The sequence below is a fragment of the Tursiops truncatus genome, chromosome 9, assembly GCF_011762595.2.
Source record: "Tursiops truncatus isolate mTurTru1 chromosome 9, mTurTru1.mat.Y, whole genome shotgun sequence".
Taxonomy (NCBI): domain Eukaryota; kingdom Metazoa; phylum Chordata; class Mammalia; order Artiodactyla; family Delphinidae; genus Tursiops; species Tursiops truncatus.
The window spans coordinates 7,098,494-7,170,582 of NC_047042.1; the positions used below are offsets into that span (position 1 = coordinate 7,098,494).

At 44.7% G+C, this 72,089-nt stretch overlaps 1 long non-coding RNA gene and 1 other non-coding gene across 2 annotated transcripts; both read right to left on the minus strand.

Moving 5' to 3' along the window:
• Positions 1-25,656: 25,656 nt before the first annotated feature.
• LOC109550577 (uncharacterized) lies at positions 25,657-46,171 on the minus strand. Its single transcript, XR_002177118.3, has 3 exons — positions 46,052-46,171; positions 34,299-34,380; positions 25,657-29,205 (listed from the first exon to the last, which is right to left on the minus strand). It is a non-coding gene; the product is annotated as an uncharacterized lncRNA (long non-coding RNA).
• A 4,770-nt stretch (positions 46,172-50,941) lies between these two features.
• On the minus strand, positions 50,942-51,014 carry TRNAE-CUC (transfer RNA glutamic acid (anticodon CUC)). The gene has a single exon. It is a non-coding gene; the product is annotated as a tRNA-Glu (tRNA).
• Positions 51,015-72,089: the final 21,075 nt, after the last annotated feature.

A 72,089-nucleotide genomic window follows, 5' to 3' on the forward strand; every position in this document is an offset into this window, starting at 1 on the left:
ACGATCTGCAGGTCGTAAGGCCCGCGGCTGTCCCCAGAGCGTCCTATTCTCTTCTCTGCCCCCTCCTCTCACACCCCCTTTAGCCACACCAGCTTCTTCAGACCCCTTGTTTGCCAGGCCAGAGCTGGACGCAGGGGCGTGGCTGGTCCGTAGGAGCTCGTAGGCCCATGGGGATGGAAGGCTGGTTCAGTAAGCAAAGTGCTGTGACACGGAGGCACAGGGACACCTCTGGAGCGAGAAGGAACGAAAGCTAAGATGGGACCATCCGGAAGCCGCGAGGCAAGGCTTGCCCTGCCCTTCTGAAGCCAGGTTACCAGTGGATGTGCATTTTGAGTCATAACCGTATTCTTTGCTACTTCTTATTTTCCACCTTTAAAGAAAAATTAAATTCTTCGTCCTGAATTCCTCAAACACTGTGTTGCTAATTCTACATTTGTTGTATTCTGTGCGGTTACAGGGATGACACTGGAGAAACTTTAGAAAAAGGTAATAATGGATCATTCTGACTTGCTACAAGGCCTGGGGAGGTTAGCTGCTGTCTTTCTTAGAAAGCTGGCTAAACCTTTAGAATGTTTTCAAGAAGAAAGTAAAGTTCTGACCTCTGATTTGGTACCTGAGGGGATCCAGAGCTCACCCACGGCTGGACTGTGGTGCTCCAGGTGTACTGTGTGTCCGGGCATCTTCATTGTTCTTCTCCGGCCCAGAGCTCTTGGAGGAAAGCACCACCTCCTAGGCCATTTGGTCATTAAGCAGCTGAAAGGTACTCCTGACAGTGTATGTGAGGCAAGATGCTCCCTTTTTCTTCTTATTTCTAAAACTACATTAAGTTAGAAACATCTAGGAGACATTCAGGCAGGAAACCAAAAGACCATTTTAATCATCTCTGAGAGTCTGGCTGTGGTTTGAAAATGTCAGCCCCGAGGGTTTGGAGAGTGTGGGCCTCTAGCTTCATTTCCTTCTCTGCCAGCTCCCTCCTGGACCCTCTTCCTATCCTGGCATTCTGCTGCAAGTTCACTCAGTCCACTCTTTGTTTGGCCTTTTAGAAACCTGGCATTCTGTGCAAAACCAGAATATTTCTATCGAAAATATCTAAAACTAGAATATCACATATCTTTTCCTAGTGGGAGGGTGTGAGTGAAGTTGGGCGCTTACCTGCCTCATCCTGTAATGGAAATCAATCTGATGGCCAAGGCCGGACTGCTGGACGACTTAGGTGCAGCCTTCTACTGCTCAAGGTAGAGCCCGGGGACCACGAGGGGCTGTTGAGGGAGCAGAGGGCCGTGTGTCAGGACAGCGTATGTGCCCATGTGCAGCCAGGCTTGGAAACCCCCAGGTGCAAGGCCGACTTTGAAATGTGCATCTGATTCTTCTGATTGGTGGTTTCGTCCTCATCTTCCCAGCGCATTTTCAGAGCTTGTGGAAGACTCTTTCCCTACATGTGGCCCCAAAGATGGAGGCCCTGAAACCCCCTCTGTGATAGACCCAGAGATCCAAAGAGTGGCCCCAGGTGGCCCCAGGGGCTCCCAGGAGGAGAGCTCAGCCTGGGCAGCACAAGGTCAGTGTGATTCAGAGGGTCAGCTTCGTCCACACTTGTCCACTCTAGTACGGCTGCCTGGATGCAGCAGGTCTGCACTGAGAGCAGCTTGCCAGGGCCAGAACAAGGTGGTTATTACTGTGCAATGACAGAGTCACTTCCCCGGGGCCATGCGGTTAGGCCGTGACAGAAGTAGAAGGCAAACTCAGCCCTGCAGTCTCTAAGTGCATGAGAAAGCACAAGCCAGCACTTCCTTCCAGGCTGCTAGAAGGTCTGGAGCTTATAGGACCTAAAGGACGCTTGTTCTGTGCTAAGCAGGGTGTTTATATGGCCTCATTTGGTCCTTGAGCACCTCTATGAAGGAGGGCTAACCTACTGCATCGTGCAGATGAGGGACGGAGGCTCAAGCCACCCACGTTGCAGTCACAGACTGCAGTCGGCCAGCCTGGCCTGTCCCACCAGTCGCACTGCCCCTGCCACCACCTCCCTGGTATTATGCTAACACCGGTGGTGACAGATTGTCTGAGACTGACAGGGAGCTCTGTGGCAGTTACAGTAATGCCTGCCTCTGAGTAATACTAATAACAACAACAACAAAGAGATGATTTAATTGTTAGTAAGTACGGATCGGTAAAAGGTAGCTTGTTTCCAATGATGGAGTCCATTGCCAAAAAAGAAAAATGAATATTCTAGAATCCTTGTGGTGACAGATGGGGTATTTCTCCCTGAGTTGTACCTATGGGAAATGGAAGCCCTCCTCTCTGCAAGATTCCCTCTGCCTGGGGGTCCCAGGCAAGGAGAGAGGGACAATGAACAGTTGAAGGGGTCGGAAGACGCAGAAGGGCCATCTGTCCAGCTCTGTGAGCCCAGGAGTTGCATCCGGCGTCTGGGTGTGGAGCCTGGGACAGGGTGCTGCTAGGGTCCCTATGACTTGCACCACTTTGCAGGCCTGCTGCACGTGCAGCCCTGACCGGCCCCAGGGCCAGTGGTTGGATTGACCACAGCACCAGGGCTGTGTCCATGCACTTTGCCCTCTACAACCCTCCAACCCAGCTCTTCTCAAGCGTGTCCCTGAGCGCTGAGATGCTCCCCACTGGGGGTCTCACCCTTTCCTCCCTGCTGGAGTCAGTCACCATCTTCTGCAGTGACTCAGCCCCACTGTACCACATCCTGCTTCCAGAGGTGAGTTCATTGGGCACTTGGACCACTCATGGAACACAGGAGCTTCACCCAGGGCTGGGCACCCTCCTCCATCCAGGCCTCATGCCTTTTCTGCAGCTGGATCTTAGCTCAGGCTGCCATAATGAAATACCGTACTCTGGGGGACTTAAACGGCAAACACTGATTTTCCACAGTTTTGGAGGCTGGAAGTCTGAGATGCAGGTGATGGCGTGGTCGGGTGCTGGTGAGAGCTCCCTTCCTGGCTTGTAGACAGCCGCCTTACTGTGTCCTCACGTGGTGGCGAGAGGGATCTCTGGTGTGTCTGGTATCTCTTCCTCTTCTTATAAGAACCCTAATTCCATCGTTGGGACCTCACCCTTATGAACGCATTTAACCTTAGTTATTTCCTGAGAGGGCCCATCTCCAAAAACAGCCACACTGAAGGTTAGGGCTTCAACATATGAGCTGGCAGGGGGCAGGGGGTGAAGGAGCACACGCCTTTAATGCAATGGCTGTTGGTAAGATGGAATGTATTCCTGTAGTTTCCTTGAGCAATGGAAAGTACCAGAAATCATTCTGAACTTTTCCTCAGGAACTTTGCTGCCTTTTGCCTATATTTCACTTTTCTGCTATGAAGATCTCAGACCAGCTGACACTCCAGGTCAAGCATGCTTTGCCTTGGGAGTGAAGAGAGGAAATGCTGTGAGGTTTTAGACTCTAGAGACAGTTGAATGACACAGTCCATGTTGGGGTTGTGAATGGAGCCTCAGAGCTGTGCCTGTGTGTGAGCACAAAGGGAAGTGAAGGACAGGAGAATGGGCTGCTCCCAGGTGCTACACTCACCTCGGGTACCAAAAACTGTCCTCAAGATAAGTAATATTCTAGTGCAAAATAAAAAATCAAAATTCATACCAAAAAGTTTGTGATGGACAAAACATCAAAATTTTAAACAAAGACAGGGTCAGTGCTACTGGTTTTTCCTTCTGTCCCAGACTCCAGTGTGGCTTGGCACACAGTGGTGCTATCCAATACCTCACATGAACCACCCAAAATGAACTTTTCTCTGATACATTTGCAGCTTCTGATAGTGGGCCCACGGGGCACAATGCATATGACTCCAAAAGAAGGTGGAAAGGAATGTGTAAGGCCCCTCCTGGTGGGCTTCCCTGGTGGCACAGTGGTTAAGAATCCGCCTGCCAATGCAGGGAACATGGGTGCAAGCCCTGGTCCGGGAAGATCCCATATGCCGCAGAGCAACTAAGCCTGTGCGCCACAACTACTGAGCCCATGTGCCACAACTACTGAGCCCATGTGCCACAACTACTGAGTCCATGTGCCAAAACTACTGAAGTCCACGCGCCTAGAGCCCGTGCTCTGCAACAAGAGAAGCCACCGCAATGAGAAGCCCGTGCACCGCAACGAAGAGTAGCCCCCGCTCACTGCAGCTAGAGAAAGTGCGTGCGCAGCAACGAAGACCCAGTGCAGCCAAAAATAAATTAATTAATTTAAAACACCCACACATCTGTAATTAAAAAAAAGGCCCCCCAAAAGTTCATGACCTAATCTGAGTTTGGGTGCGTGACCATCCGAGAGCCACAAAGCGCTTTGTGATGGGCTGGGGGCGTGGAGGCAGGAAGGTGGGGTGTGAGATTAGTGCTCACCGTGTGGTTGTGGTTCACAGAGTGCTTTCAACACACGCTACCTCGTGTCAGTCTTCTGTGAAGCAGTGATTACCATTCTTCTTCCAGTCACGGGGACGTAGTGCCTGATACGCAGTCGGCACTCACTGCATGCTCACTCTTTCTTTGCTTTGAAATGAATGTTAGTGTGTGCCAGCACTACTCCCCAGAGGGAGGGAAGGGGGAATCCCCCAAAAGAGGACCTTTTTAGCTTAAAAGCATCAACTCAGAGGGTCCACAGGAGCTCTGCAAGGCCGACTTGGCTCAAAGAGGTTATTTCCCAATGTTACTGAGCATCCTCTTCTTACCCTTGTTCTTCTGAATGAATGAAGGCATGAATAAGTGAAGGCATGGACGAATGGGTAGCTCATCAATGGAGAGATAACCATAAACGGAACTTGAAGGAAATTCCTTATACAGGAGCTTTTAAAGGTTTTTTACTTGTCCAAGGAAACTGATAATACATATTTCATATATTTCACAAATACATGAAAACATTCTTTTGAGCATCTTGAGGAAGCACTGGGAGGGCCTGGCATGGAGGTTAGGAGACCTGATAGGCAGGAGAGTGATATTCACACTCCAGGGTTTCGAGGAGTGCAGGGCCCACGTCGAACTCATTTGTGTCCATCACGCTGGGCACCGGGTGGGGTTTCCGTGCTGGATGCATTCAAACTGCCCCAAGGGCCTGTGGAGCTTAGACCTTAAGAAACAATTTACCAGCATTTTTGTTCATCTGGTTTGTTTGTGTTGTGCCTCCCCCAGCTGGTCTTCCTGGTGCTCAACCTGACTCACCTCTGTTTCCAATTCTCTGGCATGATCGGGATTTTGCTCTCCAAGTCATGCAGGTATCACAGAAAGCCCTTCCTTCCTCGGGAGCCCATCTGGTCGCCCTCTCTCTTCAACCTCGCAGCTCGCTCTAGTTGGGGTGGGCCTCACCTGCTATGTGGCCTCCGGCCACCTCGTTACTCTTGCTGAGGAGGTGACTGACTGATTCCACAAAGGGTTATGTCAAGGGTTTATGGACCTCAGTCACAGGGTGTCATGGAATCAGATATGGCAGGTGTTCAAGTCAACCAAACAGGGGCCACGCACTGTGATGCTGTCCAAGGGAAGACCTTGGCTCCGCCTGCACTGCAGCCTTCCCTTCTGACTCCACTTCTGTGGGTGCCTGCCCTGAGGGTTGTTAAACTGACCCCCGCATAGAAACAGCCACAGGACTTGAGCTGGGACGTAAGCTAGAGCTGCCTTCCAGGTGCTGGAAGAATGAGGTGTCCTCACAACAAAAATGAGTGGTTTTCTACTGCTGGAGTAGGACACACAGACCGAGAGCAATACATGTGAGTGTGTGGATGGGGAAATGCATAGGCTCTGGAGTCAGCTGACCCAGACCCCATAGTCCACGTGCCTTTGGGAAAGTTACTTAACCTTCTTCGAGCCTTCATAAGGTGGGACCATGATACATCAGGTTCTGTTAGGGTCTGAGCACGTGTGTATTTATATATACACAGACACACACACAAATCCTTGGCACATGGTGAATGTTCCATAAATGATAATTATAATAACGACAGTAATTAAGAAGTCTTCATGGCATCCCTCAGGTCAGGTAGAGGCAGGTAAGGGGCCCTCTTCACTATGCACACAGGGGACTCTGCTGACTAGCTGTCCAGTGAGGTAGCCACTAGCCACAGGAGGCTCTTGGTACTGGAAGTGTGGCTAGTCCAAATGCAGATGTGTCAAAAGTGTAAGATACTCACTGGATGTCGGACACTTACTATGATAGTTAAGAGTGTAAAATATCTCATCTATAACTTTTACACTTGAACATATGTTGAAGTGACAATGTTTTAGGTATAATAAAGAAAATATATTATAAAATAAATTTCACCTGTTTATCTTTACTTTTTAAAACGTGGCAACTGGAAGACTTTCTTTTCCACCTGTAGCATGAATGGTATTTCTCTTGGTTAGTCTGGCTAGAGCCTGTCCCGCCGTTTTCCCCAGGCTGAGCCATGCTGTTCACTCTGCGGGGAGCCAGGGTGTGCCAGCAGAGACAGCTTGTCTGGGTTCAGCTGTCAGAGGCCATTGTTGACCTTGCACTAATTAATGAGGAAACAAAACACACAGAAAACCTTGATCCTTTGCCCATGTAAATTTTAAAACATCTAGCTTTCATTTAAAAAAATTTTTTTAACATCTTTATTGGAGTATAATTGCTTTACAGTGTTGTGTTTACTTTCTGCTGTATAACAAAGTGAATCAGCTATACGTATACATATATTCCCATATCTCCGCCTTCTTGCGTCTCCCTCCCACCCTCCCTATCGCATCCCTCTAGGTGGTCACAAAGCACCGAGCTGAGCTCTCTGTGCTATATGGCTGCTTCCCACTAGCTATCTATTTTGCATTTGGTAGTGTATATATGTCAATGTTACTCTCTCACTTCATCCCAGCTTACCCTTCCCCCTCCCCGTGTCCTCAAGTCCGTTCTCTACATCTGCATCTTTATTCCTGTCCTGCCCCTAGGTTCTTCAGAACCTTTTTTTTTTTTTTTTAGATTCCATATATATGTGTTAACATATGGTATTTGTTTTTCTCTCTGACTTACTTCACTCTGTATGACAGACTCTAGGTCCATCCACCTCACTACAAATAACTCAATTTCGTTTCTTTTTATGGCTGAGTAATATTCCATTGTATATATGTGCCACAGCTTCTTTATTCATTCGTCTGCCAGTGGATATCTTGGTGAGAATAGATGAGATTGTACACCCAAAAGTGCTTTCCCAATGAACTCACGTGTAGAAAGGTGAGAGGCCTTCATAGAAGCCCCTGGTGGGATGGACGTGGATGCTGGGAGTGGATGTGGAGGTGGGAGGCTGGGTGGGGACCCCACCTGCTATTTCTCCAGCAAGGAAGGTTCTGTTGGATCATCTCATTTATCTGAGCCACAGACTCCATGGGTATAATTGAATTAGGAGTGCTTCTGGTTTTTATGAGGATAAAGTTTAAAAGACGTGCATGGAAAGAGTTGTTAACCTGTAACCTATTCTGTGCATACAAAGGGATGGGAGGGAATCAACAGGCACTGAGTATTTCCCACGTCCCCCTCAGTGAATTAAGAGAATGAAAGGACAGCCACAGAATGGGAAAAATATTTGCAAATCACATATCCAATAAAGGAAATGTGCCAGAAATATAAAAATCGCTATAATTCTTTATTTATATGCATGCCTTCCTCTTTGGACTGTGAATCATATCCTATTATGTTTGTTTCACCATTGCCTGAATATAGTAGGATCTGTTGGTGGCTCACAGACCTGGAGCCACGCAGATCGACACTGGGGCTAGATGCACAGTGAAAAAGGAAGATGAATTAGGCGCTCCAGTGAAAAGTGCATTCTAGCAGAGAGATTGTCTGCATCTCAGAGCAGTCATCGTCACATGGCTGAGTGGCAGTGACAGTGTTCCTTGGCAAAGATGAGAACCGGAGGAGCCTCCTACTCAGGCTCATCCCCAGCCCCTGCCCAGCCCTAATGAACAATCACTGGGGAAGGGCTCACCTCATGCAAAGATGAATTCCGTTATGTAGAAGTGAACAGTCACAGTCAACACCAGTCACTATTGGATCTGTGCAAACATACCACAGGGAAAAGCAGTAATTAAAAATGACCCAAAGAGAAGGAGATGAAGATCAGACCTTTGAAAACGGTTGCCGCAGGCAGGTCAAACTGTAACTAAGATGTTCTCCACACACAAATGAATTCATGAAAAAATGAGCTCTTTGAAATAAGACTGCAAAGCCTGGATGAAAGAGTTAAAAAATGAACTAAAAAGACAAAGAATAAATTAACAGAGGTGAGGAAAGAAATGGAGAAGAAAAAAAAGGGATAAAAAGATACCAGAAATACAGATGAAGCAAGAGAGAGAGAGAGATTCACAGAAAAGAGAGTGAAGAATATGCATGACAAGCTTGAGACTAATCAGCAAAATTAGATGTTTTGAAAATGTTACAATTGATTTTAGGGAAGATATTACACATGGAAGTCAGACAAAGAAGAATATGCATAAGACAAAGAAAAAGAAAGGATATGTATTGTTAGTATCTCCCTCTACCCCCCAGAAAAAGCCCAGAAAATTTAAACAGAAAAAGCATTTAAAGGTATAATTTAAGAAAACATTCCTGAAATAGAGATATAAATCTGTATATTTTAAAAGGCATTGTATCCAAGGGAAGAAATGGATTCAAATCTATTAAAAACAGAACAGATCCATGTTGTACTGGGCCCAGTAGCCTCTGATGACTTCCCAGGAGCTGTGGTTGCACCGGATGGGGAAGGACAGGCTCAGCACATGGTTGGAGGGAGGGCTTGTGATTCTCAGGATGCCATGCACCCTCACTCTCCTGGATCTTGAGGTCCTCCACCAGCTTGTCCTCCATGATGCTGGCCCTGTGGTGGAAGAAGCCCTCCACCATCTTGAAGAAGTTGGGGTCGTCCTCATTGTCAGCTACCACCTCACTGTAGTGTCTCCAGGTAGGTGGTAGGCTGCCCGCAGACCCAGCAACAGCATGGCCAAGTCAGCTGCTGCTGAGCCCAGGGCAGCGGGCCAGGCACTGGACAGCAGCAGCGCTTCACCCAGGCAGTGTAACTATTCTCTGGACTGAATCCTGAATTTGTCCTGTTGGTCAAATGATTAAGTTCTGCAGGAACTAAGGACCCACCCAGGTGGAGGATGGAATGATGTTGACACTCCTCACTTTGATCAACTAAAGCTTGGACTCTGTTGACATTTGCCCCAATTCTATGCTGATTCTCCTCTGCTCAAGCCCCTTCATGAATATGCATGTACCTTAGCTTAAAACTTCACCACTTTTGCTGTTAGGGAGACACTGCTTTGGGAAAGATCCCTGGTGTTCTCCTTACTTGCTGCAAGTAATAATAAATCCTTCCTTCTCTCAGAAAAAAAGACAAACAAAAAAGCAAAGAAACAAACAAAATTTCTAATAAAGTTACTGGACTTAAAAATAAAGTTACTGGTATCTACTGACATCCAGATACCTTCCCTTCCCCCAAAACTCAAGTTACTTCCAAGTGATTAAAATTTATTTAAATTATTTAGAAGTGTTTTTATTAATTATTATTTAAATCATTAAAAACTGTTTAAATGTGCAATCAGTAGAAAATTCGGCAAATCATAGGAGAAACATAATTTTTGTAGAATGGGAAGTCTAATGGCCAAATGTGTAAAAGAAATTAGAAGAAAAAAGTATACATAAAGAAAAAAGATAGGGTACCACTTAGTACTTTGTAAGATAATGAAAAAAATTTTTTTAATTTAGAAGAAGGGTGACTATTATGCATTTATCTTCATACTATAAGATTAATATTATTTCTGGATTATAGAATTAAAACAAAAGACAGTGTATATGCTGATAAATGGTGTTTAGAGGAAAATCTATGGCTATGTTATGGAGTAACAAGTAATGAAAGTAAACTAAGTATGTACTCAACTAAAATAGGCAGGAAAAATATACAGATGCACATGCACACACACTTAACCTGAGCAAAGCAGAGGGAAGTCTGTTTTATAAACTGAAAGCATATTTTTGTGTGTGGTGTTAAAGAGCATTCTAATTTCATTTCTTTACATGTAGCTGTCCAGTTTTCCCAGCATCATTTATTGAAGAGACTGTCTTTCCTCCATTGTATAGTCTTGCCTCCTTTGTCATAGATTAATTGACCATAGGTGTGTGGGTTCATCTCTGGCCTTTCTATCCTGTTCCATTGATCTATATTTCTGTTTTTTGTGCCAGTACCATACTGTTTTGATGACTGTAGCTTTGTAGTATAGTCTGAAGTCAGGGAGCCTGATTCCTCCAGCTCCATTTTTCTTTCTCAAGATTGCTTTGGCTATTCAGAGTCTTTTGTGTCTCACACAAATTTTAAGCTTTTTTTGCTCTAGTTCTGTGAAAAATGCCATTGGCAATTTGATAGGAATTGCATTGAATCTGTAGATTGCCGTGGGTAGTATACTCATTTTGACAACATTGATTCTGCCTATCCAAGAACATGGTATATCCTTCCATCTGTTTGTGTCGTCTTTGACTTCTTTCATCAGCATCTTACAGTTTTCAGAGTACAGGTCTTTTGCCTCCTTAGATAGCATTATTCCTAGGTATTTTATTCTTTGTGATGTGATGGTAAATGGGATTGTTTCCTTAATTTCTCTTTCTGATATTTCATTGTCAGTATGTAGGAATGCAACAGATTTTTGTATATTAATTTTGTATCCTGCCGTGATACCGAATTCATCGATGAGCTCTAGTAGTTTTCTGCTAGCATTTTTAGGATTTTCTATATATGGTATCAAGTCATCTGCAAACAGTGACAGTTTTACTTCTTCTTTTCCAATTTGGATTCCTTTTATTTCTTTTTTCTTCTCTGATTTCCATGGCTAGGACTTCCAAAACTATGTTGAATAAAAGTGGTGAGAGTGGACATCCTTGTCTTTTTCCTGATCTTAGAGGAAATGCTTTCAGCTTTTCACCATTGGGTGTGATGTTAGCTGGAGGTTTGTCAAATATGGCTTTATTATGTTGAGGTAGGTTCCCTCTATGCCCAGTTTCTGGAGAGTTTTTATCATAAATGTGTGTTGAATTTTGTCAAAAGCTTTTTCTGCATCTATTGAGATGATCATATGGTTTTTATTCTTCAATTTGCTGATGTGGTGTATCACACTGATTGATTTGCAGATATTGAAAAATCCTTGCATCCTGGGATAAATCCCACTTGATCACAGTGTATGATCCTTTTTATGTGTTGTTGGATTCTAATTACTAGTGTTTTATTGAGGATTTTTGCATCTGTGTTCATCATATTGGCCTGTAATTTTCCTTTTTTGTGGTATCTTTGTCTGATTTTGTTATCAGGGTGATGGCAGCTTCATAGAATGAGTTTGGGAGTATTCCTTCCCCTGCAATTTTTTGGAATAGTTTCAGAAAAATAGGTGTTAACTCTTCTCTGAATGTTTGATAGTATTCACTTGTGAAGCCATCTGGTCCTGGACTTTTGTTTGTTGGGAGTTTTTAAATCACACATTCAATTCCAGTACTTGTGACTGGTCTGTTCATATTTTCTATTTCTTCCTGCTTCAGTCTTGGGCGATTATGCCTTTGTAAGAATTTGTCCATTTCTTTCACATTGTCCACTTTATTGGCATACAGTTGCCATCTCCCAGAGTAATGGAAATAAAAACAAAAATAAACAAATGGAACCTAATTAAACTCAAAAGCTTTTGCACAGCAAAGGAAACCATAAACAAAATGAACAGACAACCTATGAAAGGGGAGAAAATATTTGCAAACAATGCAACAGACAAGGGATTAATTTCCAAAGTTACAAACAGCTCATACAGCTCAATATCAAAAAAACCCAAACAACCCAATCAAAAGATGGGCAGAAGACCTAAATAGACATTCCTCCAAAGGAGACATACAGATGGCCAAGAGGCACATGAAAAGATGCTCAACATCACTAATTATTAGAGAAATACAAACCAAAACTACAATGAAATATTACCTCATAACTGTCAGAAGGGCCATTATCAAAAAATCTACAAACAATAAATGCTGGAGAGGGTGTGGAGAAAAGGGAACCCTCCTACACTGTTGCTGGGAATGTAAATTGGTGCAACCACTATGGAAAACAGTATGGAGGTTCCTTAAAAAGCTAAAAATAGAGCTACCATATAGAGCTAGCAATCCCACTCCTGGGCATATATCTGGAGAAAAACTTGGTTTGAAAGTATACATGCACCCCAGTGTTCATCACAGCACTATTTACAATAGCCAGGACATGGAAGCAACCTAAATGTGCATTGACAGATGAATGGATAAGGATGATGTGGTACATATATACAGTGGAATATTACTCAGCCATTAAAAAGAATGAGATAATGCCATTTACAGCAACATGGATGGACATGGAGATTATCATACTAAGTGAAGTAAGTCAGACAGAGAAAGACAAATATATGATATTGCTTATATGGTGAATCTAAAAAAAATGATAAAAGTGAACTTATTTACAAAACAGAAACAGACTCACAGACTTAGAGAGTGAACTCATGGTTACTGGGGAGAAGGGTGGGGGAGAGGGATCGATTGGGAGTTTGGGATTGACATGTACACACTGCTATATTTAAAACAGATAAACAATAAGGACTTACTGTATATCACAGGGAACTCTGATCAATATTCTGTAATAACCTAAATGGGAAAATAATTTGAAAAAGAATAGATACATGTATATGTATAACTGAGTCACTTTGCTGTTCACCTGAAACTAACATAACATTGTAAATCAACTCTACTCCAATATAAGATAAAAATTTTTTAAAACTGAAAGCATAATTTAATTATATCAACAGCAAAAATGAATTAATCCAAGAGATGATTCTTTTAACAAGTAGATAAATTATTAGCTAATATATATATAAATATGATGGAAAAGTGAGTATAGTAATATACAAAATGAAAATGAGAAAGGGAAAAAACCTTTAAGGAAATTAAATGAATTATAAAACATTTGGAAAGCGAGAACAGCCATCAAGACTCCTTATGCACCAAACTGATTTTAGAGATAGAAATCTTAAATAGTATTTGAAGTTCTATCCCTCCAGAGGCACCTCCACCCAGATGGTTTCACAGGTGAAATATACCAAATTATTAAGAAACATAGAAGTTCAAAATGCTCTGTAAACTGTTCCAGAACAGAGAGACAGAAAAAGCTTCCACATGTATTTTTATGAGATAAAGCAATATATTATCAAAAATGGACAAAAGTATCTGAAATTTAAAAAGACAAAACAAAACAATCACAAGAGAGTCTTACTGATTTCGATATCAAAAAATCTAAATGAGACATTGGCAGATAGAATCTAGCGTCAGAAAAGAGTAATATGTCGTGATCGTATGAGTTTTTTTTTTTTTTTTTTTTGTGGTACGTGGGCCTCTCACTTTTGTGGCCTCGCCCATTGCGGAGCACAGGGTCCGGACGCACAGGCTCAGCGGCCATGGCTCACGGGCCCAGCCGCTCTGCGGCATGTGGGATCTTCCCGGACCGGGGCACGAACCCGTGTCCCCTGCATCGGCAGGTGGACTCTCAACCACTGCGCCACAAGGGAAGCCCCTAAAACATACTCTTAATAAAAAAGGAATTGATATCATTTTAAAAAATAAGAATATATCTCAAGTTAAAAGCCAGTGCTATGTCTTAAGGTACAATATCCAAAACTTTCCCCCTGAGTTAAGGACAAGGAGAGATTGTCAGTTCAAAAGTCCCATAATAGTGTTGATACTATTTTTTGCGGTACGCGGGCCTCTCACTGTTATGGCCTCTTCCCTCTCCCGTTGCGGAGCACAGGCTCCAGACGCGCAGGCTCAGTGGCCGTGGCTCACGGGCCCAGCCGCTCCGCGGCATGTGGGATCTTCCCGGACCGGGGCACGAACCCGTGTCCCCTGCATTGGCAGGCGGACTCTCAGCCACTGCGCCACCAGGGAAGCCCGTGTTGATACTTTTAAGGGACTCATTCCTTAAAAGGGATTCATGATCTGATTCCTGTAAGCACACTTACCTTGTTTATAGACTTAATAACTCTTACAGCCAGAGGGAACTTCAGTGAAAATGTATAAACTGGTTGGTAGTCTTTTATGCACACAGCACAGACTGTTGTGAATCCTACTATAATCATAACCGATAGTCATTTAGACTAATTTTCTGAAGCTTAGAAAATAGCTTCACTCAAATGATGGTGGAGGTTTGCAATGGCTGTGTCTTTGCCTTTTTGACATACTGTTCTTGATTAGGCTGAGGGAGATTTTCAGCAGCAATGTAATCACTAATCTTCATTTTGTACCATGAAAAAACACAGTTCTTTCTGGACCTACCGTCGCATGAGACCCTTACTGAAGTATATTCACGAAAGCCAATGCTGTCAGGGCCGAGCCTCTCTCACCTGGCTCCCAGGTGTGTCTATGCCTGGCAAACTCAGGTTTCTGCAGTGAGAGTTTAGCTGGCCTTGGGTGGGGTAGGACCGGGAATGTACTTGGCATTGGAACAGGCCGAACAGGCTGCGCTTCACAGAACAGACCCTCTTTTGTGTGGTGTGATCTGAGGAAACAATCTGTTTGAATTTCCTAACTTGAGGGTAGTTATTTTTTCATCTTAACCATTAATCATTAAGATTTGTATCTTTATGAACTAGAAGGATTTGATGCCTGGAGCTATCAGTAACCACCTACAAATCACATTGTTCTTCGTATTGTCTAAGTGACTCATCGCAGTGAAATGCCGTGGGGCTGCCAGCCTCCAGCAGAATCCACTGGTCTCCTCCTCACTGGCCTGGCTCCCTGAATGGGCCTCCGGCTGTCTCTCCAGCTGTGACAATCTGGCCTGGAAAAGAAGCTCCACACCAGCCTGCACTTCTTACTGAGCAGAAGGACTTTGTCCCCTGGGCAACTCCTTCCCAAATTCTTGATGCCCAGGTCTCAAAACTGCTCTGCAGTCTCTCTGGGACTCACTGCTTTGTAGGAACTGGCCAGGCCACTGAGAATGCCAGTGTAAGTTAGAGATGCCAGAAGGGTTTTTCCCCACATATTTTCCTCTTATGACTCAATTGTATGATTGAGTGAGGCAGGAACATCCAGAAGATCCAGAACATTCTGACCTCAAGTTACACAGTCTGCCTGAGTGGGTTTTGGTCCGTTTTTATTTTTTTCACTTTGAGATACTGATTTTATTTACTTTTTAGGTATATATACGGAAATAGGATTGCTGGATCATATAATAGTTCTATTTTGCATTTTTTGAGGAGCCCACATACTGTTTTCCATAATGACTGTACAAACTTATATTCCCACCAACAGTGTTCCAGGGTTCCCTTTTCTCCACATACTCACCAACACCTGTTATTTCTTGTCTTTTTGATAATAGCCATCCTAACAGGCGTGAATTGAAATCTCGTTGTGGTTTTTTTTTTTTTTTTTAATCTTTATTGAGTAATTTCTTAGCACCCACCCGCCGGGGAGAAGTTGGGAAGTTTTGTCCAACTGTGGAAGATCTGCGTTCACTTTCCACACACGGGGTCCTTGTGACAGCTGATGTGGGGTTTACAGAGATTGCTGGCTCATCCAATGTCCGCAGCTCCTGGCTTCAGAAAGGTCTGTGTTGTGAGCCCTGAGGGCCGGTGATATTCACAATAAAGGAAGCCATCAGGAGGGTGGGTTTCCTTTCTGTCTCTTCCCTTAACTTCTCCAATTTGGGGTATATCTTGAAGAAGATTTTAGAAGGCTTGACTTTTTAAATGCAATCAGACAGCCTAGGTCACAGAAACCTGACTGTCAAGGAAATTTGCTGTGCTTCCCCTCATATCCAGTTTTTGTAATTATAGCTGGGTTCTATCTACCCAACTTACTGAATCTGCAGTGACTCACGGTGTTTTCTAACTGATGATGCAAGATATCTGAATACCCTAAACTTGAATCTTGGAGGAGAAAACAGGCTCATAAAGGTTTGTTCAAAGAGATATCAACTTAACCTGAACATGCGGAAAGGATGGATTCCCTGAAGAGGCAGGCAGGTCTGATGAGTGAGATTCGTTTTTATTGGTTTGTTTTTTTTGCGGTACGCGGGCCTCTCACTGTTGTGGCCTCTCCCGTTGCGGAGCACGGGCTCCGGACGCGCAGGCTCAGCGGCCATGGCTCACGGGCCCAGCCGCTCCGCGGCATGTGGGATCTTCCCGGACCGGGGCACGAATCCGTGTCCCCTGCATCGGCAGGCGGACTCTCAACCACTGCACCACCAGGGAAGCCCTGAGATTCGGTTTTAACCACTGGCTGGGTGGACCTTGGCAAGTGATTGACCTCTTCACATCTTAATGCCCACCTCTGTGAAAGGAGGATACTAGTACAGACTCTCCCAAGGGCCCCTGAGAGAAGTGAATGTCAGCACCTGCATACAGTAAGTGCTCTCTATGGGCTTAATATATGATTATTCAAACTGAGTTTCAAGATTTATTCACTCTCCAAGTATTTTGTGCCAGTCACAATCCCAGGGTCTGGGGGCCCATTGACTTAAAAGTATGTCCACCAAGAAGACACAATATTCCTGGAAATTGAAAACTATTGGCCTCAGGATTATGGGCATAGTTGTGGGCAACTTTTGTGCCCAATTGGATCTGCAGGATGATGAGTTTCTTCATGTGAAACTGAGTGGGGCCATTAATAATGAAAACACTGAGGTTGCCTAGGAAGAAGGTACCCCATAATTCCTAAGATTAGTTCAATATGTAAGGACCAGATTATTCCTGCATTCGACTAAAAATGATCAGGTGGGCCTGATCCTGGTCTGCCCTTGAGAGCTGAGTTCTGTCTCATTCACTTTCTCTCCACCACAGTGCTTTCTACAGGGCTTGGTACTCAGTAAATATGTAGTAAATACTCAGTAAATTGAGTACCGAGCAAGAAGACACTACTGGAGTATGCATATGGATACGAAGAAGGCAAATAATAAAGTAAAAAGAGCAGAATGGTAACAGGTGATTCTGAGTGAAAGGTATATGAGTGCTCATTGAAATCATTTGAAATTATTTCCAATGAAAAGCTTTTTAAAAAGGACCTATTACTGTAGCTTTGTAGTATAGTCTGAAGTCCGGGAGTCTGATTCCTCCAGCTCCGTTTTTCTTTCTCAAGTTTGCTTTGGCTATTCATGGTCTTTTGTGTTTCCATAGAACTACCATACGACCCAGCAATCCCACTAGTGGGCATATACCCTGAGAAAACCATAATTCAAAAAGAGTCATGTACCACAATGTTCATTGCAGCTCTATTTACAATAGCCAGGACATGGAAGCAACCTAAGTGTCCATCGACAGATGAATGGATAAAGAAGATGTGGCACATATATACAATGGAATATTATTTAGCCATAAAAAGAAACGAAATTGAGTTATTTGTAGTGAGGTGGATGGACCTAGAGTCTGTCATACAGAGTGAAGTAAGTCAGAAAGAGAAAAACAAATACCGTATGCTAACATATACACATGGAATCTCAAAAAAAAAAATGGTTCTGAAGAACCTAGGGGCAGGACGGGAGTAAAAATGCAGGCATGGAGAATGGACTTGAGGACACAGGGAAGGGATGAACGTGGGATGAAGTGAGAGAGTGGCATGGACTTATATATACTACCACATAGATAGTAAAATAGATAGCTAGTGGGAAGCAGCTGCATAGCACAGGGAGATCAGCTCAGTGCTTTGTGACCACTTAGAGGGGTGGGATAGGGAGGGTGGGCGGGAGATGCAAGAGGGAGGGGATATGGGGATATATGTATATGTATAGCTGATTCACTTTGTTATAAAGCAGAAACTAACACACCATTGTAAAGCAATTATACTCCAATAAAGATGTTAAAAAATAAATAAAAAGGACCTATTATATTATTCAAGTAGATGACAAAATGGTAGAATCACAGTTGTGGGATATGATTAGTTTTAATGGTTCTTGTTGTTTTTCTGAGCTATTCTATACAGCTAAGTATATCTTGGAATTTTTCCCGTGATGGATGTCACAAAAAATGCTAATTAAATTGAATAGAATTATTTGTATGATTTATAAATATTTAATAAATTAGAATTGGCAATAACCAGACAGAAATGTTGAAACAGACAGCCTCTGAGATAAATTTTCTCTGCTTTCATGGACTATATTATGTCTGCCTGTGATAACTTCACAAGAAGGAACATTTTTGTAGCTGCTGATTCATTTCTTCCTGGCAGACACAGCTCCAGCAAAGTTGAAATATTACTGTTAATCTCTTTTTATTTAGATGTGTGCTAGAATAGCATTTGAGGCGCTATGGATATAAACCAGCACTTCTGTGTTACTACGAAGACATAATTTGTTTATTTGAACCAAATTATCTTGTAATGGGGGCCAAAAAAGTTGAATTCTCAAAGACTAAACTGCACTCTCAGCTGGCTTCTTTATGAAGAAGTTTCTGTTTAGCTTGGAGTCTTACAAACTCTAATTATTTCCCCAAATAAAATACTGTATTAGTTTTCTAGGGCTATTGCAACAAACAGAAATGTGCTGTCTCCCCATTCTGGAGTTCCCGAGTACGAGGTGGTGGCGTGCAGGGCTGGGCTCCTCTGAGGCGCTCGGGAAAGGTCACTTCCAGGCCTCTCTCCTTACTTCTCACAGCTCCTTGGCTTGTGGCAGCATAACTCCAATTTTTACATGACGTTCTTGTGTGCATGGCTTTGTGTCCAAATTTCCCTTTTTTTGTAAGGACACAGTTGCACTGGGTTAGGGCTCACCCTCATGACCTCATCTTTTTTTTTTTTTTAATAAATTTATTGAGCTATTTTTGGCTGCATTGGGTCTTTGTTGCTGCGTGCAGGCTTCTCATTGTGGTCTTGTTGCGGAGCATGGGCTCTAGGCGCGTGGGCTTCAGTAGTTGTGGCTCGCTGGCTTCAGTAGTTGTGGCACACGGGCTTAGTAGCTCCGCAGCATGTGGTATCTTCCTGGACCAGGGATTGAACCCATGTCCCCTGCATTGGCAGGCGGATTCTTAACCACTGCGCCACCAGGGAAGCCCCTCATGACCTCATCTTAATTTGATCATGTACAGGTACTGGGATTAGCAGTTCAGCGTCTTTGGGGAGAGATACAACAAATACATTTAAGCTACTGTAGATAATTGAAGATAAGGACAATATAGTTTTTAATTAACTCCAACTTTCTGAGAAATTTAATTCCACAAATCTGATAAAAGTGAAATACTCAAATAATTTCACAAACTTTATATTTTACTCTATGTAGAGCTTCATTTAGGGAGGCTTTGTTGGCATCTTAAGTTGATTATCATAAGAATTTTAAAACAAGTAGATCATCTGAGTTCTTTAACTCTGAAAAAGATCAGTTAAAAATCAAAAATGAATTATCTTTTGCTATTTTATTTATTTATTAGTTGTTTTTGTTTGTTTATACTGCAGGTTCTTATTAGTCATCAATTTTATACACATCAGTGTATACATGTCAGTCCCAATCGCCCAGTTCAGCACACCACCATCCCCACCCCACTGCGGTTTTCCTCCCTTGGTGTCCATACGTTTGTTCTCTACATCTGTGTCTCAGCTTCTGCCCTGCAAACCGGTTCATCTGTACCGTTTTTCTAGGTTCCACATACACGCGTTAATATACGATATTTGTTTTTCTCTTTCTGACTTACTTCACTCTGTATGACAGTCTTTAGATCCATCCACGTCTCAACAAATGACTCAATTTGCTATTTTAAATAGGAGCATAATTGGAGCTCCCCTAAAACCATGTGGGGGTCTGTGTACTCCTAAGAGACAGAACATAATGATGCAGGAGCCTCTGAGGTCGGAGTGCCTCATTACCTCCCCCTCAGGTGAGCAACTTGCTCCCGAGGGATAAGATCTGTTAGGATCCCATAGGGACACCCCGAATCCATGTCACCAGGACCACACTTCCATAGACATTTCCATGGCAGCTTGAAGTAAGTGCCTATCTTGCCTAAATTCTAAAGCCGCAGTTCACACATGGGTGCTGCCAGTTGTGGGTGTGTCCTGAGTAACTCATCAGGAATCGTGAAGGGCTTGACAATTCAATAGCTGTAAGTGGGACCAAGGGGAGGGGAAGAGCAGACGCGAGAGGTTCCCTGTCAGAACCCACACTCCTCACTGACATCCCACTAGATCTTTCTTGTGTGGAAGAGAAAGAGTCCAAATCACAACTAGCACCTATGGGTTTGCCACACCCGGGAAGGTCACCACTCGCTGCACTGTGTGATTTATCTGATCAGATGCTCAGAATTCAAGTCAATGTAGAATAAGTTATGAAAATCTTTGGGACTGGCGGAACCCTATTCCAGGGCTGACCCTCTTGGATGTCTCTCCCTATTAAGTTTCTACATAGTGGAATTGGTTAAATAGCACTAAAATACTAACTCTTGGCCTCGAAAAACTAAAGACCTTAGAAAGGTTGGCAGTTGGCCTGAGTTGAATCATTTTCCAGAGATTTGTGCTTGCCACAGCCTCCTTCTTGGAGTCTATACTTTTGTAAGTTACTGCATTTTTTTACCATCTCCCTGGCCATGTTGTCAGGAAAGCAGCAAGGAAACTTGAGAGTCAGAGTTCAGGAATGTGAGCTGACCTTTGAAATACCTTAGTAACAGCCAGTGCCCTGCAGAGGGTGAGCATTTTTCTTCAAATGCTGTGAATGACAAAATTTATAATTCTCATAGATAGCTGGTTTCTTGTGCAGAGGGAAGGTACTTGATGCCTGTGGAGAAGGCAGCTATGCTATGTGGTGACAGTGATCAGGACAGTGTGGTAGTGGCAGAGGGACAGACACAGAGAATCCAGAAATAGGCCCATCGCAAATAGGGCAAACTAATTTTTAACAAAGGTGCAAAAATAATTCAATGGAGGAAGAATAGCCTTTTCAACAATGATGCTGGCACAATTGGACATCCAGAAGCAAAAGAAAAAAAGAACTCCAGGACTTCCCTGGTGGCACAGTGGTTAAGAATCCACCTGCCAATGCAGGGGGCACGGGTTCAAGCCCTGGTCCAGGAAGATCCCACATGCCGCGGAGCAACTAAGCCTGTGCGCCACAACTGCTGATCCTGCGCTCTAGAGCCCGTAAGCCATAACTACTGAGCCCATGAGCCACAACTACTGAAGCCCGCGTACCTAGAGCCTGTGCTCCGCAACAAGAGAAGCCACTGCAATGAGAAGCCCGCGCACCGCAACGAAGAGTAGCCCCCGCTCACCGCAACTAGAGTAAGCCCGTGCTCAGCAATAAAGACCCAGTGCAACCAAAAATGAATAAATAATAAATTTTAAAAAAAAACCTTCAACCTACACTTCACACCTTCTACAAAAATTAACTGAAAATGGATCGTGGGAAAGTATAAAATGATAACATTTTTGAAAAAAAGAAAAAGCAAAGGAGAAAATTAGCATGATCCCTAAAAGAAAAAAAATTGATAAATTGAATCTCATCAAAATTTAAAACATTTGTGCTGCAAATAACCCTGTTAAGAGGATGAAAGTACAATCTATAGACTAGAAGGGATTACTTGCAAACCACATATTCAACAAAGGACTAGTGTTTCACACATATAAAGAACTCTTGGAATTCAACAATAAAGATACAAATAATCCAGTTAGAAAATGGACCTCAAATGAATAGGCATTTCACTGCAGGGAATGTGCAGATAACAAATAAACACATGAAAGGATGTGAACATCACTAGCAATCTAGGGAAATGCAAGGTAAGACCGCAATGATATATCACTACGTACCTATGGGAATAGCAAAACTACAAAATAGTGTCACCAAATGCCAGCAAGGATGCAGTCTAGATCACTCATCCAGCGCTGGGGAGAATGTAAAATGGTACAGCCACTCTCTGGGGAGTGGTTTGGCGATTTCTTATAAAGTGAAACATGAAAATGCATGACCCAGAAATGATACCTTTGATCACTTATCCCAGAGAAATGGAAACATATTCATACAAAAACCTGTGCATGAATGTTCCTCGCAGCTTTATCTGTAATACTCCTAAACTGGAAACCTCCCCAATATTTTTCACTGATTGAACAGTTAAACAAATTGCAGAATCTTCACACCACGGAACAGTACGCAGGCCTATTGGTAAAGGCAACAACCTGGGCCAGTCTCTAGTTATGCTGAGGGCAAAAGCCAAGTTCATAAGGTTATTACATACTATATGATTGTGTTTATACAACATTCTTGAAATGACAAACTTATAGAGATGGAGAGAAGATTAGCGGAGGAGCTAATTAAAAGATTAGGGAGTAGCTATAAAAGGGCAGCAGGGGGTATCTTCGTGATGGTGCATTCTGGATCTTGACCATTCAATGGTTGAGATATTGTCCTGTGGTTGTTATTCAAAATGTTACCATTGAGGAAATCTGGGTAAAGTATACGTGGGATCTCTCTGTATACTTTTTAAAAACTGCATGTAAACCTAGAGTTATAGGTTTTAGTTATAGGTTTATCAAAGTAAAAAATTTAATTCAAAAATAATTTAAGGTTGTTGTAACATGCAACATTAACAATGTGAACTACTTCCTAACACCTCCTTTCTCCAGCTGGGCCCATGGTTTATCCTTCTCTCCAATTATCTTTTTAAGGGTAAGAGTTCCAGAGCATGAAGGCATCTAAGATCCTCAGGGAGTAGACATCCTGAGTTGTTCTGATTTCTGCCTAATGAGATCCAGCCCTGTCTTGGGCCCTGCACCATCTGTTTCTACTTTCTTTTGTACCAAGACAGATGGGGGAGATCCTGTGCCATGGTAGGTTCTGTAGAGTCACTCTTAGAAGCTTAAAAATTCTGTATTATCTGGGATCAGGGTAATATGTTTGTGTCAGTAACCAAATATCTCCAGAGAGAACACCAGCAGGAAATGTGGGTGGAAGAAAGATCAGAAAATCAGGCCAAGCTGGAGAGCTTCAGAAGCCCTGCCGGAAGCAAGGATACCCTCTCGACATTATAGCTCAGCTATCTGGCAACTTGCTCCTTTAAAAATCAACAGTTAGGCATATTTTAGCCACGAAAGGCTCACCAGCATTTGAGTAACATCATATCCCAAATGGAAATTGACCAATGAAACTGAGTCTGCCAGGGACCAAGGACTCATGCTGTCGACATGTACCACTTATAATCTGACCTCTTGACAGGGTTGCCTGGTGGAATGCGTAGCCACCTGACTTACTGGCAGGACATCTGCTGTCAGCAGTGTCTGCTTTCTTCTTCTCTGGATCCAGGTTTGCTGCCCTAGCCTAAAAAATAAATGGAAATTTTTGTGTGCTGGGCAGGGCCAGTTCCGGCATTCTTGAGACCAGATAAGTTATTGAATTGAGGTAAGCCTATGAAAGAATACACTTCCAAAGACTTGAGATTCTCTCTACAGAACAAAAAGTCTTAACTTAGTTACAAATGTAACAACTTGTTAGCTCAGTCTCATTTCTGAAAAAGATATCATCATCGGTGTTTATTCCATGGACAAAATTCCTTCCAAAATAAAGTCTAGCCTTGCATTCCAAGTGGATCTAGTTCAAGATCAGAGTTGCCACTGAGGTTAGGAGGAAGGAGGTCCAGGTCCCAGCATCCATATCACGCCATGTCAAGGAAGATAGTCACGTGTGACAGCCCATATATTAATGCCTCTGCCTCTACCGCTCCTGTATTCCATCGTTCTCCACAGTCCCCACATGACATTGCCCCCCATCCCATATGACAGTGCCCCTTCTCAATATCCCCATTTGACATTTCTTTGAGTTGCTTCATCTGCTTGGTGTGACCATTTTTGGCTCTCCTGTTTGTACTTTTTGTGTCTCCCCAGAATGATAAACAAGAGTCCAGAAATGGGATGGTTAGGAAAAATTATGTTCTGTGGTGGTTATTTGTCATTTGTGGCCTCTTTTTCTTCTCAGTCTGGCTAGAGGTTGATCATAGACTTTATTGTTCTCAAAGAACCTGCTTTTATCTTTCTTCAAGGCACTGATTTCTGCCTTGATCTTTATTATTTCCTTTCTTCTGATTATATTAGGCTTAATTTGTTCTTTTTATAGTTCTTAGGCAGAAGCTGAGGTTGTTGATTTGAGACCTGACTTCATTTCTAATGTGGGCCTTCAGTGCTATAATCTTCTCTTAGAATACTGCTTTAGTGACACCCCACCTATTTTGATACAGTATATTTTCATTTTTAATTCAGTTCAAGATACCTTCTCTTTTCCCTTTTGATTTCTTCTTTGATCCATGGGTTATTTAGAAACACGTCTTTTAGTGTTCATGCATTTGGGGATTTTCCATATGTCCTCATGTAACTGCTGATTCCCAGTTTTATTCTGTGGTGGTCAGAGAACACACCATATGGCCTGAATCCTTGAAAGTTACTGAGACTTGGGTTATTCCCACAATGTGGTCTAAGTTGGTGAAGGGCGCAGAGTCTGCTGCCGTCTGGGTCACGGTGGCTGATGGTGTCGTCCAGCCTCCTGCACCTGCTCATCTGCCTGCCTGTCCTCTCACTCACCGGCAGGGGTGGAAGTTGCCCTCTGAGATTGTGGTGCTGTCTGCTTCTCCTCACAGTTTCATCTGTTTTTGTGTCACTGTATCTTTATCTTTGTTCCCTGTAAAGTGTCTTTTCTCTCTAGGTGCTTGAAAGATTTTTCTCTCTATTGCTGGTTTTGGGCAATTTGGTTTTTTTGGTGTGGTTTTCTTCATGTCTATGACACTCAGCTTTTGCTTGGATCTGGGGGTTAAAGTTTTCATGAAGATTGGGAAATTGGGGGACATTATTTCCTCAAGTATTTTTCCTGACCTACCCCCTTCACTCTCATTGGTGTCACTACCTGTGAGACACTTGAAATTGTCCCACACCTCACTGGTGTTCTTGTCATTTAAAACAATCTTTTTTTTTTTTGTCTTTGTGTTTCATTTTGAATATTTTGTATGTCTATATACTCAAGTTGACTAATTCTTTCTTTTGCAGTGTCTAATCCTCCCTGAATCCCAGCCAGTGTGTGTGTGTGTGTGTGTGTGTGTGTGTGTGTGTGTATCAGTCTCACACATTATAGTTTTCACTTCTACAAGTTCAATTCATTGGTTTTTAAAAAAACGTATCTTCCATATCTCTACTTAAATAACTCTTTTAGTGTCTGTACCTGCTAATTCTAACATGTGTGTCTGTTCTGCATCTATTTCCCCAGACCTCCAGAGTTTCCTTTCATGCACTCTCCAATTTGTATTCTGATATCTACTCAAAGGGGACCCTTGCATATCTGCAGCTTTCTCTCTGGCCCTCTCTCCTGCTAACTCCAGCTTTCTGAACCCCTAGACCCTCATCTCCATCTTCTAGCTAAGGAATTTTCTGGGCCTGCCTGGGTCTCCCTTTCCTGTGCCGTAGCCTGGAAACCCTCACACAGTGTGACTGGAGCCATCACGGGGCTCATCCTCCTTATTTACTGCCTCTCAGCAATTACTGGCCTTTGTCACTGATGTCCAGTGTCTTGATAACCATTGTTTCATATATTTTTTTCTGTAGTTTTTTTTTTAGCTCTTTCAGGTAGGAGGGTAAATCCAATCTTGATTACGCTGTCTTGAAGCAGCTTATTAAAAAGTTATGAGCCAACCATTCCACTTCCAGGTGACTACCCGGGATCAATGAAATCATAGGCCCTTATAAAGATTTGCACACCAATGTTCATTATAGCTTTATTTGTCATAGCTCCCAGTTGCAAACAACACAAATTCCATCAACAGGTGAATGGATAAACAAATTGTGGCACATCATACCTACACATCCTCAGCAATAAAAAGGAACGAACTATTGATGCATGCTACAGCATGGAAGAATCCCACCATACTTACGCTGAGTGAAAGCGGCCAGACAAAAATGGAGTGTTTACTGAATGATTCCACTAATACAAAATTCCAGGAAATGCAAACTAATGGGTAGTGACAGAAAGCAGATCCATGGCTGCCTGGGCTGGAGGTGGGGCTGCTGGAAGGAGGGGTCACAAGGAGACACAAAGGAACATTTGAGGGGTGATGGCTGTGTTCCTATCTTGATTGTGGTGGTGGTTTTACAGGTGTGTATATACCAAATAGTATACCGTAAACAGCTGCACTTTGTTTGTTGAATATACTTCAGTAAAGCTGTTTAAGAAATAGTGATCCTGAGCAAGCTTGGTGGTGTCATTCCTACTTCCAGCCCAGAGACACATGTCTGTGTCTAAGGAAGAAAAAAGCCCATAAGTCAAAACTAGAAGAACAGTGAGAAGGAGAGTGGGTACACAGCTGCCCTGTAGTCCTTGTCATGCTCTCGGACCGTGGCCATGGCAGAGAGCAGCAGCAGAGGTCTCTGTGCCTGGTCGGACATTAGCGGAACAAATTATTGCTTACCTGTCCAGCTATATTCTTAGGGAAAAAACCTAAATAAAAAACTTGCAAGATCGGATAGAATGCATTTTGTAGATAAAACTTTGATAACTGTTGCTGAATGGCCCTCCAGAAAGATTTTTCCAATTTATTTTCCCACCAGCCATGAGAGAGTTTCCCCCTCTTTTCAATGGTTGGGGATTATCTTTCTTCTTCATCTTGTTCAGTCTTAATAGCTAGTAGCTCATTGCTGGAATTCACATTCCTTTGATAATTAGTGAAGTTTAACATATTTTTTATTTTTGCTGACCACTTTTTTTTTTTTTTTTTTTTAGTATATTGCTTGTTCATGTATTTGCAATATTTACCTTTTGGTCTGATTTTAAGAGATCTTTATTTAGTAAGTGTATTAGCCTGCTAGGGCTGCTATCACAAAGTACCACAGATAGGGTGCCTTAAGTGACAGAAGTTTATTTTCTCACAGTGCTGGAGGCTGGAAGTCTGAGATCAAGGTGTCAGCGGGGTTAGTTTCTCCTGAGGCCTCCTTGGCGTGTAGACGGCTGTCTTCTCCCCGTGTCCTCACATCAATTCTCTGTGTGTGTCTGAGTCCTAATCTCCTCTTCATGTAAGGAAACCAGTCAGACTGGGTTAGGGCCCCACCCATATGACCTCATTCTACCCTAATCCCCAACATACGAATCATGAGCCCATGTCTGTCAGAATTTTAAGTATTCTTTCTAGTCCATTTTTGCCTTCTAAATTTATTTCTGTTGATAGCTAATACTAAGAAGCTATATTTTTTGTTGCTTGCCACATGCCAGGCACTAAGTTCTTTATAAATATTAACTAGTTAATCATCACACAGCCCTGTGAAGTAGGTTTTATTATTAACTTGTCCTGGATCACACAGCTATGAGGTGGTGAAGCTAATATGTTAACTTGGGCGATGTTTAACCACTATGCAATCCTACCTCCCAGGGGAGAACCTTAGATGCACAGAAGTCTCAAATTAAATGTGCTTATACACGTGCTGGTTTTGCTTCACTTTTCGGGTTGTGCTTTACAGAGGCTTTTCATCCCGAGAGCATGACCATGATTTTTTTTTCCTCTGCTATTTTATATCAGATTGATTTGGAATTTGTTTCGGACCAAGAATTTTTTTTTTTTTTTCATTTCGGTCAGCAGGCATTGAGGACTTTTGATGGCCTGGTGCTGTGCTAGGGTGCTTACAAACACTAATTTACTTAAGCTCCACAACAACCAATTTTAGCAGACCTCCTGGTTTTACACGTGAGAAAAGACAAGGTTCCAGGAAGCTGTTAATTGTTCCAGTTCACATAACAAGTAAATGGGAAACTGGGGTTAAAAATCAAGGTTTATCTGTCATCAGACGGTTACTCAAAATCACCATTCTGACAGTTGAGATGGGGGTAGGATTCCGACTCTGCAGGTTTCCCAAATGCTTCATTTGCCAGTTGCCCTAAAGCTGTGTATTGTTATATTTGTTTATTAGTTTTACTGAGTCGGCTTGAGTATCAAAAGACTAAATTTTATTTTGTGGAATTTCTAGTCTATCCTGTCTGTTCCTACAAGTTATCACATCAGTATAATACATGCAATTGAATGGACCAGGATAGAATTCTGATATTTAAAGCGGGTTTTTAAAATAAAGTCTTCATTTTGTACAGTTAAAAATTGAACCTTGCAAAGTTAATAACTCTCATTTTCTTGACTTAATAATTCTGTATAAAATGGTTATTCAAACTAAATCTTTGAAGTCAGCTGGGCTGCTGTTTTGAATCCATTTAAAAACCTCTGTGGTCAGCTCAGAATTTGCTAAGGCGATTACTGAATTTGGAGTGCATACTCATATGTTTGGATTCAAAATAGTTTCAAAATACTGGGTTTAGAGTGCATTAAAAAAAGGTAGCAGCAGGGTTTCCCTGGTGGCGCAGTGGTTGAGAGTCCGCCTGCCGATGCAGGGGAGACGGGTTCGTGCCCCGGTCCGGGAGGATCCCACATGCCACGGAGCGGCTGGGCCCGTGAGCCATGGCCGCTGAGCCTGCGCGTCCGGAGCCTGTGCTCCGCAACGGGAGAGGCCATAGCAGTGAGAGGTCCGCGTACCGCAAAAAACAAAACAAAACAGAACAAAACAGAAAGGTAGCAGCAGATGGATGGTAGGGACATGCCTCTGGCACCCAGGGAAACACAGTCCATGCTGTGGGTCTGGAGAGACCGGGCTGCAGATTGGGAGAGGCTGGAGTCAGGCAGAGCTGGGAGACCTTCAGTGTTGTCCCTTATAACCTGGGCAAGGCGCACGATCGCCTTACAGCACAATTACCTTATGGGCAAAATGGGAGTAAAGTGAAACCTGCCTCAAAGAAGTTTATGAGAATCCATGATAATGCGTGTAAAGCACATAGCACGGTGCCTGACGGCAAATGGCAACTCTGCTGTGATTGAAACTCCTGTTATTCTCTGTGTGCATTTACGTGTTTGAGAATTGGAGGTCTCCTCCGACAGTAAAATTCATGACCGATAGGCTAATTTATTTGGGATGTTGCCCCATTTTTACATGTATGAATAATGAGAGGGTGTCCAGATGTGGCAGAGCCCTGCATAGCCATGATGCCTGGCGTGTGGTAGGTGAAAAGAGGTCTCCCAGTCGCCGAACATTCCTCCTTCCCCCAGTGAAGTCTCAAGACTCCGTGAAATATATCCCCGTCGAATGATGTTTTGTTCCATTCCATGGGCTATGGGTTGACAGACTTTTTTCACTGATTCATTCACTCCAAAACTATTTGTTGAGCACCCACTGTTTGCAAATATCTGTGAAAGACACAAGGATGATAAGACACGTGTGACCACTTTTCAAGGACACCTATTCCGGCAGGGGAAGCAAGAAGCCAACAGACAACTTCAGGATGAGGCAGGGCAGGCCCAGTCCCAGAAGAGGCAAGATGGACAGGCTGTCACCTTGGCCATGATGTGTATGGTGCAGGTTAGTACCGGTAAGTGTGCACCGGAGGCGCACTGCTGGGTCTTCCTCGTCAGTCTGCATGGCATGGAGGAGGGAGTTGACATATGCTTTGGGATCAGAGTGGTCTTAAAATTTAAGTATGTTGAAGCATGCTCCACTGTGACTTCTGGGTACCTAAGCCCACAATGGTGTGGTAATGGAAAAGATGCCAGTGCCACGCATGGAAGCTTTTTCTTGACACGGCCCCTGCTAGGCACTTTCTGTGAGTACATTAGTCTCTTACTGCTGCTGTAACAAGTTACAGCAAACTAAGTGGCTTAAAATGACAAATTTATTATCTCACAGTTCTGGAGGCCAGAAGTCCGAAAGGAGTCTCAATCCGCAAAAATCAGAGCGTCATCGGCAGAGCCACTGGGCAAGTGGACGTGGGAGAAGGGTGTGTTTGGGAAAATTAATTGGGAACCAATCACTGGGGAAGGTGTAAAAGGAACTTCCCAACACAGCCTTGAGAAACAGAGGTATGATTGCACCAACGTGCTACATCTGTACCCCAGCTGGTCCTGGTGGTGTTTAGTGATGGTTGTGAGTAATTGGTTGAGCTGGCGGTTTTAGAACTTTGGAATATTGCACTTTTTTGGCCGGTAGCGTTGCATAGGGGTGGAAGGTGCAGAGCCTGTGGGGTCAGAGGCCAAGGTCAGGGCCCTTCCTCCACATTGTGTCAATTTTGAGCAACTCCCAATTTCCAGGCGATGTGGTTTCCTCCTTTCTAAAATGTGGACACCTCTCTTACCTCCCCTGCTGGCAGAGGAGGATGAATTCATTGTTTTTATTGAGTTTCTGGCTCGCAGTTGGCCCTAGAAAAGTGTGAGTTAATCCGCAACTTTTCTGCAGGACAAACACAATGAAAATATTCCCCCAGGGTGTTGGAGGACTACATGGCCTCCTTGGTACAAAAGTGATCTGATGCCAATGAAATTCTGCATACGCAACTGTTTTGTTTTTCCAGAAAGCTGTCAAGGTCCCAAGGCTCCTTGCTGTGAGAGCCAGCTCGGAGGGGAGGGGAGTGGCCTCAGAGCCAGTTGCATAGACCCTCTGAAATTCACTCTGTCCCCTGGCCCCTCTGAAAGCGCTATTCCCACAGGCGTCTCCCTAATTCTCTGGGAAACAGTGTTGTTTCCTCAAAAGGGCCTTTCATTTCATCCCATCCTGAATATCTAATTATTTTCTTGCTGAACTCCCAGCTCGGTTGGGGGGGGGGGGGCCGCTGGGGTGCTGCTCGGCAAGGCTAATTGGGTTCTCTCACCTCCAGTCTTAACATGCACTCTGAGAGCCATTGTCCCTTAACCTGGGGTCCCGCTCCCATGTCACAGCCTGGGAACCTCACAGCAGCATCAGCGCTTGGCTGGAAGGGAATAAGGAAACGCAGCATTTTCTGTGAATCTGACGGTATAGCCACATGTGAGAAAACTGGAAAAATAGCTTACAGGTTTAATTTTTGTTTCTATTAAAACACTTTTAAGTGAAGTAAGTCAGACAGAGAAAGACAAATACTGTGTGATTACACTTATGTGTGGAATCTTCAAAAAAAAATTACAGAGAACAGATTGGTGGTTGCCAGAGACAGGGAGTCGGGGTGGGGGGTAGTCAGAATGGGTGAAGTTGGTCAAAAGCTACAAACTTCAAGTTATTAAATATGTCAGTCATGGGAATATAATGTATGGCATAGTGACTGTCATTAATAGTGCTGTATTGTATATTTGAAAGTTGCTAAGAGAATAGATCTTAAAAATTCTCATCATAAGAAAAAAATTGTGCCTATGTGACGTGATAGATGCTGAATAGACTTATTGAGGTGATCATTTTGCAATATACACAAATATCAGATCATTATGCGTACACCTGAAACTGATATAATGTTATATGTTGATTATATCTCAAAGAATTAACTTCAATCATAGAAAAAAATTTTAACCCTTAATATTGCCAAGGGGAGTGAGTTCTCTTTTTCTGTTTCTCTCTATACTTGCCTCTCTCCATAAAAAGAAATGTTGAGATGATGTATAAAGAAAACTCTCAGCACTACAAGGTAATTACGGAACAAGATGAGGAAATAAAAGTCATAGAGGAGAAAGCAAATGACAACCAGGAGGAAAATAAATCGCTGAAATCCAGGTGCTGGTGGCCATGATCAAAAGGTACCCCTGCTGGAAAGTCCTTCAGCGGGAAACACCCTTACAGCACTGATTTGAAACAAGCTCCTTGGGTGGAACCTTGTGGAAGTGGCTGTGAGGACACGTGGGGCATCACTCTTGACTTGCCTTGTCAACTGCAGTCGACAACGGGCAGCCGTGTGCTTTACTGGCTTCAGTGCCTGCGTGGCTCCCTGGGATGCCCCTCGATGAAGGACAGGACCTAATGCTGGCAAACGTTTCGGCTCTTGCTATTCTGTTCAGAATGGCACGAGGCATGTGGTCCTTGGGTGCATCCGCCTCTGTGCCAGACACAAGGCACTGACAGACACACACAAGCCAAGTAAACCAAATAGGCAGGACCAGCCAGGGTTCTGAAGGGCAGAAGAAGAACGGCCTTGCTGTGCATCTAGTCCTGCAGCAGGCCAGCTCCTGCAGGGCGCTGGACACATGCAAACCGAGAGACAGAGCCTGGAGCGCCATAGCTCCAGCCCCTGTGTGCAAGGTGGCAGAATGTAGCAGTACGTTCCTATGGTCCTAGGGAGAACAGTGGCTGCACCATCGAGATGCATGGCTAGCAAAGAGGCCGAGTCTGGGATCCCTGCAGTGACCCTGAGGGTAGCACCCTACAAAGCAGCAAGAGAAGAACTGGTTCTGCCTTGCCTGGGAGAGCAGGTGGGGATCCCCAAAACCACCAGAAAAAGAGAGGTAGGTAAGAGAAAGGAAGGATAAAATGAAACAAAATATCAAAACAAAAACTTCCTACTCAAAATGAGATGATATTAAAAATTCAGAGCACCTGAAGCTATCTGAAGATAAAGAAAGACAATAAAATCAACACTCAATACGAAAACTCCTATATGTAAATATAAAACATTTTTTAAAAAAATAAGGAATTATGAAATAGAACTGTCATACATAAACCAAATACAACTGATTAAAAAATTAGAAATTTAAGAAATCAAAAGTATAGCACTGACATTACAAGAAAAAAGATAAACTCTAGACTAGATACAGTTGAAGGCAAAATGGTGAATCAAATGCTATCATTTCTCCAGGATCTAGCAGAGAGCAAAGAGATGAAAACATATCAACAAAAGGTCCCCAGATGGTGGGTTTCCAAAAAACGGGAAGGGAGAGAATGGAAGCAAATCTACCTTGAAGATAAAATAACTGAGAAAATTTAGGCACTGAAGAAATATGTAAGTCCTCAGATCAGAAGTGCTCAAAGCATCAAGCAGCCTGAATGACAGGGAGTCCACACCATGACACCTGGTACAGAAGCTTCATGTGTCATGGGGAAGGAGAAATGCTAAAAGCTACCAGAAAATTGAGAAAAGACAACATACAACAGATATCAGCCAGATGACAGAAGACTTCTCATCAGGAAAAACAGAGGCCAGAGGCACTGGAGTGATATTTTCAAAGGGAAAATATTGATTACCTAGAATCCTATGCCATGTAAGCTAGCATCGAGGATGCAGTCAGGTGGAAGACATTTCAGACATATGAAAGCTATTCCAGTTTCCTACCCATAGACACTCACTAAGAGAATCATGAAAAGTTGTAGATCAGTGAGAAGAAAAGTGAACCCAGACAGAAGTCATGGTATACAAGACCAAGGGTGAGGTTGGAACTCGATATATTATGTTAAAAATGAAACTGCTTATTGGTTATACATATACAGGTACATGTTAATTATTGATTATACATATATAATGTATATATACATTAACAATTTTTGTTAAAAAGATAAACATGTAAACAAAAATTACATGGGGTGGGTGATGTTCAACAGGTATTTACAAGATGCTGTGTTCTTTTAGGTGCAGAGGGAGGAAATGTAATGTTGAATGACAGTTAAAGTGTATGTTAAGCTATATGTAAAAAAAATATATATATATATACTGTATTATGAATTAAGGATATATCATATAAAGAGATATATGTTGCAAATATATTATATATTAAGTAAGGATAACTGTCAACAGACTGTGTGCTTAGAAACCATTAAAATAGGGGAAAGAATATACAAAATATTTACAGTAGAACAGAGGCACAAAGGAAGTTTTTAAAAGAAAAGCAGAGAAAAAAGTGATAAGTAAAAGCAAAAGATAAGATTGGTAAATAGGTCAAATATGTCACCTATAATAAGAAATATGATGAATAAACCTACTAATAGGCAGAAACTATCATATTGAATTTTTAAATAACAAAAATCATCTAAGTGTTTTATATGAAAGACATATCTAGGGCTTCCCCAGTAGTGCAGTGCTTAAGAATCCGCCTGCCAATGCAGGGGACACGGGTTCTAGCTCTGGTCCAGAAAGATCCCACATGCCATGGAGCAACTAAGCCCATGCACCACAAGTACTGAGCCCACGCACCACAACTACTGAAGCCCGCGTGCCTAGAGCCCATGCTCTGCAACAAGAGAAGCCACCGCAATGAGAAGCCCGCACACCGCAACGGAGAGTAGCCCCCGCTCACCACAACTACAGAAAGCCCACACGAAGCAACGAAGACCCAATGCAGCCAAAAATAAATAAAGTAGTTAAAAATAAAAATAATAATTCTTTTAAAAAAGCATATCTAAACAACATAGAAATGTTGAAAATAACAGTTAAAATATACAAATATTAACCAAAAGAAAGCAATATTGATATGAAAAATAGAATTTGAGGCTAAAAGTATTAAAAGGGATAAATTTAAAGGAATGATCAATAATTAAGATATAATAATCATGAACTTACTTGTACCCAACAACATTGTCTTGAATTATATGAAGGAAAAATGTACAGAATTACAAGGATGTAATGACAACTTTACCTCCATCTGAAAAAGAAGGATCAAGTATACAACTAGCAGTAAAAGTAGGAAAGATTTTGATAAACATTAATCTTGATTTGATAGTTCTTTATGAAACCCTATACTCAACAAAAAGGAACTATACGTTATATTTGAGGTCACATAGATTCTTTACAAAAATTCATTGTGCAATATACCACAGAAGAAATCTCAACATATTTTTAAAAAATTAATATTATCTGGAACTTTTCTCTGACCACAATGGAACCATTTAGTTAGAGCAAAAAATAGAGATAGATTACTTGAAAACAGCCATAATAATGAAACTTAAAATAACTGAAATAACTCATGACTTAAAGAGAAAATCACAATGCAAATTAACTTGTATGATGCATCTCAATCAGAATTTAGGAGAAAATTTATATTTTAAACATATTCATTACAAAGCAGGGATATCTTTCCATTTATTTGTATCTTCTTCAATTCTTTTATCAACTTTTTGATTGTTTTCAGTTTACAGCTCTTTCACCTCCTTAGTGAAACTTATTACTGAGTATTTTAATCTTTCCGATGCTGTTGTAAATGGATTTTTTTCTTAATTTCTTTTCCATATTTAAAACTTTAAAACTATTCTCTGAAACAAAAATCTATACACCAAGTGAGAAGACAAAATATAGAGTGAGAAGAGATATTATTAATACATATAACTGGCAAAGAATTATGTTCAGGATGTACAAAGAACACCTACAAATCAATCTGAAAAAGGAGAATCCACAAAAACAGGCAAAAAGTCATGAAAAGGCAAAGGACAGAGAGGAAACTGCAAGGTCAATATTGTAAGTGAAAACATGCTCAAAATCAAGGAAACATTAAAACAACCTGCATTTTCCTTCTGTAACCATCAGCTTAGCATAAATTAAAGTGTCTGACAGGGCTTCCCTGGTGGCACAGTGGTTGAGAGTCCACCTGCCGATGCAGGGGATACGGGTTCGTGCCCCGGTCCGGGAAGATCCCACATGCCGTGGAGTGGCTGGGCCCGTGAGCCATGGCTGCTGAGCCTGCGTGTCCGGAGCCTGTGCTCCGCAACGGGAGAGGCCACAACAGTGAGAGGCCCGCGTACCACAAAAAATAAATAAAAATTTTTTTTTAAAAAAAGTGTCTGACAACACAAGGGTTCAACGGGAGATAAAGAAGCAAGAAAATCGCTATGTGGTATTGGAGATCGTAAATTCCCACAATCACTGTAAAAAACAATTTGGAGAGAAGCAAACCTACTTTTCACATATGCTGGGTAAGGAGACAAATGGCATGCCTGTTTGTACCACTGTAAGAGCTGGCACTTGGAAGCTTTGGGAGATGCAGTCCTCCTTGGGCTTCTGGTTCCCCTACATGCCTTGCTGGCTGTGCCCAAACTGCACAGCCTTGACTGCTCTTTATGCAGCCATCTTCAGGGCTGTACTTTCAGGAAGGAACCTCAAAGGATGAGGGAATTTTTCACTCCAGGACCAAGAGTCAGCTTCTCTACTGCCTGCTCAAAACCTGCAGGATCCCCAAGCTCAGAAGTCCTCTCCTGCAACCCAACCCAACCCAACCTGTGCAGCTGTCATCTGGCTCTCCACGTCACCCTGTAGGTCTGGGGGCTTGGGGAACCAGCACAAATATGCCAACACTCTGGCTGCTGCTTCGGCTGTGAATAATGAAGTCTCTCATCTCTGACCCAGGAATCTCATCTCTTCTACCAGCATTCAAGAGATTGCGGCAGCCTTGTTAGCTGGTAAGTGGGGTGTAACATCAGACCGTTCACAACTCTTGACAGAAGTCACCTAAGTACCCATCATCATGATTGAAGTGTACAATATGCATGAAATGAAATGTCCTACACTAGTTCAATGAAATGAATTGTTATATCTGTCAGTATTATTACGGACGAAACATAAACATTGAGTGAAACGTTATGACAAAAACATGAGTGAGTGAAAAAAGCTCATTATTGAATGATGTATTCAAATAAAATTCAATACTTTGTTATATATCTTTTTATGGATACATTTATCCATAGTAATAGTATAGTAACATTCTGGGGATGAAAACATCGATTTAAGGACAGGGAGGTACAGAGGGGCTTCCGTGGTCTCTGTGTATTTTATTTCTTAGTGAAAACTGACACAAATATGGCAAAATGTTAGAATTTTGTAAGTGGCTGTTCTCTCTACTTGACTATATTCTCTCTGTTAGGAATGTTCCATACGTTTATAATGCCAGTGGTCATGGCATCAGTGTCTCAAACCCACAGCACTTTGTCCTTCAATTGGGAATGCTGGTTCTCACAGTTCCAACAGTCATGTTTCTAAATGTAAATACATATTTTTGTAGTGGAAACTTTTCTCAAATTAAAACATGTCCCAACTCAGGATCCTTGGAAAAACATCGCTAATTGTCCTGACTTGGAGGAAACCAGAGACACTTCCGCTTAAAAAAATAACGCAAAAAAACCCGAAAAACTCTATTCAAGTCCCAATGTGAAGGCAGAAAGAGCCCTCACTGCTCCCTGTCTGCACCTAATTACTCCATCTCTCTTTCTCCCAGGATTTTGTCCCTGGCCTCCTGCTCTGTCTGAATACGGAAGATGAACTCATGTGGACACAGGCACTGTGGACACAGGCTTTGATTTGGGAGAAAAGATGAATCATTCTGGGCTGGTAACCTGATCTTTGCCCTTCTGCTGGTAAACAGTTGAAAGGCACTCAATCCATCCTCCTCTTTTTAAAACCAGAGCAGTGAATAAAAGGGCCAGAGGGCCCCGGCTTGAAAGGGGGGCCATTCATCAACCTTCAGTGGAAGTAGGGTCAGATTTATTCTCTGGTCCTCCCTCCGCCACACCGGCCCAAGAAATATTCACCTTGTTTCGGTTAGTGGGCCAAGGGTCAGAGGTGAACAGGGCTGCTCCAGCAGCCTGTGCAGTCCTGCAAACAGGCCACACAAGGAGACGGTGTTTAAAATCAGAATTCCTCGCACACTCTGCGTAAGTTTCCAAAGCACAGGGGTCAACCTGTGAGTATTGGAGGGGCTGTCGGTGCTGCCTCGCTACAGAGGACATCTGGCAAGCTCAGATCCGAAAAAGAAAGGACGTGTCCCTGCATCTTCCCGCCTCACGCGGCTGACTTTCTAATGCCGTTGTGGCGGGGGCACAGGGCTCTGCTGCTAGGCGTGAGTGGGCGGCTTGACAGAGCATCGACTCAGACATGAGAACCGGCGTGAATATCACACGGCGGGCGGGAAGCAGGATGGGTGGCCAAAGCATGATCAGCACAGAGATCAGATGTGTCCAGTGGCCAGACTGCTCAGAATCAGGTGGCCCGATGGCCCGGGGCTCCCTTCTGCAAGATGCTGCAAAAGCCGCACCCTGGCAGGCCCAGTCCTGAAGGTTGGGCTGCAAGAGGAAGCGTCTTCAGTGGTTGTGGGGTCCTTGTGACACCTGTGGGCCCAGCCCACCTGCAGACTCGCATCCTGGACCCCAGGAGAGAGACTGGGCTTCACCTTCGCCTGTGGTCAGAACCCAGAGCACTGGAGCTGCGACAGGGCAGCAGCCAGGGACAGTAATGTCCACAGAATGAAATGTGAGTGCTGATTCGCTGAAGGGGGCCAGACAAGGAGAGGAAAACCTGGCCAGCGTTTTCTTGGTAACTGATGCTCACGCTCCCAGAGAAATTTCAGAAGTAAAGCGGGTTCTGGAGGACTTTTGAATGGCCTCTTGCAGTAGCATGGGGAAGGAAAGACCTGAGAAATATACATTTGTGCATAAACCTATGTCAGTCTTCATTATTCCTTAAGAGGCAACCAAAGGCAAGAAACTCCTGTGCCGGATGGTATCGTCAGTTTTAACATTCTCAGGATGTATTGCTGTATTGGTTTTCTAGGGCTGCCATAACACATGACCACACAGAACCTTTTTTTTTTTTTTTTGCAGTATGCGGGCCTCTCACTGTTGTGGCCTCTCCCGTTGCGGAGCACAGGCTCCGGACGCGCAGGCTCAGTGGCCATGGCTCACGGGCCCAGCTGCTCTGCGGCATGTGGGATCTTCCCGGACCGGGGCATGAACCCGCGTCCCCTGCATCGGCAGGCGGACTCTCAACCACTGTGCCACCAGGGAAGCCCCACGCAGAACAATTTGTGTGACACTCTGGAGACTGTCAGTGTGAGATCAAGTGTCATCAGAGTGGTTCCCTCTGAGGCTGTGGGGGAGCTGTTGCAGGATTCTCTTTGGCTCGTAGCCAGCTGTCTTCTCCCTGAGTCTCTTAACATCCTCCTCTTGTGTATCTGTGTCCAGATTTCCCCTTTGTGTAAAGACCCCTTGTATTGGATTAGGGGCACATTCTGTTCCGGTATGACCTCATCTCAACTTGATTACATCTTCAAAGACCTTATTTCCAAATAAAGTCACGTTCTGAGGGACTGGGTCTAGGACTTCAACGTATGAATTTTAATGGGACACAGTTCAAGTCATAACAATTGCCAAATCAATGTTTTAAAAGATTAAGGCAATGAACACTCCCATCAACAATGTATTAGGGTGTTAGGCAGTGAACACTCCCGTCAACAATGTATTAGGGTGTTAAGCAATGAACACTCCCGTCAACAATGTATTAGGGTGTTGTTTCATTGCAATCTCTCTGGCATTTAGTGCTATCTTAAAAAAAAATTTTTTTTTGCTTATTGATGGGTTTTTAAAACAGCGAATTCATTCCTAAGTAAACTGGCCATGTATGCAGTAACTGAGTCCTTTCAAAAAATGTAAGAGTATGTCTCCTCTCGTTCTGACTAGATTTGAAAAAGGCACCAAGAAGATAGACGCTCAGTAAACAGATGAGCTGGTGCCAGCAGGATTCCTGCATCCTGGTGCACCTGGAGGTAAGCATCCTCCTACAAGTACCATGAGTGTGGTAGAAATAACATACAAAAGTTAGAAGTACAGGATTCAAGTCCCAGCTCTGGTACTTTCTATGTCTGGTATTTTTCCAGCCTCCTGAGGTCTTTGTTATCTAATCAAAATGGAAATAATATTACCCTCCTCTCGGGCCTTTCGAGGATTAAGTGGGGGTTTACAGTATCGCACTGGGTGTGTCGTAGGTTCTTAGTAATGTCTGTAACTGCTGCGCAGGCTCCCAAAGTCACTCTGCAAGGACCAGATTCTGCCCTTGGAGTAAACCAGTCACGCATCACTAAGGGGACCAGATGACCAGGAACACCAGGCTATTTATGTGGGTTAGCAGGTTTCTTCACGGAAGAGGACTCTTCCTCTCATTACTAGCTTCATGTGTCAGAATTGAATCACACCGGGGCATCCACGGACTTAAAATTCAATTACTTGTCATATTGTTATTCAACCATTTCCTCCTTTCCTTGGTAAATTGAATTTTTCCTCATTCTGATGAAGCTCCTTGGAAAAATCAAATCATTGCTTTGTTTTAATGAGAGTCATCAACTAGTGATGGACGAGGCACAGAAGGGATGTGGGTTTGGAGGGAGGTCCCTAAACTAAGCAGATGATGGTGCCAGGGCTGCTTTACATTTGTCCTTAGTGAAAGGGCTGAGCTGTGCCCACAGCCCAGATGTACTGTGGTCAGCCCTGGACACTAGTGGACCCAGAGGGCGAGCGTGTAAAAGAATACAAATAATTGTACCGTTTTCTCAAAAACAATACACAACTTTACTTCAGTCATAACCTTCTATGTGTATACTCTCTAGAAATTGAGGGAAAAATTTCTAGAACAATATATTCTGCAACTTACCCTCACAAAACAGATCATTTCAAATCAGCCCATTTACAGTTTTGAAATCGGGTTTTATTCCTTCCCCATGGTGAGGTCTGGGTTTGTCACCAACCTTCACTCCTCTGTGGGTTCCACGCCAACAGACACGCTAAGCCCAGGCCATCCTGCGAGCTGGTGGAGCCTCGGACGGCAGTGGCCATGTGAGGCGTGCACCCTCCTGCCTGCTCAGCTTCCTAACGCCTCAGCCATCTGCACCCCCGGGCCTGGCCCAGCAGAGGATGTTGACTCTGGCTGTTGCCAAGTGTCTGATCCGAGAAAGGAGTTCCTCCCACGCTGGTCGGTCCCTCAGGAGGTACCCCTCTCTCCCTCTCTCTCCCTCTCTCTCTCTCTCTCTCTCTCTGTCTGCCTCATAGATACACACGTACATGCACACATGCATGCATGCCTTGGGGAGGATTAGGAAGGAAAAGAGGCACATAGCCCTCTGTGCCCACAGGTTTTGGAGAGAAGAGACAGACGTGAGAGGTGTGTGTATATGTGTGTGACCACTTTTCTCACATCTTCTTAATTGCCTGAGTGATTTGCTTTGAGAAATCAACACCGACGAGACCCAGGAGTTTTGTCATTATTGTTGTTTGTTTGTTGTCTTTGCTTTCCAGCTATCGCATCCTTTCTCTGATGCAGTAGGGATCCAACTATTTGCTTGAATGCAGGAGAGGGAAAGGGGTAAGCGAGGGAAGAAATGGCAAGGAGCAAAAAGAACCTGATCCACTTCTGAAAAGAAATAAAAATGTTATCCCTCCATGCTACGAACAGCCTGCATTCCAAGGGCGACTGACATTGAGATGAGAATGGCGGTGATTTATCTCAATAACCGATGACACAGCAAGCTAAAGGCTATGCCGTGCTAGGCAGGTGAGGTGCTTCGATAAGATGCAGGGGAGAAAGCCTGATTGGGAGAGAAAAGTGTTCATTCCTGCAAGCAGGAGTACCACCAGGCCTGGAGCTGGAGGAGGGAGGCTGGAAGAGGAAGCAGGACACGTAGCAGGAAAAACATTCAGTAAACATGCTCTGTGTTCCAGGCACTCTTAGGCATATTATGAAACTTTCCAAGCTCTATAACAACTGTAGAGTACATGATGTTTTCTCCATTTTATGGAAGAAAAAACTAAAGTTTTGAAAGGCTAGGTAATTTCCAACAACTCAAGCCAGAAACCTGGATTCATCCTGGACACCCCGCTTTCCTCAGCCCACCTTCTCCATCCAGACACTATCAATGAACCAGGCCCCTTGAGGCGACCTCCTAGAACTGTCCCACTGCTTTCTTCCTATTGGCCACCGTCTCGCTTCAGCCACCTTGTTTACTGCATGGATTTTTATGATAGCATCCAGTGGTCTTCCTGCCCAGTTAGCTCCCCAGAGAATCAGGTGCAAAGACTGTTGGGCTCCCCTGTTTGACTACTTGGAATACCTGCTGTAAGCTGCACTTTAAAAGAGATCCGGTTCACCTCCATTCTTTTTTTTTTTAATAAACTTATTTATTTATTATTTATTTTTGGCTGTGTTGGGTCTTTGTTGCTGCACATGGCGAGCAGCGAGAGGGGGCTACTCTTCGTTGCGGTGCGCGGGCTTCTCACTGCGGTGGCTTCTCTTGTTGCGGAGCACGGGCTCTAGGTGCACGGGCTTCAGTAGTTGTGGCACGGGCTCAGCAGTTGTGGCTGGCGGACTCTAGAGCGCAGGCTCAGTAGTTGTGGTGCATGGGCTTAGTTGCTCCGCGGTATGTGGGATCTTCCCGGTCCAGGGCTCGAACCGTGTCGCCTGCACTGGCAGGCGGATTCTTAACCACTGCGCCGCCAGGGAAGGCCCAACCTCCATTCTTAAGAGGAAGCATGGTGGTTTTCTTTCTAGAATATTTAGTATAGCCTTAGGCACATGTCTGATATCTCCACTTGCTCATCATCAAACTGAAACATGTTTTCCTGAAATCTAAAATAATTTAAAGTTTATGAAGCCAGCTTGGTTTTGATCCAGACACAAATCCTTAGCAACTAAGAACATTTTTGCTTTTTTTTTCTTAAAAAAAAGTCTATTTTGTTTTGCCTGAAACTTGGAAGACACACATATATTGATTCATTTACAAGAATTAAAGTAAATTTTAATTCTGCTTTAACTTTCCACCTCGTCATCCCCAAACTATACCAACTATCTTTTTGTAATGCATTTTCTGAGCCACAGCCTGCGGCAGAGACTGAAGCCGGTCAGGGCACTGTGTGGATGAATTATGGCGTCAGCCTCCTAGGTCACATCTGGCTCTCATTCCATGAGCTCTGAATGGTGCCGTCTGTGTTCTTCAGACACTCTGCACCCACAAGTTATCAATCACCTAGGAAGGAACAAACTCTAACACCTCCTACCTGCTTGGGGTTCTTAGTACAGAACACGAGGCAGAACACCGAGCTTCATTTTTTGGAAGAATGGAAGAAATAGAGAGGTTTCTTTCAGCAGAAAAGTTGACCGTTGCATGGTTATTCAGAGGTGACTTTTGTTCGACTCTTGCCTGCTCTGCCCTCTGTCTCGTAGTTTATGGCTTCCCCATCTCCATCTCATTCCAGCAAGCGTTTCACCACACACCAGGCATCACCCTTGTGGTTCACATCCCTACCTCATCTTCTCCTCCTCTGCCCCCTTAGGCAGATATTGTTACCTTGCTTCCTGCGTGAGGCCACTGGGAGCCTGTGAGAATTTCGATGTCTTGCCCATAAGCCGGGGTCTTAACGTGCTCCTTCCACTAAGCTGTGTTGCTTGGAGGACTTAAGTCTTTGAAGCTCCTGAACATTCTGACTTTCAGCACATCTAGAGCTGGGATGTATTTTTGAGATGAGACAGTTTAATTCCTTAATCTCCCTGCGGGGGGCGGGGGAGTGACTTCCCTGGTGGCGCAGTGGTTGAGAGTCCGCCTGCTGATGCAGGGGACACGGGTTCGAGCCCTGGTCCAGGAAGATCCCACATGCCGCGGAGCAACTGAGCCCGTGCACCACAACTACTGAGCCTGCGCTCTAGAGCTCGTGAGCCACAACCACTGAGCCCACGTGCCACAACTACTGAAGCCCGAGCGCCTAGAGCCCGTGCTCCGCAACAAGAGAAGCCACCACAATGAGAAACCCACGCACCACAATGAAGAGTAGCCCCCCGCTCGCCGCAGCTAGAGAAAGCCCATTCGCAGCAACGAAGACCCAACACAGCCATGAAATAAATAAATTAATTAATTAAAAAAAAAATCTCCCTGGGGGAAACTAAAGTTCTGAGGGACAGGCTGCTTTCAAGTTAAACAGACTTAGACTTGAAATCAGAGGTCCTCATTTGAATGCCCATTTTCCAGATCTTATCGATTTGGACAAGTCTTATAATCATCCTGAACATCAGGTACTAATATACCATTCACGGGAGTCGAGTGAGATCATCTGAACAAGCAGGTCTTCAGGGTCTGCTCTTGGACGTGACTCCTGCCCTAGCGGATCTTGTCTAGGGAGAGAGGCAACTGGAAAGTAAATTTTAAAATATACTCTTAAAATTATGCTGAGACTTGCAGAACTCCTGGCACATAGTTGATTTTCTATAAACGAGTTGACCTTGTTACTGGTTTAAGATGTAACTATTGGAAGTAAAATCATGAAAAACAAAAGTATACAGGAGACTGTTAAAGGAGATAAAAGAGATAAGACAATCAAAGGCAGTGTGAGATCCTGAACTAGATCTTGGTGGAAAAAAATCTTTAAAAGACATTTTTTGGACAAAGTAAAACAGTTGCATAACATTAAATTTCATAGGCATGATAATGGCTTTGTCATTATACAGGAGAATGCTTCGCTGAAGCATTTACTAGGGAAGGCTGTGTCTGCCACTGTGATAAACAGTTCTATATAGTAAAGAGACAGAGGGAGATGAACCCCAGGAAATTCTAAAATTACGTCCACCCCCCAACAAAGGTTCAGGAACATTTATAATGGACTTTTCTTCTGATTCAGTAACTATACTTGTTGGAACATATCCTAAAGAAATAATCGTAGATAAGGTATGACTTCTTTGTCACTGGGTAGAAGTGGTGCACTAGGTGAGAGGTGAGCATGGCCCCAAGTGGGTATCGCATGCCCAGAGTCTACATCTTGAACAGCAGTACGAAGAGGCTGAAAACAATTGAGTTTTACTCCGAGAAAGTGTGTGGTGCCCTTGCGCCTGCGCATCCAGCCCGGCGTCACAGCCTCCAGCCAAATTTCGTTGATAAATAAGCCCATTTCCCTGAGGGTGGCCAGGGTTGGCTACTGTTCACAACAAAGAAGCACAACAGATACAACAAAGAAACCGTTGTTCAGTTGCAGATTAAAGGAGATTACAGAGCAAACCTTCTTATCCCTTTCAACAGTCCCATTACCCAGCATTTTAATTATAGGCTCATATGAGTTCTCCTAAGCAATTAAACCAAAGTATCCCTGCACATGTTCATATAAATCCACCATTCCGTCACTGTCTGGAAGTTACAGTCGTCATGGCCAGCCTGCCCCTCCAGCCATCTCTCTCTCCCACTGGTTATTCAGATCCCACACCAAAGAGGGAAAAGGCTCACCCAGATTGGCCTTTGCCCAAGGTATCTCCAGGATGCCTCCCAGACCACCCGCTCTGACTCACACCTGTGACTGGTGGTCTCCACAGTCTACTGTTAGGTCCACCAGCCAGGGACTTTTGCTGCTGTTACCCCTAGTTCCCAGGGCCCCAACACAGCACCTGGACCTCAACAGGCATGCAAAAATAGTTACTAAATAAGCCAACAAGTGAGCAAATGAATTGTAGAGCCTGCAAAGAAAGAACAAAACTAGTGGCATAATTCTAAAAATGTTATCGCCAATGACCATTAAAAGGGTAATGGTCACAACTCTGTGCCAACAAACTTGAAACTTAGATGGACCAATTTCTTGTTGGAGGAAATCCACAGAACTCACTTAAAAAAGAACTAGATAATCCAATATCTATTAAAGAATTAGATCAATAATTAATAACCTTCCAAAGCAGAAAGCAGTGGACACAGATAGTTTCACTGGTGGATTCTACCAGACTGTAGAGAAATTTTTCCAATTCTCTACACCAGTCCCAGAAAATAGAAGCAGAGATAGAACATTCATAGAACATTCTATGAGGCCAGCATTATGCTAGTGCCCCAAGCCAGAGAGAGACATCTTAAGAAAGGAAAACTACAGACCAAGATCTCTCATAAAGGTAGATGTGAAAAATTCTCAAAAACATATTTGCAAATCAAATCCAACAATGTATAAAAAGAATTATATGCCATGACCAGGTGGAATTTATTCCAGGTATACAAGGCTGGTTAAACATTCAAAAATCATGTAATGGAATCCATCACATCAACAGACTAAAGAAGAAAAATCAATCTATGAATTAAAAAAGGAAAGATCATGAGAGGAGGTTGTTTCTAAAGAATTTATCATCTCCCTAACAGAATAAGTTCCTTAAAATTCTCCTGTAAATACAAGATTTACTATCCCACAAGCTAGATCAAATATATGAAGTATCACCCAGAGGAGCCTGGGCTTCTGGGAGAGACGCCCCTGCTGGCTCAGATGAGCCTCGTGGCCAGCATGTCTCCCGGGCTGTGTTCCCTGTGACCCAGACGTCACCAACATCTCCCTCTTCCTCACAGCCCCTCTCAGGGACTGACAGCACCGAGACCCTGGCTTGTCAAGATGGAGACCTGGGCGTTATCCTTGACTTCTCATCTCCCCCTCAAATAGTCTATAGATTTCTTTTCCCTGTTATTTCTTAACTCTGCCTCCCCCCATCAGGGTCTTTTTTTCCAGTACCACAGTTAAGGCATCACAATCTGTCTTCTGGGCTTTTACAACATCCTCCTACCTTACCTCCCTTGCTCAGGTATTTCCCCTTTCCAGAGTGAATTTTCAGGAACGAAAATCTGACTTTTTCCATTCTTTCTTAAAGCCGTCCTCCCCAGCACCTGGTTTTTCTACTTTATTGCCCCAGACGCAGGCATACTCATCTATTGCTGACTCACCAGCCCCACCCTCTCTCTGCAAGGTGCACCGTGCACCTACATGCCCGCGGTCTGTACTGGTAGCCCGGGTGCAGCAGGAGCAAAGCGGAGTCCTGCCCCCTAGGACACACACTCTGGTAGGGAGAGACCAAACAACAGACACATAGCAAACAAACAGGGTGTTTCAGGGACTTATGGATTTTATGAAGATAAGACGGATAATAGGATGGAGATTTCCTGAAGGGTAGCCTTAATAGGAGGATGGGCAGACTTGGGGGGGAAACCTTAGTGTTGAGGGTAAGGATCTGGGGATGGGAGAAGCAAGGATGGTAGAGGGGAGAGCTACTGGGGCCAGAACAGGCAGGTACTTGTTGATTGTGGTGAGGGTTAGAACACCGGCAAGGTGGGAAGCCATGGAGTACCGTGGTACAACAAGATGAGATTTGTGCCGGTGCCTCTCTCTGCTTGGAGCTTAGGCGGTTAGAAAGCCCAGGGTAGAGGCAGGAGGCTGACCAGGCAACTTGCCATCATCCAGGCAAGAGATGCTGGCAGCTTACAGTGGCTTAAGATATGTTGTGAAATTAAACAGGGTGAATTGGATATGGGTGTGAAGGGAAGACAGAAGCCCATGGGATCCTCGGGTTATGGCATATTGGGAAGGCTGCACAGGAAGAATCGGGAGTTCTCTTTGGCACGGTTGTCATCCTATTTGAAATTTCAATTTCAAATTCAAGCAGAGATTCAGAGAGGTAGTCGGGTGGCTGTGGGGAACTAGGGAGAGAGGCCCAAACCAAATAGATTTCTGACATTTGAAGACACGGTTCTTGTTGAGATGACGTAGCGGGGAGAGAAAGAGAGTAGAAAATGGAAGCTGAAGGTGTAGAACAGCGAGTACAGACAGCTGTGTGAGAAGTTTGGGCAAACCCTGGTTCACGCCTACCGCCTTTCAAAACTCAGCTCGGAGACACTTCGCCTGGAAAGCCACAGCTGACCACACGAGGCCGGAAGAGGTACCGCCCCACCTGCTAGAAAAGCCCTTGCCCCACTCAGTGGTAGGGACTTGCTTGTCTGCCCACCTGCCTCTGCCTGGAGGACCCGGGCTGTGGCTTCTGCGCGCAGCACTTGTCTGACACCTGTCAATCACCTCCATCACGCAAGTCAAACAAACGACTACAGCATATGTAAAGAACTGTCAAAACTCAGGGGTAAGAAAACAAAGAACCCAATTAAAAAGTCGTTGATAGACCTGGACTCTTCACCAAAGAGAACATACAGGTGGCAAATGAGCACAGGAAAGGTACTCACTATCATCAGCCATCAGGGAAATGCAAATTGAAACCACGATGGGCACCGCTACATCCCTGTTGGAATGGCTAAGATAAATATTGACAATACCAAGGGCTGGTGAGGCTGCAGAACCGTAGCTCGTTCTGTATTGCTAGTGGGAATGCAGAATGGTGGAGAAAACACTCTGGAAAACGGTTTGGCACTTTTTCTTATAAAGTTAAGCACACACCATATGAGCTAGCAATCCCACTGTTGGGTATTCACCCTAAAGAAATGAAAACTTATGTTTATACAAAAGCCTGTACAAATGTTTGTAACAGCTTTATTCATAATCACCAAAAACTGGAAGCAAGTCCTTGAATGGTTGAATGGAAGGAGCATCTGTACAACGGAGTGCTATCAGCAATAATAAGAAATGGACTATTGATACTGAGAGCATCCCGTACCCACACACCTCTCGTCACCCTTCCCAGCTCCTCTGGCAAGACGTGGACAGGCCTCGCCTCTACTCGGAGCAGACAGATGAATCTCCAAGACATTTTGCAAAGTGGAAGAAGCCAATCTGAATGGTATGTTGACAGTGGTATCGACAATGCCCATTTATGTGACATTCTGGACAAGACAAAATTATAATGACAGAACCGATCGGTGGTTGCCAGGGGCTGGGGGTGGGGCATGACTGTAAAGGAACACCATGATGGAGCTTGGGGGGCTGATGGAATGGTTTTATATCCTGATGGTCCTGGTGCACACACAAATCTATACACGCGTAAAAATTCATACAACTATACACCACAAAAGGCAATATTACTGTAGGTTAATTTAAGATGCATCGTTTAAGATTAAAAAAAATGTTTTTTGGTCGCACCGCACGACCTGCAGAACTTCCCGGACCAGGGATTGAACCTGTGCCCCCTGCATTGGAAGCGTGGAGTATTAACCACGGGACCGCCAGGGAAGTCCTAAGATGCATCATTTAAAAGTCATCATTTGCTGCACGGATGAATGGATGAAGTTTATTTGCAAATCAGACCGACTTCCAGGATTTCTTAGTTACTTTGCCTCATTCTAGCCAAGATAGGTGACTCTGTTGGACTAGAAATGAGAAATTTCACCCAGGACACTAGAGGGCTTGACTACTGCGGCACTGGTGTCTTCCTTTGATGTTAAACCACAAGATACAAGTTTACGTGTTGATGGGTCCAGAACTGTGGGGTCTTCTCAGGCCCTGGATACAGAGTTCTCTCTCCTGCAGGAAGACCTGAGTGACTGGAACATCACAGTAACTGGAAACATCAGAACTAGCAGTTATACTCCAATAAAGATGCTAAACACACACACACACACACACACACACACACGCACGCACGCACGCACGCACGCACGCACCAGAGCTGGTCAGGTCCCCTGCAGGCATATCTCTGGTTCTGAGATGGCGGGCAAAGCACTCCAGCTTCTGACACCCAGCTTCCCTGCCCACAGAATGGATCAAATTCCTAACTTACAAGGTAGTTGTGTGTGAGAGTGCTTTCCAAAGTGTGACTTGTCGGTGGCAAAGTGGAGGCCGTTGAGCATCCCATACCCGCACACCTCTCGTCACCCTTCCCAGCTCCTCTGGCAAGACGTGGACAGGCCTCCCCTGTACTCGGACTGCCCTGTTGGGAGGCTGCCCTTGCAGTCCCTGTAACCTGATTCTGTCTGTCAGGAAAGGCCAAGTCTGGGGGCTGGCACACTTCATTTGGGTTTGATTAATGGGGCTGCGGAGGGTCTTCGGGGCACATTCGCTCTGATGCACTCTTCTTTCCAGCACCAGATATGCCAATTATCTGTGTTTTCCTTCGGGGAAGAAGGAGGAAATGGGCTGTTAGTAAAAACACAGACTCACTTATTATAATAAATCGTAGTGAAAAGTAAAATAAACATGACCCCCCTCATAAAGGGTGAATCTGAGACGCTTTCTCCTTGGTTGACCAGTGGTGCAGGCAGTGGCATTCACCACACTTTTAGGGGCACATGGGCTATCGTGGAGCAATAACGTCAACAGTTAGGCTACGGAAATGCTACCGAGGCTTGATGTTTTTGTTACACGAAGCACTCGTACAAATTATGAAAATCCACTCCCAATGGGCAAGTGAGAGAGAGATAATTCACAACAGAGAAAAAGGAGTTAGGGAACATACACGTGGGAGAATGTTCAACCTTACTGGTGATTAAAGAAATGAAAATTAAAATTTTAACGAGATACCTTTCATTGCCTATCGAGTTAACAAAAACATCAAAATAAAATAAGTAATGCTGGTAAGGTCCAGGAAATTCATAGGATGCTGGTAGACGTATAATTTGGTACAACTATTTTCGAAAGCAATTTGGTAATATGTATTAAGAACCATAAAAGATATCCATACCTTTTCTGATGTTTATGTCATTTAACCAGTAATCCATGTGAGTAAATCTGACCAAAAGAAAAACACCTAATGTATAAACAATGTGACCAAAAGAAACAACTCTAAATACACCAAAAGAAAAATTCTATGTACAAAGTTATTCATCACAGTATGTTTGGAAATAACCTGAATATCCCTGAACTATTTTGCCTACATCTAAAAAGTGGTTGCAAAGGGTTTTAAACACCTTGTAGAGGTATTTATGATATAATGTTGGATTATAAGGCAAGTTATAAAGTTGTTTATATAGTACAGCTTCAGTTATGCAAACGAGCCTTTACAGAGACGGGAAGAAAATTGAACGAAACAGCAATGATGGTCATATTTTCAAAATGGGACATATTTAATTTTTTAGTTCTAACCTGTTGTCATATCTATTTTTGTTTTTTAATGAAAATATATTCAGGGAGGAAAACAAGGAAGGATTAAAGATGAGCTCAGATCTTCCTAATGACCCATAGCTCATCTATCATTCATGACTGTATCTTAATGTTTCTTGGGCCTATTTATATGGTCAACCCCCATGACCTCTGGCTAATGAGTTCCTTACGTTGTCACTGCTGTGCAGAGGACGACTTCCTTTCCGCCTGAGTCTACCTTTTAAGACTGTAAGGAAGCCCTTGGATCCCATGAGTGCTGTTGTATTAGCTGATGTGGGCAGCATCCATGCTCACAGCTGCCCAGAAGCTTCTGTAGGTCCCAAGCATGGCTGGTAGAATGTCTCTTAGGGTACCAACTGCAGGCATCGGGCAACATCCAGGAAGTTGGATATGTTTACACCCGACAGCCAGCCTATCCCCCATCGAGGAATATTCATCTGGTCTCTCGGTGCCTGGCCCGGCATTTGGAGAGGAACAGAACAAAGAACCGAGAAAGGGGACGTGTATCAGGGTAGCACCTGTGAGGAGTGGCCAGGCCGAGGCCCAGTTCTGGTGGAGGGTGCGCCCGGTCCAGGTCCAGGAACAACGCCTTTCTGCTTTTTTTTTTTTTTTTTTTTTGACTGCGCCACACGGCTTGTGGGATTTTAGTTCCCCGACCAGGGATCGAACCCGGGCCCTCGGCAGTGAGAGTGCAGAGTCCTATCCACTGGACCACCAGGGAATTCCCAGGAATGCCTGTCTGCTTGATTCTGGAGGGTCCAGGGAGGAGGAGGAAAGATTCACCGGAACCTGGAGGTGATTTGTGGTTTGGGGTTGAGGTAGAGCAAGGGGGTGCCCCTTGGGGTGAGGGCGTAAATTCACAGAACCCCAGACACAGCCGGGTTATTCTCTCCAGCCAGGAAGTTGGAATAGCGAGGAAGTTGGTGGACTACCTCCCACTTACCCCCATATTCACTCAGGGCCTTTGGTTCCCCCAGTTCTGTTGTCAAACCCCGCCCTGCCTCTCCAGAGTTAGGATGCGTTTATGGCCAGCCCCAGCCCCGGGACGTGTCTGGTCCTTCTCTGCCTCATCTTCCGGATTCCCCTCCATGCTCTCTGCTTCGGATCTGCCCTGGAGGCCGCAGGAAAGGAGGTGTCTGCAAGGGTCCCCGTGGGGGTGGGGGGGTGGGGCTTCAGAGCATCCAGCCTGTGCCTGGCCTTGCAGCTCCCAGCTCGGTCACCTGAGACCTGTAATTTTCACAACCGGGTTCTAGATTGTTCCTTTTACTGTCCCCTTGTTATTGAAGCTACCTTAAGTGTGTACCTGTTCTTTGCCACCAAAATTTCCCTAAACAAGCCTCCTTTGTTTTCATGAATTTCTCTGACGGCGGCTGCATGTTATTCTCTCCTCTGTGGTTTTCAGCTCTTCAGGATGCAAAATTCCTACTGAAAACCAAGAGAAATCCTTGACTAAACCATGAGCAAAAATATTTTAAATAAAGCATCTGTTCAGTCACGTTCATACTGCCTCCACATTACACATCTTGTGATCATGGGGCCCAGACTTGATGCAAGGCACTGAGTCCAGGGACATGTGGTTGATGGATGGACCAACGGGGAGTGGCCCCTGGCCTTTGGTGTCCAGCTACTTTGTTCCCTGTCAAGCCACAGATGAGATTTAGAAGTATACTAAATAAATCAGATTCAATAACACTGAAAACAAAACCCTCCTGGTTGATATTACCAAGAGCCATCAGATATCCAATTTCCTGTAGTGAATGTCTTATTGCACTAAGCTGCCCAGTTCTTTCCTGACAAAGAAGAAAGTCAGATGGTCTTTAGGAGAAAATAAGGAGCCAGCCTGCTGCAGGAACAGAGAAAGGACCAAGAGGAGGGAGGTCACGGCAACAACCAATAAAGTGTCTGTGCTTTACTCAGTCCTCAGAGAAACCAAGGTGGGTTCCTGTCTGCATTGCACAGATAGGAAAAGAGCAGCCCAGAGAAGTTGAGTAACTTGCACACCGTCACACAGCAAGCAGGTGCTGGAGCTGGAATCTCAGACAGGAACGAGTGTCAGTAAGAACTGAAACAACTGGAGAGAACCAGCCTGGGGCCCAGTGAGTCAGCACCAAACCCCAGGAGGGGACCCACTGAACATTGCTTTGGCTACAAGGTCACAAGCAGTCATCTCCAGGAAGCACGGGGCTGGGAGGGGCTGCAGAGCTTCAAAGCTCCCCTCCTGCTCCCCCAGAGCACCAGGCACAAATGGAAAGCTTGCCCCTCAGGGCTCAAGTCTCGTGACGCCACCTGGCCCCTCTCCACTATGGGCGTATAACTTATCTCTGGGGACATCTCCAGCCGGGACACGCATGCAGCCACGCATGCAGAAGCTGCTGCTTCTCCTGCACACAGTGTAGCGTTGGGAGGCCCCAGAGCCAGCCGTGCACGGGCCCCTCTGAAGTTGAAAGGTTTTCTGAGTCTCGGGGCTCTCATCATGGAGAGCAGCTACAAACTGGATGACTCCCCCTTCCTTTCTGTCACCGGTGTCGGGACGTTAGGGAGGATGTCACTTTTTGGCCCCAAGCATCCTTGTGAAATAGGCATCTGGCAGGGCCTGTGTCCTGTGGGACTTTCATGACCAAGTCACTCGTTCCCCCCGGCATGCGTGTGCCAGGCACCTGGGAGTCTGGAAACTTTCCTGAGCCCAAACAGACGGGAATCCCTGTCCTTGAGGGGTTCCATGTCTGGGGGCGGGAGGGAGCCAGTAATAATAATCACAGGAAGACGGCGTGGATGGCCTTTAGGAAGTGGAGATTACCGCGGAGAGATGAAAACTGAGAAGAAAGAGAGAAGAAAGAGACCAGCCACGGGTGTGGAGGGAAGATAAGTGACAGGTTCCCTAAGAAGGTGACAGAGCCTCTAAGGTGGCGGCATTTCAGAGACTTGAAGGAGGCAGGCCCAGGGCGAGGCCGTTCCTGTGGCGGGGGTCTCAGCGATAGGGCACTGCAGGCAGAGGCCCGAGGGCCTGGGGAGACAGAAGACCAGCAGGGGCGGGCAGAGTGGGGCAGGCCAAGGCAGGTGAAGGAGGGCTCGGGTGGGAGCCGGGACCAGCGCTCCATCTGATGTTGGATTTGAACAGGGCTCGGACGAACTTGTGCTTACCAAGGGGAGAGGGACGGGGGAGGGACAAGTTTGGGGTATGGGATTAAATACACACACTACTATATACAAAATAGGTAACCAACAAGGATCTACCGTATAGCACAGGGAATCATACCCAATGTCTTACAATAACCTGTAATGGAATATAATCTGCAGAAGAACCCCTGAATCACTATGCGATGTATACCCGAAACTAATGCCATATGGTAGATCAACTATACTTCAATCAATCAGTAAAAGGAGCCGTGGAGCTGCTCGTGGGGCACAGAGCGAGGCGGTGGCAGGAGAGCCCGGAGGAGGGTGCCAGGATGTGAGGGTGGGGTGGCGGGGTCCAGCGTGGAAGGTGGTACCGTCCCTGTGATCAACACCGGCTCAGTCAGGACGGTACATCGTATAAGGCAGAAGTCTGGTTGATGAATACTCGTGCCCAGCCCTCGGTATGAATGCCACCCAGCCTCGGGTGTATTGCTTGTGTGGTGACGTCTTTTGCTCAAAACTTGTAAAACGTAGAGCCACTTGGAAGAGCCGTACGACATCGCAGATGGAAGGAGACTTTGGGGTCCCTCTGTCCACTTCTCACTGAGCAGATGAGGACAGGACGACTCAGAGAGATGAAGTGGTTTTTCTAAAGTCAAACGAATGATTCTCGAACTTGAATTTGTGTACATGTCACCTGGGGGGGGGTTCATTCAGACCCTGTGGATCTCGGGGGAGCAATGGAGGCTGGGGGTCTTTGGGACCAGGAGGACAGAGAGGGTAAGGCCTGGGTGGGAGACAGACCGTCCCCGTAGATACTGAGGATGTGATGGGGCCAGACTTACTGTGAAGTGATTTGAAAGCTCTGAAGATCATCACAGGAATGCATCCCGAGCCCAGGGTCCTGGATCTGCACAAAAAGACCCTTCACGTGGGCCCTGACGAGGCCGGCGATGGACGGTGTTCACATCTGTAGCCTCAGCATTTTCCTGGGGCCTGGAGACCCAAAGGAGACGGGAACTGTGGGCAGTGGGATGAAGGAAAACTGAAAAGGCCCTGGAAGTTTTGTATTTCCCCGGAGAAGGGAGGGCTGACGGACTCCCCAGTCCCCAGGACCGCTCTCTGCCCACAGCGACCCGAGCCCCGTCTGTCCTGCTGTCAGATGATGCCTGAGCCAGAGGAGAACCCTCACCGCAGGCAAAGCGGAGAGGTTGGGGGTGGAGATTGAGATCCCCCTGTGGGGAAGTCCAGCCTGCCTCCGCCCTCTGTCTGGGGATGGACACGCCTCCTTGGCACCCAGTTTGCTCCCCACTCCTGCCCACGTCCTGTGTCCCAGCACTCACAGTCAGTACTCCCACCCCTGGAAGTCAGCCCTGAGTCTGATAGGTCCTGCTGGGGACATTATTTTAAGTGGCTATCCTGGTGCAGTGATTTGGGGGCTCAGGAGAAATTGGGGGAAACATCCTCAACATGTCTGCAGTCAGCAGAATAATGGTCCCCAAAGATGTCCCCATCCATATTCCCACATGGGAATACGTGATCTTACCCACAAAGGCACGCTGTGCTTTATCAGAAACAAGCAAATAAAAACACAGCAGATGGAAGCCACCAATATAAATGACACGGGTAACCACGACACTGGTCGCCTTCCTTATATCTACTCTCCCTTTTTCCATAGGTGCAGAATTACCATGTTGAGTGGAGGAGGGGACCAAGGAGAGCAGCTGCCTTAACAGCCAGGTATGGCCGTGCCTCACAGCTCTGACCATGGGATACTAGGGGAGTTTGCTGGGAGAGGTTTCTGGAACAGCTCCTTAAGAGGTGGACAGAGCGGGGCCCGGGCCCTTTTGGCCTATTTTCTCTCCCTCCTGCTTTTGGGCTGGAATGTGGATTTGAGAGCTGGGCCTCCAGCAGCCATCTAGATCCATGAGGTTCTGGGAAGCGGGGAGTCAGCCACAGGACAGAAAGCAGAGAGCGAGCAAAGGACCCCAGGCCCGGAATCACATAGCTTCTCTGAACACCCAGCCCCCAGACTGGTTCTATGAAAAAGAAGAAAATAAACTCTTGTCTAAGTTTTTTCTGGCCTCTGTTAATAGCAGCAAATTGTCATTCTAATTGATGTAGCTCGTACTGGAGATAGCATTGCACAGAAGTGTCTTAACAGGAAAGCACTCAAGCTGTACTGAACGTGGTCTGTGCGATCCTGTAGTGAAGTCGGGGGCCGCGGCAAGCTCGGTGGGCCTTGCTTTCCTCATCTGCAGATTGCGCTGCTAGTGGGGTTGGGTGGGAGGGCTACTGTTAAGCACTTAGGACTGGGTTTAAGATGCACCGATATAATCGGTTATTTATATCAGAAATGGGATGATTACTTAATGCTATGCTATATTGAAAAGGACAGAGAAAGAGGCCCTGTACTGAGAACAACAAAACACGAACAGGATGCACTAGAAATAACCTAGAAGCTCACAGGACACAAATGATTTGCTGGTGGGTGGGCTGGCCTTGTCTCCACATATGCCACCACCCAGCTCTGCATTCTGACCATGCAGGCGTGGGAGAGCTTCCCGCCCAGCAAGGCTGGCTGGCAGCCTCTGTGGCTGGCGCCTTTCTCTGCATCCTGCCCGTCGGTCAGCCTGTGTCCTGGGCCCGCGGGGACACGTGGCAGGGAGCCAAGTCCGGTGGAAGGCATGAGGCCGGATGTTTCTTTTGCCTCTAAATGTGCTGTGTACACAGACCCCCGTCACCATTCAGATACCCAGAACCGAGGCGACAGGTGACAAAGCTCTCTGTCTCCAGCCCAGACATCCCTCCCTGGCATAAGAAAGAGTGTGGCTGCCATGGCTTGGGCGGACAGGGGACCCAGAGCTCCTTCCCCTGGACCCAGTCACATGTTCACATCTCTGGCAGAGTTGAAGTTATACAGTTAGTTCTTTAAGGATGAAAACTGGAGGTGGGAGGAGAAAAGAGAGGGATCGACAGAGTCAAGTCGGAGGAAGGGCGCAGGGGTAGGTTAGGTCGGACGGAGTTGCCATACACTTTGGGAACGACAGCCATGCAGGCGAAGGGGGCATCACAACTTAGCACAGCCTGGGCTCCTGCGATTGGTAGCTGGCACCTGGACGAGGGATAGCTCTCACCTGCCTTCCTGGCTGGAGGGGAGAGAATGCCCTTCTGAGCTTGCTGGTTCCTTTCAAGGCACAAAGACCAGAGGAGGTGTGGAAAGCTGCCGGACCTCTACCCACTCTGAGTCTCTGAGCTGCTTCCTGGTTTTCATGGTTTTCCCACAAATCCACTTTCTCACAGTTTCTAATTCACAGAGACTGGATTTAAGGGTGGGCTGAGACCTTAGGCTTGCCTCGCCCGCTCTGCCCCTATAGACACTGCAGCAGATTTCTCAGTCCACGTGGAAAGTAGATCTCGGGGTGCTGGGGAGAGCGGTCTCCAAGGAGTTCTACATGTGTGGACAGGACAAAGCCTACAAGGAGGACTTTGGGGAGGCCAGGCTCCAGGCCAGGAGTAAGGGATGGATCCACCAAGAATGGAGCTATGAGCGGTGGCCTCAGGCCCTCCTGTGTGGGCCACCCCAGACGTGTTGGGGGGAGAGAGTAGGTGAGAGGCGGGAGAGAGCACAGCACACCAGGGAGAGGTTTTCTGCATGTTTCCTATGGCATCCGTGGTCCTATGTGCAAATCCTGCTCCCTTGGTGATGAGCTGTGAGACCCAGGGGAAGGCACTGAACCCGCCGAAGCATTTTGTTTTAATTGAGATATAATTGACATTAACGTTATATTAGTTTCACGTGTACAACATAATGATTTGATACTTGTATATATTGTGAACTCAGTTCAATGGAATGACACATCATGTACCATGAATAAGATCCTGCTGAAACAAGTTTATGTTCTATGTTTTCTGTAAAAGAACATGACTCACTAAGTGACTTAAAATGCTTCAAGTGTTTGAACCCAGACATAAGCATGTGGCTTTACTATTAACTTTGTGTATAGTCTTGTTAAGAGATAAACTGAGGCATGTTAAAATTTTTTAAGGGTTGATCTGGGCAAAAATCAATTTGATTTGGGAAATGGTTGGAAGCGCTGAGCAGAGGCTGGGGGGGAGAGGTACAGGAAGAAGGCGGAAGCAAAGCAAGGAGCTGACTGATGGCTGCAGCTTGAGGCCCAGGGGGCTGTGTGTGATTGTTTGCCCTTAGCGTTTTGATTCATAACCTTGAGGCATTTATTTATTTATTTATAAATTATTTTTTATTTTTTGGCTGCACTGGGTCTTCATTGCTGTACACGGGCTCTCTCTAGTTGCGGCGAGCGGGGGCTGCTCTTCGTTGCGGTACGCGGGCTCCTCTGCGGTGGCTTCTCTTGCTGCAGAGCATGGGCTCTAGGCGCGCGGGCTTCAGCAGTTGTGGCATGTGGGCTCAGTAGTTGTGACTCGTGGGCTCCAGTGTGCAGGCTCAGTAGTTGTGGCGCACGGGCTTAGTTGCTCCACGGCATGTGGGATCTTCCCGGACCAGGGCTCGAACCCGTGTCCCCTGCATCGGCAGGCGGATTCTTAACCACTGCGCCACCAGGGAAGTCCCACCTTGAGGCTTTTACAGCTTGGATTTTGGGTTGCTGGCATGGGCTGCCGTGGCATTGGAGCCATCGCAGGCCATTCCCTCCATGTGTAGTTAATTGAGCGGTCCATTCCTAAATGATTTCCCTTGTCAGTTAGCACCCATTCGTAAAGCTGCATTCCTGACATTGTTCAACTCAGTTGTAAAACAGCAGAAACATTAAGAATAGTTCAAGCATGTACTTTTGCTATAAATTAAACTGCGGTAACTGCATCATAGGTACATAGGGTTCTGACTTATTTCCCATAAATTTATTTGTAAATGTCACTGTAGCTTTTGAGGGACATGATTCAACCCAAAGGAGCATCCCTCTGCAAGGTGGGCGTGTTACAACCAGCACAGAAGCCTTTGGGGTGTAATTTCTTCCCACCTCTGTGGGGAGCTTCCAGGGCATGAGGCTGGGAGGAAAGCTGACATCGCAGAAGGTCCGTTCCCACTTAGGGTGTTTTTCCCCAGAGCCAGAGCAGCTTGGAAGCCAACGTTTCCTCGTGTGGAAGCTTCTCCTCAGGAGATGCCTTTAGCAGGAGCCCCATTTGGTTTGTGGAAATGGCTTCGAGCCCCTCTTGGCGTGGCTACTGATCACTGAGAAGGCCCAGGGCCTGGGCCCCAGAGTCGCTCCAGGGGCGCCAGGGCCGTTGGCAAAACAGACTAGGACTGGCCTGTTGCCGATGAGAGGCCAATGAAATACTCTCTAACACGCTGGGAAACCTCCTCGCAGGGAACTAGAAGAAATCCCTCTGAATTATGAATAATGAGAGACTGCAAAACAAGGGACATGGAATAGATAACCAAGGTATTAAAATAAGAACATGAGTAAAAAATGGGGGAATGTTCAGATTTCATTGTTCATGAAGAGGCAGCAGATAAAGTGGGTCCGGGGCACCTTGCTGATTGCAGAGGAAGAACACGGGTGGGCATTTCTACGCAGGTTTGGGGTGTATGGGCAGAGGTGATGACTGCACGTGTTAGACTCCAGCTTTTAATAAAGCTTTCTGCAAATGTGTGCTCTCCATCGGGCTGTGCTCCTCCTTAGAACGCAAGGTGCTTGGTGCCTCTTGGTTCCAAGATTGGGGACTAGTTGTCAGTTTCAGGGCAACAGAAAAGCCCTTCTCATCATCCTGTAACTATTACAAGAATCAGCTTCAAAGTTCATGTAATTCTGACAGTCATGCTAGTAACAAATCAAAGCTTTTAGTTGGGAGTATTTCTGTTTTAAAGTGGGATTGGTTAAAGCGCTCTCCCTTCAGGAAGATAAAAGAAAGAAACTGGCCTTGACTCTGAATTTATGAAAATGTACCAGGAAAAATTAGGATGCAAAAATAAGTGTGCACCCACGGGGATGGCTACAATAATTATAATAACAAAAGGACAAAAACAAGTGTTGACAGGAATGTAGAGAAATGGAAGACTTGTGTGTTGCTGGTGGGATTGTAAAGTGAAACAGCTACTGTGGAAAACAGTCTGGTGGTTCTTCAAAATGTTAAACATAGAATTACCATATGACCTGGCAATTCCACTCCTAGGTATACACCCAAGAGAACTGAACATATATGCCCACACAAAAACATGTACACAAATGTTCTTTTTTTTTTGAATTCATTAGTTTGTTTATGGCAATATCAGGGGCTTTTGAGGGTGTAAAATTGTTTAAAATCTGTATTTTAAATAGTACAACATTTAAAAAAATACTGAAATACAACAATGATGATACATATGTTTGTACAGAGTCTTACAGTTTTTCACGACATCTTTCCCTGTACCATCTCATTTAAAGTACTTATTATTTAAGCCTTGATTTCTAAAACTGATTTGAGGTGACACCCTCTCAAAAATGCATGCGTTCTTCAAATACGTGTAAAGTGTAGCACTATATTCTGGGAAGTAAGATGAGGATCCTAATAGTCGATGGTTTTCACACAGTGTCTTTCAGCCACGGCTCCCGTCTTAGACAATGCCAGGGTCGCTGTGTGTCCCTGTTTGCAGCTGCGGAAGTGAAGGAAGAGCCTTTATTTTAGCTCTACTAAAGCTACATGCCGTGTTGTAGATGAGTCTCACAGACACGAATGCTTGTCCCAGTGGCATGGTCTGTCTGTACGCTCAGTTGCAACTCACAGCTGACTCACAGACTTCCAGAGCAGGACGACGTCTTAGTGGTGACTCGGTTCTGCCCTCTACCTGATGTATAGAAATCCTACTCCTTCCTCACTACTGTCAGCCCATTTCTACTAAACGTTTATTCTTCTGTTGTCCGGGAGTTCCCTGCTTCAGAGGCAGCTCCAAACTGGCTTTAAATGGTGACTCATTGATAGGACACTGATTTCTCTCCTCACTCTTGAAATCTCAGGGATGACAGCTAAACCCTATTTCAAGGGAGAAATAGGGACGGTATCTCTTTCTATGTAAAGGCCTGTGGGTGAGTTACACAAATGTTCTTAGCAGGATTACTCATATAATAGCCCAAAATGGAATCAACCCAAATGCCTGTCAGCTGATGAACGGAAAACAAAGTGCGGTCCATCCATACAATCAGATATTACGCAGCCATGAAAAGGAGTGAAGTACTACCACCTGCCACACCACTGATGCGCCTTGAAAACACTATGCTAAGTGAGTGAAGCCAGAGACAAAGGACCGTATGTGGTATGATTCCATTTATATGAATAATTCAGAAGAGGTAAATCCACAGAGACAGAAAGTAGATTAGTGGTTGCCGGGGTGTGGGGAAAAATTGAAATGAATCGCTGCTCATGTGCCCAAGTTTTCGTTTCAGAGTGATGACAGTATTGTGTATCACAACTAACTAACTAAACGTCAGGGAGAACGAGGGTGCAGAAATCCTCTATTTACCGAAGTGGGATAATCATATTCTAATCTGTAGAAAGGTAAACGCCTTCACCCTGGAGATTTTTTGTGAAATGAAGTGGATATGGCTCCAGGGGAGGTGGAAACTACAGCGATGCCAAACGTGAGACAGGCGAAGCTCCCGTACGTGGCTGGTGAAAGCTGCCGTAACCAGTTTGGAAACCTCTTGTGTAATATCTATTAAATCTGAACATTATACGTGCCCGAACCCAGAAATTTTATCCCCAGGTGAAAGACCAACAGGAATGCAAGCACATGTACATCAGAAAGCATACATACGAATGCTTATCCTGGCTTAGTTTGTTACAACCAGAAATGAGGAAAAAGCAAACCTATATCCATGAACAGCAGAACAGGCAGACTGTGGTATCTTCATAAATGGAACATCATGTGATGAAATGAATGAATTGAAGCTACATGCCGTGTTGTGGGTGAGTCCCACAGACACGAGTTCCACCCAAAGAAGCCTGGCCAAAGGCACACCTAGTGCGTGAATCCCATCACACAAACTGCAAAGACAAGCAGAGCTCATTGATGTCATTGGATTCAGGTTGGTGGCGACCTCTGGGAGGTCGGAGAAAGGGTAACGAGTGGGAGGAGGCGTGAGGGGGCTCTGGGGTGCTCACTCATGACTGGTGTGTTTTTCTGTTCGTTAAAATTCAATTTTTAAGCTAGACTCTAAACTCTAAAGACAAGAAGCTTGATAATGAAATGCTTGGAACTACAATAAACGTTTTGTCAGTCTGGAGTTACAGGGTTTTGAAAACAGCATAAAGCCCTATGTTGCCCAGTCTCACAAAATTCAAACATTTCTTCTGTAAAACTTTGTGTTTACCCCAACTTTGAGAGCTAAAACATTTCTAGTATCATAAATAGCTACAACCGCAACTATGAGTCCTTCATTTAAGTGGTCATTTTTAATCTTAACATTTTTTTTAAAGTCATGAGCACATCTGGATCTTTTAATCATTAAAAACTCCTTTGTAAAAAGTCTTTTAAAAGCCCCTCTTCCTCAGGAAAGGAATCAGATCTCTTTGTTGACTTCAACATTTGGAGAGAAGATGTTGAGCCAACAATTCTTAATGTAGCTATAGGTATTTGATTTTGTTTTATAGCCTCATAATTCTCTTTACTGGTTCTCGACTCTCCTTAGCTTTTACTTTTAGTATGTTCACTTGTGTTAATTGTAGGTTTGTGTATGCGTTTGTGTGTATAAGTGCATACATGTGTGTTCACGTGTGGGGGGCAGAGAAAGGGAGAAGAGGTTTAGAAAGCAATGGAGAGGGACTTCCCTGGTGGCGCAGTGGTCAAGAATCCACCTGCCAATGCAGGGGACATGGGTTCGAGCCCTGGTCCAGGAAGATCCTGCATGCCGCGGAGCAACTAAGCCCGCGCGCCACAACTACTGAAGCCCGTGCACCACAGCTACCGAAGCCCGTGCACCTAGAGCCTGTGCTCTGCAACAAGAGAAGCCACTGCAGTGAGAAGCCCGTGCACCGCAACAAAGAGTAGCTCCCACTTGTGGCAACTAGAGAAAGCTCTCACGCAGCAACGAAGACACGACACAACCAAAAATAAAATTAATTAATTATTTTAAAAAGCAATGGAGAGCATGAGAGACTGAGAGAAAGAATTGGAATTATTGAGAGAATATACTAGAGTGCTTTGAAGCTGTTATCTTCAAAGTACTGCATTAATATCAATTATTACTTTCAAACTATTCAACACAATTTTTAGGCATGACTGTTTGACATTTTAAGAGAAAGTCCTATAGGATTTTAGTTTTTATTGTTTCACTACTTTTATACTTGCATATGCTGTTTGATTCTCTCAGCACATAAGCACTCCCTACTTCCTGACTTAGTCAAGAATTTCTGGATCCTGTGTTATAAACTGTTCCATGTGTCCTTGGGTTGGCTTGGGTGGGCATCCAAAAGTCTGGAAGAGAGTGACCATTGTCTTAGCCTGACAGTCAAAGCATTGCTTCTCTGGTCACCATACCTATAAGCAATACTTTCAGGTCCAATTTATCTCAGAAAGTGTTTAACAAACACTTTCCTTTTTCATGCTAATACCTCTTATACCTTTTCCTCCTTTCTTTTGACTACAGTTCAATTTTTTAATGATCTGATTAAATTTCAGTTCATTGATTTGGAACAAGTGCACAGCTTCTTGAGAAATGTTTGGTCTGAGTCTTCTGTCATGTTCACATTTGTGCCATGTGTCCACTGCATGCTTCCCTCATAGCTCCATCCAGTGACTAAAACATCAGCACACACACATGCACACACACACGTGCACACACACGCACACACACACACCAGGAGAATTCAGTTTCTGGAAAGATAGAGTAGACACATTTTTCTATTTTTTCTGCTAAACACAACTAAAACCCCTGGGAATTATATATAACACAATATAAGAAGACACTGAAAGTAGACCACTAGAGATCTCAGGACCTGAGGAATGACCTGGTGGTGAGTTCCCTGAGTTTTCTTCTTGTTTCATACATTCTATACTGGGAGCCAGAGGAGATAGGTGCACACAAAAACAAAAACAAGAGCTTACTCTTAATGGCCAAAGGACCTGGAATAGGCAAGATAGATTAGCAAAACGAAAAAAACTCAAACATTTTAAAGCAGACATCATAGAAATGCTTCAATGAGCAATTATGAACACACTTGAAACAAATGAAAAAGATAGGGGAAAACAACTCAAATGACAGCAGATTTCTTATCACAAACTATGGAGACCGGAAGAAAGTGGCACAATATTTTTCAAGTGTTGAAATGTCAACCCAGAATTCTACATTCAGGGAAAATGTCCTTCAGGAATAAAGATGAAATAAAGGTATTTTCAAATGATGGAAAACTAAGAGACTTTGTCACCAACAGACCTACCTTACAAGTATGGCTAACAGAAGTTCTCTAAACAGAAAAGGAAAAAATAAGAGGAAGAATATTGGAATTTCATGAAGAAAGAAAGGATAATGGAAAGAGTAAAAATATAGGTAAATACAAAAGACTTTTCTTTTTCTCTTGAGTTTTCTAAATTATGTGTGAGATTTAAAGGATAAACTACAACAGTGGCTGATCTGGTTCTCAAAAAAAGTACATATGTGGCCCACATTATATTTCCCTTGAAGAGTGGTGTTCTACATAATAAAATGTATAATACAGAAATTGTTAAAACAACAACCAAAAATTAATGAGGGAAAAGAGAGCGTCCCAAGATCAAGATACATTCTCCCAGTTGTCTTTGGTCTGTTACTCAGAAGTGGTTAGCAGACACTTAGGTGAGGTAGGATGTGCTCACCTCCTGGTGTACATCTCTCTATTTTCTCCAAAAAGACATCATAGAAGAGGCTGTCAGCTGATTTATAGTCTCAGTTACATTATGTACAACATGTCCTGTTTCAATCTGTCACTCAGATAGGGAAATGAGAACTTTCAGATTCAGATAGACTCTAAATGGCAATACCAAATCATCTTCCTCTTTATTATTCCCATCCAAAAAAAAAAAAAAATCCTGACAAAGCATTATAGCTCAGGAAACTAAAATTTCCAACCAATAATCTATCAGAATAAAAGAGAATTCCCCCTAACAGATGCATGGATAGAGTCTGAAAAATAACTGCAAGGCTAGAAGGTAGAAGGGGGGAGAGGTCTCACCCCGCTTCACTGCGTATCCCGCTTCTGACACCCGGGCTACATCCACACAGAAATCCTGCAGTGTGCCCTGTGCAGGATGCAGGTTCAGACATAGTTATGATCGGACTTCTTCCCAGGTTCCTCCTTCTCAGATCTCTTCCTCTCCCACTGTCTCCAAGAGTGGATTTCCAGTATATCTCATGGCACCTTACAGTAATTCTTCAATGCAAATAGCTTTTTAAAAATGTGTTTTCCACAATAAGTTTTACCACTAAGGGCATGTGTAGAAGGAGAGGCAAGCAGACATACAGAAAAACAGAGAGGGAAAGAGACACAGGGAGGATTTCTCACTGGAGAACCATAGATTCTGACCATCTTTATCCCTGCACGTCTGTCCCATTTTAGGACGTTACAGCCGGTTATAGTCAACCTCTGCAGAAATGAGTGATATTCACTGCAATAAGAACAGAAAAACAAGTTCATTACAAGAGCACTAGAAAACTGGTTTCTGTGTTTAATGTCTAATAAGTTGATATTGCTTGCTTATTCTGAATATTGAGGAAATGTGAACTCTCCTTACACTTTTATAATAAGATTTCCTATTGTTAATCTATAAGTAGTCCAGCAGAGCTTTAATTTCCTCCTAATAGGACATTTAAGAATTTACCGGGTTGTGGAGAGTTCAAAAGTGGTCAGGCTTTCGATTAAGAATTCCTAATTCAAATCCTGTTTTCTACTAGCTAACACATGCTAATGGGGGTCATTACATCTTTCCAAACCAGAACAGCACTGTGCAGGGTAATTGGCTTAGCCCTTCACCATCCGGCCAGAATGCTTTCATTTGGCTCAGGGCTGCAGACGCGCCTGACTGGATGTTAAATTGTGCACGGAAGAACAAACCCCTGCTTGGAAGCTGCTGGGTTGGCTTTACGAGCGAGGAGCAGTGTTCTCTAGCAAAATAATAAAATAAAATAAAATAAAATAAACCAAAAAACAGAACTGGTAGCAGAACCAATAGGATATAGATATATAGAGAGAGATATAGATATATGGAGAGAGAGGGATTTGGGGGGCTTGGTTCACACAGTTGTGGAGTGTGGAGGAGGATGGCAAGTCCAGAATCTGCAGGGCACACCATCAGGCTAGGGACACAGGGAAGAGTCGATGGTGCAGTTCAAGTTGAAGGACGCCTGGAGGCCGAATTCCCTTTGCTCAAGGGATATCAGTCTTTTTCTCTTAAGTCCTTCAACTGATGGGGTGAGGCCCACCATTTAAGAGGAACATCTGCTTTACTCAATGTCTACTGATTTAAAATACTTTGACAGCAACATCTAGAATCATGTTCGATCAAATATCTGGGTACCACAGTCCGTGAAATTAACCATCACACTCTCCAGTCAGATACAAATGTGTTTCCACAGTGACATCAAGGTGTCAGGACCCAGGGGATTCAGGGTCTGGGGCTCCTTCAAGGGCAAATTTATTCTTAAATTTCCTCATTTTTAAAAATTGGAGTATAGTTGCTTTACAGTGTTGTGTTAGTTTCTGCTGTACAGCAAAGTGAATCAACCACACATGTACATATACCCCCTCTTCCTTGGATTTCCTTCCCATTTAGGTCACCCAGAGCATTGAGTAGAATTCCCTGTGCTATAGAGTCAGTTCTCATTAGTTATCTATTTCATACATAGTAGTGTATATACGTTAATCCCAATCTCCCAATCCATCCCATCCCCATATATCTTCACCTATACCATTTTTCTAGATTCCACATGTATGCATTAATATACGATACTTGTTTTCCTCTTTCTGACTTACTTCACTCTGTATGATAGTCTCTGGGTCCATCTACGTTTCTTCAAATGGCACAATTTCATTCCTTTTTATGGCTGAGTAATATTCCATTGTACATATGTACCACATCTTCTTTATCATTCCTGTGTTGATGGACATGGCTATTGATGTCCTGGCTATTGTAAATAATGCTGCAAGGAACATTGGGGTGCATGTATCTTTTTGAATCATGGTTTTCTACAGGTATATGCCCAGGCATGGGATTGCTGGCTCATATGGTAGTTCTATTTTTAGTTTTTTAAGGAACCTCCTTACTGTTCTCAAACTCTTCCAAAAAATTGCAGAGGGAGGAACACTTCCAAACTCATTCTATAGGCCACCATCACCCTGATACTAAAACCAGACAAAGATATCACAAAAGAAGAAAATTATAGACCAATATCACTGATGAACATAGACACAAAAATCCTCAACAAAATACTAGTAAACAGAATCCAACAACACATTAAAAGGATCAGATTGAAGAAGAAAAACCATATGATCATCTCAATAGATGCAGAAAAAGCTTTTGACAAAATTCAACACCCATCTATGATAAAAACTCTCCAGAAAGTGAGCATTGAGGGAACCTACCTCAACATAATAAAGGCCATATATGACAAACCCACAGCAAACATCATTCTCAGTGGTGAAAAACTGAAAGCATTTCTTCTAGGAACAAGACAAGGATGTCCACTCTTGCCACTATTATTCAACATAGTTTTGGAAATCCTAGCCATGGCAATCAGAGAGGAAAAAGTAATAAAAGGAATCCAAATAGGAAAAGAAGTAAAACTGTCACTGTTTGCAGATGACATGATACTATACATAGAAAATCCTAAAGATGCCACCAGAAAACTTCTAGAGCTAATCAATGGATTTGGTAAAGTTGCAGGATACAAAATTAATGCACAGAAATCTCTTGCATTCCTATACACTAACAACAAAAGACAAGAAAGAGAAATTAAGGAAACAATCCCATTCACCACTGCAACAAAAAGAATAAAATACCTAGGAATAAACCTACCTAAGGAGGTAAAAGACCTGTACTCAGAACACTGTAAGATCCTGGTGAAAGAAGTCAAAGACAACACAAACAGATAGAGAGATATACCATGTTCTTGGATTGCAAGAATCAATATTGTCACAATGACTATACTACCCAAAGCAATCTAAAGATTCAATGCAATCCCTATCAAATTACCAATGGCATTTTTCACAGAATTAGAACAAAAAATGTTGCAATTTGTATGGAAACACAAAAGACCCTGAACAGCAAAAGCAATCTTAAGAAAGAAAAATGGAACTGAAGGGATTAAGCTTCGTGACTTCAGACTATACTACAAAGCTTCAGTAACCAAGAATATATGGTACTGACACAAAAACAGAAATATACATCAATGGAACAGGATTAAAAGCCCAGAGATAAACCCACCCACCTATGGTCACCTTATCTTTGGTAAAGGAGGCAAGAATATACAATGGAGAAAAGACAGCCTCTTCAATAAGTGGTGCTGGGAAAACTGGACAGCTACATGTAAAAGAATGAAATTAGAACACTCCCTAACACCATACACAAAAATAAATTCAGGGCTTCCCTGGTGGCGCAGTGGTTGGGAGTCCACCTGCCGATGCAGGGGACACGGGTTCGTGCCCCGGTCCGGGAAGATCCCACATGCCGCGGAGCGGCTGGGCCCGTGAGCCGTGGCCGCTGAGCCTGAGCGTCCGGAGCCTGTGCTCCGCAACGGGAGAGGCCGCAACAGTGAGAGGCCCGCGTAGCGCAAAAAAAAAAAAAAAAAAAAGCAAAGTGTATTAAAGACCAAAATGTAAGCCTGGACACTATAAAGCTCTTAGAGAAAAACACAGGCAGACACTGTTTGACATAAATCGCAGCAAGATCTTCTTTGACCCGCCTCCTAGAGGAATGAAAATAAAGACAAAGATAAACAAATGGGACCTAATGAAATTTAAAAGCTTTTGCGCAGCAAAGGAAACCATAGACAAAACAAAAAGACAACCCTCAGAATGGGAGAAAATATTTGCAAACAAAGAAACGGACAAGGGATTAATCTCCAAAATATACAAACAGCTCATGCAGCTCAATATCAAATAAACAAACAACCCAATCCAAAAATGGGCAGAAGACCTAAACAGACATTTCTCCAAAGAAGACATACAGATTGCCAACAAACACATGAAAGGATGCTCAACATCGCTAATTATTAGAGAAACGCAGATCAAAACTACAATGATGAATCACCTCACACCGGTCAGAATGGCCATCATCAAAAAATATACCAACAATAAATGGTGGAGAGGGTGTGGAGAAAAGGGAACCCTTCTCCACTGTTGGCGGGCATGTAAATTGATACAGCCACTATGGAGAAATTTCCTTATTTTGGTTCATTCTTTGAGGTTGTCTGTGGGCAGGAGGGTGTGCCAGCAGTGCTGAGAGAGGGCTGCCTGGTGCCCGTGAGCATCGCTGAGGCAGTGAGCTTCCCACCGGCCTGCAGGATTGCCACCTTCCCTGCCCCTTCTTCTTCCCAGTGGGAATCTCAGTGTCGGAGCGCCTGGACAACGTCAGATTTTAGAGTCGCGTTCAGGGATTCCCCCAGAGCCCTTTTGGTTTGCCCTGACACCCTGGGTTGACACCCAGCGTTCTCCCTTCTAACGTTTACTCGTTTATCCTCACACTTCCCTGCTTTGTAGCCAGGCACTGCCATTTAAGCTTCCTCTGCAAATTCGGAAGTAAACGCTGGGCAGATCTGGACCTAGATCCCGTTGTTCTCCTCGGCTAATATGCCCCTTTTGTCCATCACTAGATCAAAGGGAGGGTAGAAAGTAAGGTTTGGGTTTTTTAAATTTTATCCATGCGTAGAAACTTGCTTGTGTCAAAGTTTCAGGTTACCTGAATTCTAAGGAGCATTGTAAGAATCCTGATGACCTGGTCTCTAAATGTTTTGAATAGCATTCTTTCACAGAATTGGGGTGGGGCCACCCTGGGTTGGGGACTCACAGATGGGCTATGCTGTTTTTTTTTTTTTTTTTTTTTTTTGCGGTACGCGGGCCTCTCACTGCTGTGGCCTCTCCCATTGCGGAGCACAGGCTCCGGACGCGCAGGCTCAGCGGCCATGGCTCACGGGCCCAGCCGCTCCGCGGCATGTGGGATCTTCCCGGACCGGGGCACGAACCCATGTCTCCTGCATCGGCAGGTGGACTCTCAACCACTGCGCCACCAGGGAAGCCCCTTTGCTGGATTTTGACTCTCAACCTCACCAGCTGCTCTGGGGCTTGAGGCGCCGTGTACGGAGCGGGTGTGTGCAGTTCTTTATCAAGGGGGGCAGGCCATTTCCGACCATATCTGACCTTGCACTCCACTTCATGCTGTTCCACCTGCTTCTGGTTCTTTCCTCTCCTCTCCCTTCTCTCCTGACCCACTGGGCAACGTCATGCCACACCTCAAAAGGCCAACGCCCAAGCCACAGCACCAGGAATGCAGCTTTTCCAACCCTGCTGCTCGGGGCTGACACACTAGTCCGTGGCCACCTTGTCTTGTAGGGACCAGAGTAAGTGTCATCTCACTTCCTGACTGCAGAGCCCTTCAGGGCAAGACTGAGATGCCCTTGGAGACACCCGTAAACGGGGGAGGGGTGAACCCAGGAAAGCAAGAACAGGTAACAGAAGGACATGGGTTTCTTGTCCCTTAAGGGTCTGACAGTTTTCTAACAGCTTTTGCACCCACTAGCCCATCTCCTGGATGACACAGCCAAGGCCACCTCTACTTGACCAGGACTCACTAACAGAAGCCAAGTCCATGGGGTCCTCATACATGTGGAATCATGGGGCGGTTTAGAGTCAAGAAGCTCTCCTGTATCTGGGGCACAAGGTGACCACAGAGATGACGGAAGTGAAGCCCAGAGCTCGGGAAGGTGCGCGCCAGCCACGTGTCTGAGCAGGACTATTCGCAGGTACACAGCCTTTGCCAAGTGTGATGCCAGTCTCTCGCAGCTGAACCCCCGCCACATCCAGCAGCTCGAGATCAGCCATGTGCCACGCTGCAGGGACCCTTCCACTGAAGCTCACTCGCTTCCCCTCTGTGTTCCCACCTCCACTGCCAGGACCCCTCTTCTTTCACAGCCCACATCAGGACCTGCTCCCTGAAACCCTCTGGGCAATCACGTAGTCCTTCAGATTTCCATCACAGGTTCATAATCACTGTGCCATGTCACCAATTATGTATTTCAATCTACACTCAAATTCTGTATCACTTCTCTTTTCCCAGCACAGAACAAATGAAAATTAGAGAAAAAATTTAAAATTAACCTTTGGGTTGGGAGGTCTTGGCCTTTCCATCAAAAACACCCAGCATCGCCGCAGTGTGATGGGGTGTTTCAGAGACAGGATTTCACAGGTAAGAGCCAGCGGAGGGGAGGCGGGCAGAGTGAATGAAAAGGGGAGGAAACGCACAGGCACTCAGTCAGTCGTTTAATCCAACCTGCCGGACTAAATTTTATTATTGTCACTTTGCAGCTGATGGGACTGAGGCTTGGAGAGCTCTCATAAATTTTGTAAGGACTTCAAGGTGGACAGGTGGCTGGACCTGGACGCAGGTCTGCCTGGCTCCCGGGAAGCCCCTCTTCCCAAGCACCAGGCTCCTGGGGTGGGGAGGAGCGTAGTGTCCTTTTTATTCCCCCCAAAAAGTGTGCAGAAGGGGCCAGGAGAAGGATCAGTGAGCTGGGCCAGGAGACAAAGCAACAGGATCACCGCGAGGACAGACGCCAGCCTGGGGAGCGGGGCACACATGCCTGGGGACTCAGGGGGATCCCATTAGAGCTGAGGTGCCTGGAGCAAGCTGGGTGGGACACCGCAGACCAAGGGCTCTAAGGAAGTGACAGCAGGGCAAGGAGAAGCCCGGCCCCCAGCCTTGAGAGGAGATGTTCCAGGTGCCCAAGAAATGTGACTGTTTCCACCATCCTGACAGAAACGTCACAGAGCAAGCAGGCAGCTGAGCGGGGGCGGGCAGGGAGGGTGGGCGGTCCGATCTGATGTCAAGGGTCAGCGTAGCACGAAGCCTTCTCCTTGGCCCATTCCCATGAGCTCCTCCCAAACGCAAGAACGGATTCTCTGCAGATGGAGACCCTCTTGGGCCAGGCTGCTGCAACCAGGCCCCTTCGCAGAAGAGACTAACCAGGGCCCAGGAAGGAGCAGCTCCCACCCCAGCCCTGGTGAGAACAGTGCAGAAGAATCCCTGTTGGGAGGGGCCGGGGCCAGGGAAGGAGCAGACATGCAGCGGGGTCATCTCTTTTCTTCTCTCGGTTCCTCTCTCCTTGGAAGGCCCAGAAAGACTTGTATGTGTATAAACAGGTCCATAGGGCAGGGGTGGGGCCCAGCACTATCCTATACGTGCCTGATATTCCTTCATCCAACCTCTCAGTCGACGTGGAGAGCCTCCCCTGTGCTGGCCCCTGGGAACAGAATGGCCCAGGGAGTTAGGATTCAGTTCTGTGTGTGTGCACACGTGTCAGAGACATCTAACCCTCACAGTATCTCAGTAAGGCGAGTGCTAGTAACTCAGATTTCAAATTAGTAAAGGAATTTTTGGAAGGGTTGAGTAACTTGCCCACAGACACACAGCGATGTAGACCAGTGGTTCTTAGCTGGGAGCGATTTTGCCCTGAACAGGACATTTGGAAAGCTCTGGAGTCAT